We start from the raw sequence: 53,670 nt of genomic DNA on the forward strand, positions 1-53,670 counted from the left end.
TGGCGGTGGGTGAAGATAATTTGGGGGTGCTGGGTGCTGAAGAGGAAGAAAGCCCCGAGGGCGGGCTCCTTCGGGCAGCCAAGCCACGGCGGACAGGGGTTTTCCGCGCAGGGCAGGGCCCGGGACAGGGTACTTTCCGCACCGGGCAGAGGGGACAGCCCCGGAACGGGAGTGGTAGAGAGTCCCGCCGGCCGCCCGCGGCCCAACGTCCCGCCAGGGGGCGCCAGAGAGCGACCACAACAGACGCCCTCCCGGCCGCCGCCGTTTCCCAGGGCTGGCGGCGTTGATTGGTGGCTGCGGCGGCCCGCAGCGGTGAGCGGCGCCTCGTGATTGGTCCGCAGGTGCCGCTCGGAAAGGGGGAGGGGGAGACGGAGGGTATATGTGGAGGGAGCGGAGTCACCGGAGCGCAAGCACTAGGCGAGTGGGGGGTGGTTGGCTGGTTGTTGTAAGCGGCCGGGCGTGGGCGGCGGGCAGGGACGACTGCGTACCTTCCCTCAGCCCGTACCGACAGCTGTGATTTCCCGCGGGCAGCGGCAGCAACAGCCGCTCCGGGTGTCCGCCGTGGCAGCAGCAGCGGCGGCGGCGGCGGCGGCGCTGGCTGGCTCCAGCCATGCTGTGCTATGTGACCAGGCCGGACGCGGTGGTGATGGAGGTGGAGGTCGAGGCGAAAGCCAACGGCGAGGACTGCCTCAACCAGGTGAGGGGGCCGCGCTGCGCTCTCCTTCCCGCTGCCCTGCCGCCTTCCAGGGACGCGAAGGCTCGGCGTGGGCAGCGCAGACCGTTGGTGCCTGACAGACGGCGGGCGCGCGTCGCCCGTTCCTTGTCCCTCATACAGCGCGCAGGTGGGGGGCTGAGGGGGCGAGGGGCGCGGCGGCGCCAGCTCGCGGCGCCCCGGCCGTTGAGGGCGGCGGTGGCGCGGGGCAGGGCTGGGCGGCGGCGCGACCCTGCGCAGGGGCGGCCGCGGCCGTAGGGGCGGGGAGCCGGCGGGAGCCGCCGCAGTCTCCCCGCTTCTGTGGTGTGGTTTTGTTGTTTTAGGTTTTGTTTTTTTCTTTCTTTTTATTTTTTTTTTCCTCCATGCTGGATGCAGAAGTTGCTGCATGCCTTGCCTTGGGGCTCTCCGGCTCTTCTCCCTTCTCCTTTACAGTTTGCGTGGGAAGGGCAGGCCTCAGCCTCACGCTGCCGCCTGTTCGAACTGCCTCTGGGGTGGGGGGGAGGCACGAGTGGGACCCACCTGGCCCGGGCGGTGCCGAGTTGGCCCCCGTGGCCTGCTGGGGTTGTGCTGACTGGAGCCGTTGTCCAGGTGCTTTCGCCCTTCTGTCGCCTCGTTGTGGCTGCGGCGGCTGCTGTAGCAATGCTGGAGAGAGCCAAATGCAGCAGCCCGGTCTGTTGGTGGCATCTAAATAAAACTTCTGGGTTGTATATCTTTTTTTCTCCTCCTTTCCTAGAAAACTCCATGGCTGTGATGTTAAATAGATACAATCTTCTTTTGGAAATCCCCTCTTAAGTGCCTCTTCTGGGGATGAGAAGGGGGCTAGAATTTGACCATGGAAGTCCATGTCCTTTTTAACCAGTGGAGAAATTCCCCGTTTATTCTTGGTATTTGTTTACGTGTTATTTTGTACACAACTTAAAATCCAAGTGATTAAGTAATCTTTTGTATAATGTTGCTTACGGCAGGTTTTATTTTTTGTGTTTTTAAGTGAGCAGTCTGAAACAATACTTGATTCAGGTGATATTTTTCGGTGTTGTGGGCTCATTATGAAGAATGTCTTTCTTTCAGGTTTGCAGAAGGTTGGGAATTATAGAAGTTGATTATTTTGGACTGCAGTTCACTGGCAGCAAAGGGGAGAATCTGTGGCTGAATTTGAGGAACAGGATCTCCCAGCAGATGGATGGTTTAGCCCCTTACAGATTGAAATTAAGAGTCAAGTTTTTTGTAGAGCCGCATCTTATCTTACAAGAACAGACGAGGTAAGGTAAAGATGGTTGTAAGTAAATATAATTTATTACTTTGTTTTCAATTTCTGTAACTGATGGAAGTGATTACACACTGACCTTATTTCTTCCATCTTCTGGTACTCTTGGTTTGACTTTTCTTTGTAGTTTTAAAATCTTAGTGTTACTTAAATGTATTATTTGTTTTTGGAAAAAAAATATAAGAGACTGGTAATATTGTAAGTATTGTGTAGCTAACTCTGATGAACGTAGGTAATTCCATGAGCACTTATTGCTGAAATTAGAAGAAACTAAACTACCAGTAGCAAATTATGTATATGATTTTTGCATGTCCGATAGTAACCCCTGTTCAGTGGTGTTACTCTAGGTCGTTCTAAACTGCTGGTACAGAAAAGCAGGAAACAATTGCTCCCAAAGTGCAGAAAACTCGCAGAGTTCCTTTTTGTCTGGTGTTATGTTACAGTAACTTTCAGATAGCTACAGGCCCTTTGAGGCTACAAAAGAAACAGCTCTAATGCTGCTTCTGTGGCCAGTACTCTTAACTAAATTGTTATACTGTTATCCAGTCGTAAGAATTAGTCTTCTAAGATTAGTAGGGAACATTTGCGTTTTACTCGAGTTTGATTACTACATCAATAGACATAACTTTTAAAGAACTCTGAGCCACAGATGATATATTCAGTTCTGATCTTTCAGCTAATTTTTCCTGTTACATTTAGATAATACAGTTAATACAAATGGGACAAATCGAAAACAAGTGTCTGTATGATAATCTCAAAACATGTTTTCACTACTCAACTTTGTACTCTCAGAATGAAGGCCATGAATACAACAGAATATTTGTCTAAATAATTTGGTCAGAGGCTGACAGCATGATTTGCTGTTTATTTCATAGGAAAAAGGCTTTGAGTTAAGAGCATGCATGTATTGTTTTACTTTTTGAACTAATGTGCAGGGGTGTAACTTCTGGTAAGTGGTTTCAAGCTCATCAATCTAGTTCAAGTTTTCAGAATGCAATGGAGTTATACCATAGTTGTCCTATATAGTAGGTTTAGTTAGGTAAATACATCCTAACAAATTCCAGTATCAATGTACCTTGTTTTGGAAAAATCTGCTATCCATGGCATATTTTTAGACTCTTCTGGAATATTATCTTTAAAGAAACTTGTGCCATTGTTTAAATATTCTCAAGGAGAATAAGCATAAAACCAAAGAACAAAGGATTTTTATGTAGAACAAAAGGAGCAACATACCTGATGAGGCAGATTACCCTGAGCATGTTTGATGTGTGTACACACAGACAAACTGGGGTGAATCTGAGGAAACCCAAAGCTGATATGATTGGAATTTTTCTGCTATCCTTGATGAATGTTTGTTCAACTTTACAAGGTTTTTGCAGACACCTGAGTTCCTGCCTCCCAACACTGTCAATGCAAGACTTGGCAGGTTGGGCAAGTTAATGGAGAGCTTGAACTGGTGAAACATACCCCAGGGGCCTAAAAGACAGGTTTTGTAGCTAGAATATAACAGACCTTGTCTACCTACATCAAAGTAGCAAATACTTCTCCACTATAAAGATGACTTGAAAAGGCTGTAGGTGGGATAAGCTTTCTTTTATGTAGAAATTAAGACTGCTCTGAAGCTAATACTTTTGACAAACAATTTTAAAATTAATTGAGGCTCAGTCATAATAATATTAACATTCTGCTCTGGAAATATTTGCTTGTAATTTTGGAGAACAATGGGCATTGACACTATATTTAATGTCACTGTGTCCAACGAACATGAATACTTCTAAGGCTTCAGATAACCTGTTCAGTCTACATCCAGAGTATTTTTAGTATTCTTTCTATAAACAAATACAAGTTGTGAAGTAGTTTGCAATAGCAACCTTTTAGTTGTGTGTGCCCAGTCTACGTATAGCAGACCTAGAATTCCATAGTGCCTGTTGTCGATGTATATCTCTGTAGTGCTGACACTGTTTCAGTAGATTTTTTTTCTAGTTGTCTCCTTGAGGGTTTACATAGGCACATAAATATGCCTTTGTGTTTAGTTTGCATGTAAGTGTGTGTCGTATCAAGGATAAGACAAAAACACTTGTTAAACCTGTCACAGAGTTTTAAATCAATAGGTGTATCATATAACAGAACTGCAAGCATTAGCTGTACAGTTAGAGACAACACTTTTTCTTCCCTTTACTTGGAAAGTCAATGTGCTGGTCAGCAAAGAAATAGTGACAGATATTTTTGGTTTGCTTTAGCAGTTATGACCACAGCTGATGTATAGGGTGGTCTGGCAGAGTCTCCCAGATTTACTTTGTTGCCTCTGGTACTATTTTTAGATATAGATTAGATGCATGTTGAGACTGCTTTTGAAATCTGGGAAGCTGCAACTAATTCTGAATTTTGTTGGTATGCTTCACTGTGATTATAATAACAAGTGTTGTGACTGAGTTTTTACCTTTTTTTTCTACATACTTGGGAAGCTTTGTCAACCCTTGTTGTATGATCCTTATCTTGCACTTAAAGGTGTATGTAGCAATTTAATGTTCATGTTTCTACATGCTGTGTGAAAAGCTGATCTGGCAACTAAACATCAACCTCTGCTTCTGTTACCTTTAATCACTGTACAATCCAGTGCAAGATTGCAACGTCATGCATTTTTTTAATCTTTTGGAACAAAGCTGCCTTACTATTGAAGGCAGAACAGGGGTTACAGTTGTATCTTTGACCACTGTGGCAACAAACCACCTTCACCAAGTGTTTTGAGAATGGAAGAATTGCATGGGAAAAAAAACGCCTTACTACACTTCCTTTTTACAGGGTTAAAAGTGTTTTATTTCTATTGTACTTTGGATCTCAATTTCTAATTTTTTATTTGACTGCCTGGTACTGAATTTCACCACAGGATTTTGTAGTTTAGAATTGTTTTCAGGGGAATGAAAATGCTTCAGTGCAAGAATGCTATTCAAATTTAATCTGCTGCTGTCAACTAGAGTTCTATAAACAAGTCTGAAATGTGAACAGTGTGCTTCTTGTTTAGAAGAGTTTGGATAACTGTACGTTTTTTTGAATGGAAAATCGCATTGGCTTGAAAAGGACTGCTATCTTTTTTGCTTGAAGGTAAATGTGCTGCTAGTCCAAGATCTAAATCATAAGCTCGTCATGTCACATTTGCTTTCACTGTTTTCTGTATTTCTTGATAGGTAATGCAACAGTTAGTAAAAAGAAAAAAAAAAGGAAAAGTCAGGTTTTTGTCGGAATGATTTATGGGTGGGTTTTGTATCGAATTCTATGAGGCATTGAATTACGGTGAGGAGCTGCGACTTGGAGAACCGATGGTACTTCAGCTGATGGGGATTTTCGGGAGACGTTTTGGCGGGTGTAGAGCCGGGGCTTGCAGCGCTGCCGAGGGGCCGGGAGGAGCCGCGCTGCTGGCGCTCGGCCCGCGGGCTGCAGCCGGGGCTGCGCGCCGCCCCGCCGGGGTAACTCCAGGTCACTGGCTGCGAGTAACCTCTGCTGGCAGCTCCTCGGCGGGCCGGGCGAATCGGCGGCTGAGACGCTGGGACTTGGCCCGGGCAGCCCCAGGAACTCAACTCCTAATTGGCCTGCACCTCTGTCTCGGGGCAGAACTTTCTTCTGCGGTGGCGAAAAGCTTGCTTTGTGAAACACGTAGGAGTGAAGTGTTGGAACTTATAGCCACCTTAACAAGGAGAGTGTTTGCTGAACCGCACGGGAGGCAAATTGTGCCAAACGGTCGTCCAGGAGAACAATGGGTTTAAGTCTGGTACGATAAAGTCAATTTGCAGTGATTGCACAAAAGCTAAAAGACTTTAAAGTGAATCGCTTCTTGAGCAATGTAAAATTGACCCAGATGTACTTCAAAACGGGAGTTGTCTTGCATAACTTGACTGAAAATCGAATACTCGTATGTAAGCCATGACAATTTAAAATAACACACCAGATTCTAACAAGTTGCACAATCTCATGAAGCATTCAAAAGAGCTGTATTTTGCCAGCCTTGACATCGCTAATTATTGTTTTGGAAGCTGTTTGAAAGTTGTGTGTGATTCTGCCCCTGCCCCCCCTGCCCTGTGTCAGAATTATATTTACAAAGTACATTGTTTTTGTAGTGTTATCCAGTTGTATTGATGAATTAGTGAAAACTAAAAACTGTCTTGTAAAAATACTTTGAGCAGTTAGATACATGCAGTAGGTAGAAAAAAGAAAAACATCCAATTATCCTATAGTATTTGCTAGCCAGTGCAGCAATGTTGTTTTTGTTGTTGTTTTTTTTTTTTCAACATGCAATAAAAGCCTGTTGTAATAGACACCAGGGTGAGTTTAATGGATCTGTTTGTCTAAATCGGTTGAATTCCAGTTGGTAACCTTTCACCCACTCTTAGAGCAATAAGAACAGAGATACTGAGCAACATAATTGTAACTGTGCCTGGCTTTCCTTTTTCATAGGGAGTGGCATTATATAGGCTTTTAGAAACAGAACTCTCTTGCTAAGAGGTCCTCATCAATTTATATTTTTAGGGGAGAACAAAGCCTCTTAATTTTGATTCCTTTAGACTACAGAGTTGTCAATTTACTTCACAGTAGGAAAGAGTCTTACTCTGTGGTAAGGAGTGTCTTACCCAAAGAGAACAGTCCCCTTGGGATGTGTGCTAAGATCCTTGCCAGTAGTCTGGCAAGAGAATGGGTTCTTTTGGCTAGATTTCTAGTTTAGGAATCATTAGTCATATACAGATACTCTTATTGGTAAAGGATTGGAGTTTGTCACTTTTTCCACTGGCTAAGCTAACTTTAGAGATTAAAATTCTTAATATAGTCTTTAGATTTCTATTTGCCTTGTTTTCCTTTCCTTGATTGAAGTAGTAAAAACAAAGTTTTCAGCACAGAACTTGGAATCCTAATGCACATAATAATTTTCAATGAGTTAAGGAAATGAGAAATTAATCTTGTATTATGCATAATATATATATTATTATATATAATCTTGTATTATTTATACTCCCCACTTTCCATAGCACTTATTTTGTGGGGCTGTTATTGCCAATTCAGTTGGATGAACACTAACTAGGTTATCTGCCTCCTGAAGGAATTTCATTGTAGTGAAATACTGATATCCATTTTTGGTACTGGTGTTCAGTGTAATCAGTCCAGAGGGAGGCAAAAAGAGATTGATGCGACTTTACTTTGGTAACTGTATTTTTTTTGTAAAACGGGCCATCTGCTGAAATGTACTTAAAACCTTCTCTTTCTACAGCATTTGTATAAAATTATTTATGTGCAGCTAAAATACATTAATCACACTGTGCATTTTATTTTACTAAGTGTTTTAATATGCCCACAGAACTTAAATTATATGAAAAGCACTGTGGCAAAAATAAGAATTAAATTAATATAAAATTGCCAGTGTAACTAGTGCTTGAGGAAAGCATGTGATCCTGTTCTAATTCTAAAACTGCTTTTCTTTTGGAACAGAAGAAATTCTGCCTGGCCAGTGGCTAATGAGGTATAGTTATGGGAAACTTGATGCTTTGTATTTTGTCAGTGTTTCTATGTCGTTTTGAACTACCAAACTCAAAGGAAATATTCTGGAACTGAAAACAGAGGACTATTGAGCTAGCATGAGGTCTAGGGGGGGAAACTTAATACTCGTTTAGGTTATATAGACTGTCTTTTGTACTAACACTGTTATGTGTAGAACTCAGGCTGCAAGTGCAATGGCAAGTTAGGCTGTTTCTTAAAGCTGCTGCTAGTTGTTCAATGTCCCAACATGTCTAGGAGATGTTAAGGTGACTAGGAGCCACAACAATCGGTTGGTAAAGTTCAGAGTTGCAAAGACTTGCTTTCTGTGAAGATTTAAAGATGAAATGAAATTTTGGCAAGTGCAGTAAAAAGCTGATGAATGTGCTAAGAGAATTTTGGGGCAGGGGTAGAAAACATACCTTTGTGTGACTTGAGTTACTTTTCAAGTTTATAACAGGTAATATTACTGTATTGTGTATAGCTGAAGTGGTGGATGATGCAGAAACAGAAACAATTAGTTTCTTATATAGTGGTCAAACTAAGTCTACCAGCAATGTCCGAAATGTAACTTTTAAAGGACTTCAATTATAAACAGTTCAATTTTCAGTTTTAAAGTGGGTAACTGTTTTAAAATGTGCTAGGTAAAAAAAAAAAATCCCTTAAGCATAAAATACACTGAAATAATTTCTCAAAAAACCTGAGTACCCTTTTACTGCACAACCTATCTTTAGAGGTGGGAAAAGCTTTAATGATGTTTTTTTTTCATTATATATAGAGATTCCTAGAGAGGAGACAGTGGATTGACTGCTATTAAGTGATTGGATCACCATCTAATTTACAAAAACTTAGCTAAATGTTTTCTAGTAACTAATAGAAACTGTAATATGACCAGGTTTTTAACAGACACACTGCTGGGTCATTTAGGCTTTGCAGAATTAGATAAGGAACTCCCTCAAGGCTCTTAATCCTTTTGTTTTGCTTGACTGTATTCAACAATTTTAAAAGTATTTTGAGCCTTAAACAGGCAAAGTAACATGCATTTAAGTTTTATGTTTTAAAAAAAAAAAAAAAGAAAGAAAAATCTGCTTTTATCATCAGATTCTGGCTGGTGTGTCATGTTTTGATCCTTGAAAAGGGATGATTTTGCAATGGATATTAATATAGCTTTGGAGAAATGCAACCTTAGGCTGGATAGGCAAATTGGAATCTGCACTAATCAGAATAACTTTCAGATGTATAAAATGTTTGCAACCCTCACTGTATTTCAATTTCTAGATGCTTTTTCTTCCTCAAACACACCGATAGACTCAAAATAGAAAAAAACAACAGTATGAAGTCATTCACTGTCATTCAAAAACTAAATTGACTAGCAGGCCCTATGTTAACTGGTTTCTGACCTATTCATTATGGAAGAGGTTAGGCAATGGGCTGGGGCCAGCAATAGGTTTTTTAGGTGCAGACTGATGACCTTGTGAAATGGACTGTTAAATACAAGTGGTTTTCTCTGTTTTCTCAGACTCAACAGAATAGTTTACCATAGTGTAAGCCAGATCATGAACTTGCATAGTTTTAGTTACTTCGCAGTTATTGTCCCTTTTATATGCCCTACCATGGTCCACTTTATCAGAAAAACGCAAAGTAGCGTAGTCCCTATAAGATGTTTTATTTTGTGATAGTTACAGGAAGTTACTGCATGTTAGGTAATGTGATGCTATTTCACATTGTACTTTAAACTTTTTTGTCTACCTGTGCCATTACTGTCTTTTTAGTAATGGAATGTGACAAACCATGCCTCTACTGTAGTTGGTTCTGTATTTGCAGGAGCAGTCTTTTCTTTCAGCTTCCCTGTTGAAGTCAATAAAAGGTCTTCACAGCAAGGGGAGAAGACAGACTCTTCCCTGTGTAGTCAGTGCTGTAGTGTGTATAAAATAAACTGAAGATACAGCATTTAGGTATGGGTAGTTGTAAACATGTGTCAGCTAATGAGGAGAAAATTGTCAGATGTTTCTTTGAAATACTGCATGTGTAATTAGCACACATTTATAATGAGTAGAAAACCTGTTCTGGTAGTAATAGATTAGAGGTGCATGAAAAGCTGTTTATTTTATGAAATGTTGATTGGAATTAGGGAGAGACCTATTATTTGAATCTATTTTGGACACAGTGTTATTAATTTGTCAAATACTTTGTCTGGATTGATGGACTGAATCCCAAAAGAAGCACGTACAAGCTATACATTTTAAAAGCCATTCTGTGGCCCAAGCCAAAAAGTTATGAATTGGCAAAGTAGGAGAAAGGGATTGGAGAAGAGGTTTGGGATTTACTCCAAGAAAAGCCTAAACAAGAAATAACCTGCTAACAGTGGAGACAATTGTACTGTCTGAAGTTCTGGTCCCCTTGTCACCCATATTTATATCCTGCACAGACTGAGGATGTTCACTTCTACCAGACCCCCGCTAGAATTGTTGAATTGTAGATTGATGTCTGGACATTCGAAGGATGCAATTAAGCACTTGTGTCAAAACTGTAGTGAAGCTCTAGCATGCTTCAAACTGCTTGCAAAGGGAGATGTTGGGCCTGTGACTTGCTGCAGGAAATGCATTGTGGAGCAGCTTGTGGGATAATGTAATATCCATTATTTTCTGATCACAAAAGTTCTCCATCTTTTGTGCCAGTATTTTCTTAGCTGCAGCATTTACTGTGGTAGAGCTAAGAACAAACACAAATTTTGCAAGTTATGTAATTGCTCATAGTGCTGAAAAAGTACCCGTTTGCCCTGTTGTACATGTAATTGCAGAGCACTACAACAGACAAATATAATATGTTATACAAAATTGCTGTTGAAAGGAAAGTTAATTGCTTCCTAGCATCTTCAACTTCAGTGATGAGTGATTCAGTATAGCTTTTTAAGAAAAGTAGACTACACTTAATTTTAGAAAAGTAAACTATAAATGTCCTGTAAGTGTGAAAGCTAAGACATATCCCTGGGGGTGCTAGGCTTCATTTATTGGAAGTTTTTTTTCAGCGATATGTAACTACTTCTGCATCTGTTTTCTGTATGTTGAGTCTTATGAACAAATGGTAAGAAATTTATATATTGTCTTCCTTGAGGGGAGGTAAAGAAGAATTTCTACAAGATTGACTATAGGGGAAATTAGCATGGTGCTGGTGGTGGGGATTTTGATTTGTCTAATTAATTGACATATTAGATAAATTCACGAAGTTATTCTTAATTTCAAGCTAGTTGTCAAACCTGCCTTGATCCCAAGTACAGGGGTTGGTCTGACAAATATGCAGTAGATGCTTTTGTATTTCATTCCACAGTGCCTTTTCAGATGTTTCAAGTTGTTCTGTTAATTGTGTCACTGGCAAAAGCACCATCTTCTCTTTGACTATGGTGGCAGAGGCATTTCTACTGTGTGTAGAGAATATATGGCTTCTCCTGCTGCGTGATAGACATGTGTATGCTGTTCTGAGCTGCTCTTCCCAAATTTGCTTTTGTGAAGTGCAGAATAACTTGTAAATGGCAACCGAAGACATTTAAACATAGCAAACTAGTCCAAACATATTTCATTTATTTTGCTCACTAAATTGAAATTACTTGGTGACTTAGATATTAAAGCAGTTCTTAAGAGCATGATATTAAAGCATTCATTTCTTTTAATAGTGCTTTTTGATACCACCTTCAGTTGTAACCTCATCTTTAAGTGTAAGTTAATAATAAGATGGAGGCCCTTTTCTTTCCCTTCTGCCAGACTTTCTGTACTTGGTACCTTCACTGTAAATCCTTGATTACTGAAATAAGGGTTACCAAACAGATGTTATTTGATACATATCTTGATTACAAAGACTTTTTAATGTGTTGTGTAAGCAAGCATTTCTGATTGCATTGCAGGCATATGTTTTTCTTGCATATAAAAGAAGATCTTCTTGCTGGTAATCTTCAGTGTTCTTCAGAGCATGCAATTGAACTTAGTGCATTGCTGGCACAGATGAAGTTTGGAGATTATAACCAGAACACTGCCAAGTACAACTATGAGGAGTTGTGTGCGAAAGAGCTCACCACTACCATTTTGGAGAGGTAAAAAGAGCACCATGAAATATGCTTTTGGTCTCCAAAAAAGGTTAAGATTTTATTATGTCCTGAATTGCTGATGCTATGTAGTATCTTGTGTTGTTTTAAAAAAAAAAAAAATGTAAATAGCTTTGGAGATCAAAATACAACCTGAATGTTTTATCTGATGTTCTGGTTTCATTTTTTTAAGCTCAAGGATGACTATTTATTTGTTTGAAAAGCAAAAACAGTTAAACTCTGGTACTTGGGGAAATACAGGTATCTAAATATGTGGAGCAGGGTAGTCAAATTGCAATTATGTCTTAGACCTACACTTGAGAAAAAATTATCAAGAATTTATCTGGCTTAGTGTCCTTACATTGGGAAGAGGATTCCCAAAACACCTTCATGGCTCAGTTCCTGAATGTCAAGGAAGTTTAAGTGTGTTGTGGTAGTCTGTAGGTTTGTTTGTTTTAGTTTTAAACTTAGTGGTTGTTCAGGTAAATATGATGGGGGAGGGATGGTTAGTTGGAAAGTCTTGATTACATGTAGCTTTTAAATCTCTAAGCAAATGCAGAATATTGTCTCCTGAACATTCTCTGGATATTTGGGTAGTTCTCAGTACTTCCCAATTCATGATTACTGGGAATCTATAGCCAGATAAAGCAGGTCAGCAGCATTTATTAATCTGTTTAACTAGGTCATCTAAAAACCTATGTTAAAACAAGCTGCTGATAATAATGGCATATACTTGAGTTATTTCACCTATTCTTAATGTTTTTATCAACAGCATTATTGCAAAGCACAAGGAGCTAGAAGGTTTAAGTCAAGCTTCTGCTGAATACCAGGTTCTACAGATTGCTACAACGCTAGAGAACTATGGCGTAGAGTGGCACTCAGTAAGAGATAGTGAAGGGCAAAAACTCCTTATTGGTGTTGGACCCGAAGGCATATCCACCTGCAAAGATGACTTCAGTCCTATCAACAGGTATGTGTTTTGTGAAACCATTTCCATCTTCCATTTTTCAGAAGTACTGAGCATGCCTCTGTTTTTTACATAGATGTAAAATGCCTGCTCTAAGAATTAGTAAAAGGAGATATTGAAATGTAGGGTCTGATGGCACTACCTGCTTACAATCAATATGACAACTGTCCTTAATGCTCTTGATTTTGAAATGTATTTTTGAGGCAGCATCTTCAATCTAGCATTACATACAGCAGTCAGATATCATTGTAACTCCTGATAAAAGCACACTGGAGCAGTTTGTGAAAAATGCCCTTATCCTTAAAAGCTAAGTAACCTTTCTTTTATATTTGTTTTTAGGATTGCTTATCCTGTTGTTCAAATGGCAACTCAGTCTGGGAAGAATGTATATCTGACTGTTACCAAGGAGTCTGGTAATAGTGTAGTTCTCTTGTTTAAAATGATCAGTACAAGGGCAGCAAGTGGACTCTATAGAGCAATTACAGAGACACATGCGTTTTACAGGTCAGTATTGCCACTAGAGTCAACTGCTGCTGCTCTTCTCCACAGCATTTGAATTAAGTGCTTAAGTAACCAGCAATGTGACTGCATGTCAGAAATACACCGCCACATTTCGTTGTCTTCACAGCCTCTGTTTTCCTCCTAAGTCCAGAAGCTGAATGTGTTTTTGCTGCTTTCCATTTTGTGGGCTGTGGGAGTACAGGACAAGTAGCCAAAATTTCTCAGTCTGTGACTGAATAACAGCACTTCAGAATATTAACAGTGTTCTTGAATACTTTGTAAACAATACATATGTTGTTTTCTCCTTATCTGAGAGGGAGGATGAGAGAGCAAAGGAGAAGAAAGATTGCCTTTCAAAATATGCAGGTGTAGTTCATATCACAGAATGGCTGGGGTTGGAAGACACTTCTGGAGATCTAGTCCAACCTACCTGCTAAAGCAGGTTCACCCAGAGCAGATTGCACAGGAATGCTTCCAGGTTGGTTTTGAATGTCTCTGGAGAAGGGGACGCCACAATCTCTCTGGGCAACCTGTTACAGTGCTGTGTCACATGTACTCCTTGTTTCTCCTTTATTTGGTTCCTGCAGTTGCTAGAAATAATCTGTATGCTGCCTTCCCATCCCGTGTATTTAAATCTTCCTACAATTCTTCTGTTCTTGCTCACACGCCCAGAATTGTTTCATGCCAGCAGCTATCCATTGTCTTTATCCTGTAATTTTTTTTTTTTTCTTGAGGTGGGAGTGCTGTGCTCATTTGGTTGATTTTTAACCCCTTTTCATTGCTGCCATGAGGTCCAGCACTGATCAGTAAAACTTAGTGGTGTTTTCTCTAAATTAACTACCATGTTTCAGTTGCTTTGTAGAAGAATTGGACTTGAAGCATAGGAAAGTACATATACTAGGCAAAGACCTGCACAGCTTCTCAAACTAGATAATTTTAATGCAGTTACAGCAATTACCACAATTAACACAGCTAGTTGGAGGCCTGTATCTAGCAGAGTGCCTCAAGGGTCAGTACTGGGGCCTGTATTATTCTATATATTCGTCAATTATTTGAATGAGGGAATAGTGTACTATCAGCAAGTTTGCTGATGACACGAAGCTGGGAGGAGTGGCTGACATGCCAGAAGGCTGTGCTGCCATCCAGCGGGACCTGGACAAGGCTGGAGAGTTGGGCAGGGAAAAATTTAATTAAATATAACAAGGGAAAGTATGGAGTCTTGCATCTGGGTAGGAACAACCCCCAGGTTCAAGTGTAAGTTGGGGAATGACCTATTAGAGAGGGGAAAGGGACCTGGGCGTCCTGGTGGACAGCAGGATGACCATGAGCCAGCACTGTGCCCTTGTGGCCAGGAAGGCCAATGGCATCCTGGGGTGTATTACAAGGGGGGTGGTTAGTAGGTCGAGAGGTCCTCCTTCCCCTCTACTCTGCCCTGGTGAGACCACATCTGGAATATTGTGTCCAGTTCTGGGCCCCTCAGTTCCAGAAGGACAGGGAACTGCTGGAGAGGGTCCAGCACAGGGCAACAAAGATGGAGTGGAGCATCTCCCTTATGAGGAAAGGCTGAGGGAGCTGGGTCTCTTTAGCTTGGAGAAGAGGAGACTGAGGGGTGACCTCATTCATGTTTACAGATATATAAAGGGTTAGTGTCACAAGGATGGAGCCAGGCTCTTCTCGGTGACAACCAATGATAGGACAAGGGGTAATGGGTACAAACTGGAACACAAGAGGTTCCACTTAAATTTGAGAAGAAACTTCTTCTCAGTGAGGGTGACAGAACACTGGAACAGGCTGCCCAGGGAGGTTGTGGAGTCTCCTTCTCTGGAGGCATTCAAGACCTGCCTGGACACCTTCCTGTGTAACCTCATCTAGGTGTTCCTGCTCCAGCAGGGGGATTGGACTAGATGATCTTTTGAGGTCCCTTCCAATCCCTAACATTCTGTGATTCTAGTTGCCTTTCTAGCTACTGCAGCTAATCAACAGCCAACCACTGCTTACTTTGTGAACCTGATGTTAGGTCTTCTTCTGTTCTGTAGTTATAAGCACTTGCACTGCTGGTTTGCACTCTTCGTATGCTTTTGACACAAAGCATTATATAATCTCTTAGACAGTCTTAACTTTTTGAACTTGGTGTCTGCTTGTAACTTTTGCTGTCCTTTCCAGTCTTTGGTTTTTAACTTAAGCAGAATTTTAGTTAGGCAATAGCTTAGACTGTGGACCTTAGGCCTAGCAAGGCTGTAGTCCTTGTTTTCTGTGTTAGTCTTTACTTTCTAGAGAAGTGATATGCCTTAATAGGCTTCTGCAGACTTAACTATATCACTGAAATGTGTGAAAAGCATGGTTTAGGGTAGCTGAAATACTCAGTGGCAAATACAAATGGCTGAATTTTCTACGCTGGTTTCCTTCAGATGATATAAAGTACTGAGTGGAAATTTGGTTAAAGATATTATTTGACTCTATGCTAAAATTTTTTTGAGAACCTGTTTAAAGAGGTGTTATGCCAAAGACTATTAAATGGAATTCTTTAATGCAATGTTTAGAAATTACCATGTAAAGAAGTGCTGCCAAACTGAACTGTGGATTAAGCAAGAATGGCTATTTATATTATCATAATGTCTTAAGTTCCTTCCGTAGGCCGACCCCATTTTACCAGACAAGTCACCTGTTAGAAGATGTCAAATAACTGTTACTTTTCCATTTTACACTTTTCAAAGAGTTGTCATGCAAACCACATTCAATAGTTTAAATATTATCTTGGATTGCTCTATTTGCTTTAATTTCAGTGCTGTTACTTCAAACTTCAACTTTGGAAACAGATTATTGTAGGCATAGGTTTATTGGTATTAACTAACCACATTTGTATTTGTCCTGTTTTATAGGTGTGACACTGTCACCAGTGCTGTCATGATGCAGTATAGTCGGGACTTAAAGGGCCACCTAGCATCTCTATTCCTGAATGAAAACATTAATCTTGGTAAAAAATATGTCTTTGACATAAGAAGAACGTCAAAAGAAGTTTATGATCATGCAAGGAGAGCTCTTTATAATGCTGGCATTGTGGATCTTGTTTCAAGAAGTGACCAAACACCACCGAGTTCCCCCCTTAAGTCTTCTGAAAGTAGCATGAACTGTGACAATTGTGAGGGTCTTAGCTGCCAGCAAACAAAAGCTCTGCAAGAGAAGCTGCGGAAGCTAAAGGAGTCCATGCTTTGTATGGTGTGTTGTGAAGAAGAAATAAATTCGACCTTTTGTCCCTGTGGCCACACAGTATGCTGCAAGACCTGTGCTGCCCAATTACAGGTAATTGCAATGCCATTAAGATGGCAGTTAACAAATATGTGGAAGTTTTGGGTTTCTGTATATTTAAGTCATGGATTAATATGCTTACATTGATATTCTAGTAAAACTCACTAGCTTAATTTTGTTTGTGGTAAAGTAATTCTGAATATTATTGTGTTTAGATACATTTGAAAGATAAGCTTTAGCTGTGCTGACTTGCAGTGATGGTGAAAATTAGCTGCATATTTCTCACAATACCTTGTTTTAAATATGGAGATGATGGTAAAGTGCTTTATTATTGTGTACACAGAGGGAAGTCTCCAGTATGTGTAGAGACTCTCAAATATGAAGTAAACTAATTTCCTAATGTTTTTCCTTTCCAGTTGTGTCCTGTTTGCAGATCTCGTGTAGAGCATGTCCAGCATGTGTACTTGCCAACCCACACCAGTCTTCTCAATCTGACTGTGATATGATCCACCCATCATGTACTTTTAAACTGCACTAATATGAAACGCAACCATTGATTGTGAAGAAGGCAATGACTCTTGACACCTATCCATGATCAAAAGCAAAAATACTGCATTTTTTTAACATAAATATTTTTGGTTCAGCATGTCCAAAGTGGTTTGGGATATCTTTTGAGAGAAGTGTAATCAATTCATGTTCCTTTAAAGGAGAATGATGCGTATGTTTGTAGCATGGTGGCGTTGCCAAAAAGCTAGGTAACCCTGGAGAAATGTGGTGTATGCATATTGATATACCCAGCAAGAGCAACGCAGCCTTTTGTTTTACACTTTCTAAATCCCTTTTAGTACAGTTGCTCCATTTATTTTAATAGTAAGACTAGCTTTTACAAATAACAGTTTAGTATGGCTCATAGTTTCTGCTTTTAGTAAACCGCTTTAAAGAGGAGAGAACTTCTTTTATTAAAAGTTGTTTCTTAAGCTAAAGTTACAGCCCTTCATCAAGCAGCTGTGTTTAATTCATAATTCTGTTAAACAGAGGAACAATTCTGGGAGAATAGCTTTGGAAGGGTAGGACAAGCTTGTTAATCTTGAAGTGTTGAGGGTGGGTTAGGAGAGTCCCATGGAAGTACTGTTGTGGGACTTCACTCATAGCTCTCAGTGAGCACAGTACTCCCATGTTTCCCATGTCCAACTTGGCTGATGGTCTGGGGAGCTGTAGTGAGCTGCCCTTTAAGTTGGCTTTATTTTTGGAGACTGATTTTTAAACTACTAAGCATGTACCATTAATTTCTACAATAAGGGTTGTGTATAATTTTAAATGCTTTCTTCAGTTCACATCTTTATTGGGTAGGTCATTTCCTGCTAAAATTTTTTCATCTCCACCCCCCTACTTGGGCATTTTGGGCTCTGGTTTCCTAGTGTATTCTCCAGGGTACAGAGGGAACTAGAGACCATGTTTGGGTGCAATACTGGCTTAATCAAAGCTAGAAAAGTACACTGTCACTTTACTGAAATTTTCTGACTATACTTTTCATATTGCCTTAATGTAGCAGTAATATGTGTTTATGCATCTGTTTCTTTGCACAGACATTTTGTCAAAATATTAAAACTCTACTTTTTTATGACACATTAGCATATAAACCTTACTCTGAAAAGGTATTTATTTTTTCACTTTGTAAAGAAAATTTTGTTTCCTCATGAAGCAAGAGCTTTGTCCTATATCGTAGGCAACTTCTGTCTTTTTATATATTCAGATTAATAAACAACTTAAAAATCTGCCTTGTGTTACCAATAACTTATCTGAGGCATTCCTGAAGTGAAAATCCAGTATGAAGTATTTGCATGTTTATTATATTTAATGTTATTTTATGGGGTAATGAAATTTGAGTGCATGCAAATTTCAAGGGAGGGAAGAAAATTCACATGATATGATCACCTTTGTTCAGGCAGTGTATTTTAAAACAACTGACATTCCAACTGTAAAATAGCCTTCAGAATTAATTTTGTGAAGAACTTTCCTACAGGAAATTGTCCCAAACATATGGTGTATATTCCAGTGAGAAGAGAAATGAAAAAAAATGCAGCTTGAGAGTTGAGAGTTTCAGCAGTCCTGTCTAGGAAAGTTCTTAATTATGGATGTGTTTGCATATTTCTTTTGGCTGAAGCTATTCATATTTACTAACTTATGACTCTTTCACATTCTTGAAGAGTTGGTGCTTGAGCACTTCTGGCATGGTCCTCTGGATTCCCCCCCACCAGTAAGCTGAAGGGTGTATGATGGTGCTGTGATCAGACCAAAGCTCTGTGGAATCCAGGGGCCTCTATTCTGGCAAGTGAGAACTGAAGTCACTTAACTGTGACCCTTTAAAATGAGTTTAATGCTATCTAAACCAGATTATTACAGAGTAGTATGTCTTGTTGTCAGGACAGTTCATCAGGGATTGACGCTTAGACCCTGGACCTAAAATAATGCTGCTGATCAGGGAATGGCAAAGGTGGCTGGCAGCCAGGCAACACATTCTGAATACAAAAACTGTTTGTCTCAGTGTCAAATGCATTCAAGCACAAGGTAACTTACCCTCTTAGAGATTAATATTTCATCTCAAAAAGGGGGTGCTACTGAATTAACTTTCAAAGATGACAGAAGTTCTGAAGAAAAGTTGTTGTTCCTATATGCCATTTACAGGAAGGAATGGGTATATAAGTGTTTTCAAGAAGATTGTATGCAGCTACTGTACAATAGTGCTAAAGCCAACCTTCCTCGCTTCCAATATTATTGTTCTATACTAACAATTATATTAGTAATATCTAATCCATCATCCTATGGCAGCTGGCTGAAATGGATTGTAAATTATCATAAATAGATGTTAATACAGGCATCTGATTTAAAGCATTCAACAAGATCAAGCTGATAGGCATTAACTCCAGGTCCTTATAATTAAATAGGCTGTGTAATTAGACATCCCTGACAAAAATAATTCCAGTAGTTAAAACTCTAATCAAGGTGGGGTTTGACAGGTTGTATGGCATAGGTGGAAATTGGATGAAGCCTATGATTTCTATAAACATCTGCTGCCTGGTGTTGAGAAGCTATGCAGCAGGTCAAGCAGAAGCACGGAGATACAGGTCCAGACATGAGTCTGACACATCCTGGTTATATCCAAGACTGCTGGGAGTCTGGTTATGCACTGGTGTGAGGCACAAGCAGAGACTAAAAGGCTTTTTTTCCAGTTAGGAGGAGTGGGGTCAGTACATCAGTATACTCTACAACTGGTGTGGTTTTAACAGAATGCTATGACCTGTTCTGAGAACAGACCACCAGGTAGCCTCTTTTGAGTGTTGCCAATCACTAAAAGCCTTTCTTGGTTTATATGTAAAATCTAATATGATGCAAAACAAAAGAATAACTTTGATTTGTTCACAGACAGCTTTCTTCAGAAGCATTGTTTGAAATGTAGTTGCTTATGCTGTGCTAGCAGAGTTGGGCTTAACCCTCCAAAACTGCTGTGGATTGCTCAATGTTTGCAGTTCCAGTGTGCTGTTTACTGTAAGTACTGTGTCCAATCCATGTAAGCTGCCAAGAGCGGTCAAGAGTGTAAAAGAAACAATAGGAGAGCTTCAACTCCACATGACACATAGTCATACTGTGCAAAGAGACAGATTTTGTTTGCCAAAGTGCTGGTCTTTCTCCTAAGATCCTTTGTCTGTGTGTCATAATGGATAGCAGTGGGGAGAGGGGAAAAAAAAAAATCACAGGAACAACGAGCGAGTGTGTCCTTTACCCTTCCTTCTCAGGAGCAGGAGGGTTGATCACAAAGCTTCATTTAGTGCCTCGCACACCTTATGTTAGGTGTATCTGTGTGTACCAGGCACTCATAATGAAGCTGTCTCCTGTACTAATACTGGCTACCCAAAGCCAGTACAACTTGGCAGGAAAACTCACAGAAAATTCAGTTCTCATTTATCTTCAGAGTTGCAATGCAGCTGCTGTAATCCCAGTGGGCGTGTACAATGTCATTGTAAAAGGCAATAGTCTCAAGTTTCTGCTGTAAGTACCCGAAAGGGAAAAACTCAGGTTCAGAGAGAACATGACTTGCTGGGTAAATTCAGGAGCAGAAGTCCTGTTACTTACTTAGATCTCCTGATGGTGGATCAGCATTCAAAACTAGCTGTGTGGAGAGAGGGCTGCCAGTAGGAGAACTGTAGGAGAGATTATTGCTGAAATACTGTTACAGTTAAATGTTATTAATTAACAGTACAGGGATTTTGGAAGAACTACACCTGCCTTACTGGGGCTGGCAACTCCCAGCCCTCCACTGCTTATCTGCCTGGCTTTCATCTTCCCTTTGCTGCATCAAGATCTCTCTTATGGAGAGCTCAGCCTGCAAGAGACTACAAAGGCAGGATGCTGAAGTGTCAGGTTATAACTGTAACAGCTCTATCTGCCAGCTTTAGTCACTCATTTCAAGATACATACAATGTTGAAATGCTAAAGAACTATAGAATGAAGGCTTCTGTATTTTTAAATTACGTTGCTTTCCTCCCCAAGTACATGTACAAAAGCATGTACACAGCAGCATTCATATATTTCAAGATTTATTTCCTTGCTAAATCAGCAAAGTTGTGTTCCTAATAGAATGCCCTTGGGGGAAAATTCTTACCCATCAGCCTACACTATTTCACTTCACAGCAGCACACTGGCATGTTGATCAAAGACACAGGAAAATTACAGCTCAGATTCCCTGTATGCATTTTTAAACAACATACTTTCCATGGAGTGTTAAAATTATGAATTGGCAAACCTTAGCTTCAGTAATGCCTGGTCAAATATCCTTCCTGAATTTCTGCCCCCCTGCTTTTTGTCACTGTAAGCATGCTGTAGTGCCAAGTAAGTGCTTTGATTGCCTTTGTGCCCATGGATTCAGCCAGCAGGAGCCTGTTAAAACAGAACATAGCAACTGACAAATGGGTTTAAAAGTGAGAAATCTCAATAAAATTGTGGAGGAAAACAAACAAGCAAACAAAAAACCACAACGGGGCAGACTGCCAGAAGTGCCAGGCAGACTCCACAGCAGGGCCTGGGCGCGGCTTTGCTGGAGGAAGCCCACGCATGGAGTCCCCAGGGGGCTTCTGGTGCTGCAGCCAGGGCTTCAGCAGCCCTTGGGACAGGTGGCCTGGGAGCACAGCTGGCCCTCTGTGAGAGGGTGTGGGGAGAAAGTGGTCTGGGAGAGGCTGGGCAGGAGACTAGGCATGCTGGGGCAGGTGAGCTGCACCCAGGCTGGTAACTCACTGAGGAAACTCCCACCAAAGCACGCCCTTGGCAGGCCACAGCCAAACCTGGTCTGCAAGGAGCTCCTAATATCACATGACTTGAAGTTAAACCACCAGCTGGAGCCCATTGGTTCAACGCAACCTTCAACAGTACCAGGTGGTAAAAGCTATCATGGTTTCAGGGTCTTCTAGTTTCCTGCAAAGGGTGGTGTGAGCTAGGAAGAGGAGCCAGGAGTGACACCAAGGAAGAGCTCACAGAGCCACGGCTAAAGGAATCATTGGTTGGTGCAGTAGTGGGAAAACACAAACTGTGACAACTCTAAAAATATAGTGGGAATTGTGGTTCCTCCCCATGTGAGAGTGGCATGTGAGGGATCCAGAAGAGTGAACAGGGCTGGTGCTTCCCTGTGCTCAGAGATGGTGAGCAAGGTCCAGAATGACCTCCTGTTCCCACAGAATGGAGGAACTGGTGGGGGCTGGCCAGCAGCTAACTTTCATAGCACTCATGCGTACACAAAGTTCCTGAAACAAAAAGGTCAAGCAAACAAACCATACCAGCTTGCCCAGAGCTTAACAACAGGTCATTTGCTTATTTCCTGCCAAATAAAACACAAAATCCTTTTCAGCTGTTTGGAGGCTGGAGGGCGGGGGAGACAAGAGTGGGAAGGGAATCAATCTGACTCTGAAAGTTGATGCCTTTCTCTGCCTTCACTTTGATCCTCTCCTGAGTGACCCCAATTTAGCCTGTCCACCATTTGCTGATCCTCCCTTATTCCTGAAGACTCTTTTGTTCTTTCACCAGTGACTTCTGGGATCCATCATGAGACATCGAAAACAACCCGTCCACATAAACTCTGCTCCAGGAAAGAATATTTCTTTGGCCAACACCATCCACTGAAAATCTCTTTCTCTTTTCCTCTCTCTCTTCTCCACCTCTGCCTTCCCTGCCCGCCTTTCTGTGCCTTGTCAGGAGCACAAAGGGCACCGTCTCCCTTGGTGGCAGCAAGAAAAATATCAGTATAACTGAAAATTTCCTCTTACCATTGGGGTGCCTAAACAAAAATGTTTGTCTATAATTTCCCTTTCAGGGTCACTTAGCGGCTACAGTGGGATTGCCCAAGTGTGCTTACAGGTGAAGACATTTGCCATCTCTACTTTCATCTATTAATAGTAGCTGGTGTCTAGCTTCTCTGCTTCTTGAAAGCAAATCAGCCCAGGTAATGCTAGACGTTAACATGGCAACTTTTGCATAAACAGGCTTGCTAGAGCCAGATCTTCCTCTCTCCTGCCAGAAAGCTGTTTGTTTGAGGAATCCATGCATCTGGCACCAAATTCCAATCATAGCACTACAACTGTGGGAATTATAGAGACATTGGCAGCTTATCTGAAGAGACAGTATTTGTTTTCCTTGTTTAGAACTATAAATAGTCAATAGAGAACTCTCATTGATGACATATTGATGATGGAAGTAAACCAGGCACAGAGACACGGCCAAAACTTGGACTTCTGCTCCAAAGCCGACCCAACTCTTGCTTCAGAAGCACAATTTCCAAAAGGTCAGTGCAGAAATCATGTGCCCAGCAGCAAACTAGCCCTCAAGTTACACTGATATGCCAGATGTCCGTGTTTGACCTTAGAACTGTTTGCCTATGCCTATGTTTTTCTTCAAACTGCAATTTTTAAAAATGCTTCAACTCTGCTGTGGTTTGAGCAGCTGACTTCTCTGCCTTGCCAAGATCCACAAAGTGAAGCAAAATTGAAGTGTCCTGAGAGCACCTTTTCTGAGCAATGTGTTGGTAACACACGTGTCACTGTTGAAGGGCAATTGCAGGGTCTTTATATTTAGTACACTGAAAGTTGTGCTTCACCACCTCTTGCTAGGGCTCTCTTGCCCTCAGGGCAATGTGCATTTGGACCTCTCCAGGAGCTGAAGAAGTAAAGCACCAGAGTTGTTCTATTCCCTGGGTGAACAATCCCTTTGCTGCAACAGGAAGAAGAGGACCATGACTTTCTTCCCTGATATTTTTAAAGGGAGAAGGAAAAAAAAAAAAAAAAGGTGGTACAATTGCTCAGTTTCTGTTTTCAAGAATAATTGTCAGGCCCTTCTTGGAGAGGGCATTTGAGACTTGAAGGAATGATAGGTGTGGAAAAACTTTTGGAAGGAAAAAGAGAGATACAAATGTATTGCCAAAGTGGCCACTGTTGCCCAAAAGACCGTGATGTTGGGTAGGTTCTCAAGTGCCCAAGTGTTGGCATTGCCCAAATCCTGTTCCTACCAAAAAGATTTCCTTCAAAATCAATTATCACGTCCTGCAAGCCAAGGTCATTACTGCAAACAATATTTTCTCTGTGTGGCAGGGACTGTCTGTAGTGATGAAAGAGACAGAATAACACCAGAAACAGAGTGTGCTTTTATGAATATAAAATCAGCAGCATAGTTGTAACTCATCCTGAAAATCATGTCCTTGAGCTACAGGGGAACATGTAACTGTGGAAGGAAGAACCAACAAGGCCGATGAACAAGTGACAGGATGATAAAGGGCAACTCCCCAATGTTCAAATACATTGCTGTGGTTTTTAATAATATAATAAATAGCTTCATGTCATATGTTTCTTTACCCACCCTTGGCTATGCAAATGTTAAATTAAGAACCCCAGGTGGCTGAAACCTTCTTCATCTAACACCAGACACAGAGAAATAGCATTGGTTTGCTGGTGCAGATACAACCTCAGCTGAGTGTTGTCTCTGGATTTCTTCCAAAGACTCAAATCCTTTATGATTGCACTGGGGTACTTTTTTCCTGGAGCACTGGAGCCTGTTCTTGCCCAGACTATTTGTGAAAGGAATGCAGCACTGCCATGTGAAACACCTTGCAGCTTCACCACCACCTTATTGGATACCTAACAAGAAGTATTATACCTAACAAGAACTATTAGGGGAAAGGGACTTGTGGGTCCTGGTGGACAGCAGGATGACCATGAGCCAGCACTGTGCCCTTGTGGCCAGGAAGGCCAATGGCATCCTGGGCTGTATTAGAAGGGAGGTGGTTAGTAGGTCGAGAGAGGTTCTCCTTCCCCTCTACTCTGCCGTGGTGAGACCACATCTGGAATATTGTGTCCAGTTCTGGGCCCCTCAGTTCAAGAAGGACAGGGAACTGCTGGAGAGAGTCCAGCACAGGGCAACAAAGATGATGGAGTGGAGCATCTCCCTTATGAAGAAAGGCTGAGGGAGCTGGGTCTCTTTAGCTTGGAGAAGAGGAGACTGAGGGGTGACCTCATTCATGTTTACAGATATATAAAGGGTGAGTGTCACGAGGATGGAGCCAGGCTCTTCTCGGTGACAACCAATGATAGGACAAGGGGCAATGGGTACAAACTGGAACACAAGAGGTTCCACTTAAATTTGAGAAGAAACTTCTTCTCAGTGAGGGTGACAGAACACTGGAACAGGCTGCCCAGGGAGGTTGTGGAGTCTCCTTCTCCGGAGACATTCAAAACCCGCCTGGACACCTTCCTGTGTAACCTCATCTAGGTGTTCCTGCTCCAGCAGGGGGATTGGACTAGATGATCTTTTGAGGTCCCTTCCAATCCCTGACATTCTGTGATTCTGTGATCCATGCCCAGGGTGATATTTCAGTCTCTTGGGACTTTTTCCCCATTCCCCCACAGTGTTGCAAACTCTCTTTTCTACCTCTAATGCAGGCCTATCAAAATACATTTCTCCTAAACAAGGTTAGTTTACACGTGAAAATTTACTTTGGTAGGGTGTTTTATTCCAGTAAAATGAATGTACTCAAAGGGCAAAAAGCTCGGTATCTTAGTGAAAGGATATTTTTCTTTGTAGCTCTGGCCAACTTAAGGAAATCGCCATAAGAATCATCTTCAGGTTTTACATACCCTCAAAACAAACTCAGATGTTCACGCAGGCCAACATAGTTCTTGCTTCAGTGCAAGCATTAAGAGTTTCAGTTGTAGGAAAAGGCATTTTCAGAAAGTTTTGCAGGTTGTTAAACAAGCAGCTATAAGGGAAACTGTTCTGCAAATTCACTGATAATTCTATCACCAAACCATCATCAGATCAAAACTTTACCTGCAGCTTCCACACAGCATCCAGTGTAAAGCTCTTCTCACCTGCTGCATGCTTTGTCACCTCTCATATCCTGCACGGCATTGTCTTTGTTCTGAGGATGTAGTGTTTTGAGTTCACATCCAAAAATGGAATGTTCTGGCTTTACCGCGGTTTTCTGCTCTCTACCTCCACCAGTTTCTTTACCTGTATTCTCCCTGTTCCCTCATTCTCCACAAACCCTGCCCTGGTCATCTCCCCTGGCTCAGTCTTATACTTTAGATTGTCCTTTTCTGCACTCTTAGTATCTTGAACTCAAACTCCAGGAGCAAACCAGCTCCCTCAACTCTGAATCACCTTCCGTCCGCACGCTGTTATCCTCTTTGCTACATAGCAGTATTTTCCCTACTCTTCATTTAAGCCAAATCCCAAAATCCCTAGTTACCTATAATCTTCTGGTTCTTCCTATAAAATGCTTGTCCCCCCGATCTTTTGCCTTTTTCACAAAGGACATATTACTGCATATTTTAAAACATGAGATGCCACAGTTCAGGCACTTGGGTCTCTGTTGAACCACATATCAAAGAAGCAGAAGACAGCTGTTTTTGCAGATGTGTAGTCTAAAAATGGTGATGCTGCTATATCTTTTTGAGGAAAAAGCCAAACAGGGACTTAAACTACTGTCAGTGATTCTGGGATTTTGCTAATGATGTTCTTGAATCTATAAAGGCTTCAAGAGGAAACATGTCTGTAGCTAACTCACCCTAGACAAGGAAGAGTTCATAGCAGTGTTTTCTGAACAGTCTCCAATAAATGAGAGTAGCTAATTGTTTAATCTTCCTAAATTTGTGTTTCTCTATGCTGTAAGTGACTTAGCCTGCAGCAGACTCCAGTCTAGACTGGAAGTTTTGGTTCTTAGCCATCTGCCTGACAGTTTTTCTGTGACAGATGCATTTCTTCTTAGTGATCTTCTTATTAGGTATCACAGTTTACCACAAAAATAGGCCCAAGACTGAGGCCAGCATCTGAGCTCTCTGTACTTTGATCCTGGCTTTTATTTCTAAGGAGCACTGAAGTTAAGCCAGGCAAACCTCCAGGTTTGGAGTTCAAAGTTGAGTCTGCCATCTGGATCACGATCTCAACTGTGCAGTTCAGGCATGTCTCTTGTTTTTATTAAATATCAAGACATGTTCTTTCCCCCTGACACTCATTCCTTCCCTCTGGTTTGTAGGTTGAAGAATCAGGTAATTACTACCCCAGGTTTCCCACTCCCTGGAAAATGCTGTGCCCTCCTACAAGAGATGTGTCTTTCTGTTCAAACAGAAGTGCTCACAGTGGGCAAGTTAGCTTTGCCTCTTGCTTTGTGTTTGTTTCTCTGTAAAACAACCATTTCCTCCAGCCATGCTTAGGGCTAAGGGAAATGAGTCATGTGTCTCATTTTACTGTGCAACTCTGTATGTGGACATTAATTAGGATGAGGTATCAGTTATCCTCTGAGCTTTGTTTTCTTCACCCCACCTAGCCATACACTGCCATCAATGCTGCTATGACCACCTGGATTTCCAGTTTCCCCGAAGTGCTGCTAATCTGTCTGGACTGTATAAAAGGGGCATGTCTGAAGCTCTGTTTCATGGTGGCAGCAGCATAATAAGACCTTCATCTTAAACACAAAGACTGACTGAGTTATGACTTTGTCTATACCTGGTCCTGCTGGCATTTTCCTTGGCACAAACAGTGTAATGCCAAACTGTCACAGGGAGTAGCTGGCAGAGATGAAACGTGGCAGCCTCTGCTGCTCCACATGGACAGTCAGGCTACTTTAGCAGTGCAATGGGATTAGAGAAATAAATGGCTCAGTTTTACGAAAATTAAGCCTCAGGTTGCTCATGGGCTTCTTGCTGGTTGCTAATGTGGCTGTCAGTTAGGTAAAGCTTAAATGAGGATCATCACCTCCTGGAGCAGAAAGTCCTGCTTTTCCTTCTGGCAGGTTTGCTGTGGGGAAGGAGGGCTGGGAAACTGCAGAGAAAGGACCTGGAGCCTTTTTGCCAGGGGGAGGCGAAAATGAAGTGGGACATTTGGAAAAGGTCCACAAGAGGTAAGCGCACCAGTTCAGTGTGGGGAATGTGCTGTGGGAGATGCACCATACCATGGTCCCAAAGCTCAGAAAAAATGATCCAGATGAAGAAGGACATAGGGACATCTTCCTTGGTAGTTTTATTAACAGACTGGTGAAAGTCAGAGTGAGGTGACTATAGAGTGGTGCACGCATATATGACTGCTGGCGCTAGTGCTACACCTCTGCTTTTATAACACTGTACAGCTGTACTGACAATAATATTTGAGTGATTTCCCCAGGTCTCTTTCCTTTTAAAAGGGAAGTATTTAAAAATCATGGAATGTATCTGACACCCTTGATTGCATCCCAAATGACCAGTCTAATGAGTTAAGTCTGAAAAACAGCTCAAGGAAACCAAAGGAAATTTTGCCTTACTTGCAGACAACAACTGCCCAGAAAATGGAATGGCCACTAAGGAATAAGTGAGATGGAAAAAATCTGATCCTCCTCATTAAGCTGCTCACTCTTCAACAACAGATGGTGCATTTGCGAGTGTTTGCTGCTGAGAAAGTCAGAGCCCTGGACAAAGGGAAAATATAAGCCACATTTAACTACTTGCATATGTTGACTTTTGGAATAATTTCCAGTCAGATATTGTGTCAGACATCTATACACTGATCCCTTGGTTTTGTTCGCCTGTGCCTTTTCATTTGTTTGTTATTATGTTTGTCCCGTGACCCAACATGACAGCAAAACATTCAGTATTGTTTTAACATAAATAGTAAACAAGCTCAGACAACTACTTTAAAGGAATAAGAGCTGCAGCTCACAGAAGACTTTTTTATAGCAGAGACATTTTAATATAGCCAGGTGGGAACAATCATTATGTTTGTCTCTGACTGTGTTCAAATAACTGTGCCAACTTGTATAACTCAAAAGTTATTTTACTGTGTTGCCTCTCTGTTTCATACTGATGGATGTTTTCTTAAACCTCAACTAAAACTTTCTAAGAATGATACTGAGGAAAAATATGTTGTTTTGCCATCCTAAAAAATCTTGCCTATGCAAACCCCTGGTGTGTGTACCATCCAGAACAGATAGATGCATGTATTCACATATATCTATGTATCTGTGCATATATGTATATATATATATATATATATATATATAATCTTTGAATTTCAGTTGTGGTTATTTTTTTCCTTCTCTGCCTCATTCAAATGGCTCTGACTTGGAAAACATGTCAGTATTGGGGAGGGAGGAGAAAAACAGCTTTATGCTTAAAGCAGCAATTCTCATCACTGGAGAGCTGGAGTTGAATTCTGCTTTTACGTGGAGTTCCCACACGATGCCAGCCGTGTGACGTAGGATGCTTTTCTCAGCTGGTTGTTAAAACACATTTACACTGCCAATTGCTGTCCTGAACCTGCAGGGCAGCTTCTATACTGCCCCACAAGTGCCTGCAGCAGGCCAGCACTGTGCTGCCTGACACTTCCATCTAGCAGCACCCCTATGTCTTCTTCTGCCCCGAGATGCTACTTTGCAGACATGCAGCACCAAGAAGAGAGCAAAACTGCCTTTTGTGACTGGATTTTCAGATTACATCTGAACCAGTACTTGAATCACTGCGCTTTTTTATTTATGCATGTCTGTCAAAATGGATTTTTTTCCCCACCTTTGTCAGTACATTCCATCTTACCTTTGCATTAGGAATTTCTTCTGTATATTTTCTGCTGAGCTCGCTCATTCTTTGGTCTGTGCTACAATAGATTGAAATTGGTCTCAGATGCAGGGAGACATGTTCCCCCCTTCAACCTCACGCACACCTTGTACTTATGCCCTCCCAAGAAATGGAGACAACGTGCAAAATGGTTGCTACTTTGACTCCCCCAAGTCTTGCTATGAGCACATCAGCAGTGCACGTAGCTCCTCTTCCAAGGTAAGAAGCAAAGCAGGTCAAAGAGCATTTTTTTCCCAGAAGAGAGCTGGGGCTTTGCTTTGTCAAGCTAGGCTCCCTCTGCCATGCCTCACAGCCTGGAAACCCCCACCAGTGTCAGAGATGCTAATGGGCAAAACCGATGTTCTCATTCACTTTGGTGAGGCTGTGCTAGTACGATTTACTATGGAGTATGGTTTGTATCACCTGCTGCCACCATCAAAACGCATTCTCTAATGTTAGGTGAATCTCAAAGGTGCTTCTGAAATAATTAAAAGAAAAAAATCAGGCAGGTGAGGTGATGGACAATACTGTCTTACTGGAAGCAGCAAAATTGTTCCCATTCAAATATAATACTATATCTGACTCTTGTATTCCACTGTGAAGCAATGGGAAAATAATCTCATAAGCAGCATATTTCTAAGATTTTCGAAACAGCTTCACAGCCTTACCCCTGTCACTGCTACTGTCAAACTGGCATACTGTACACCCTGAAACGCTGTGCACTGCACAGCCATAAACCCCATATGGATTTACCCAGCCGGCTCAGTGTCATTAGCCCCTGTTACAGACAAGCTGCAGTGCTCAATGAGCGTGTAACTTGACAGAGGTCACACAAGGTAGCAAAGACCTCGCGAGAGAGCACAGGTTTCATAACAGTCTCTCATTTTCTGCATGCTGCTGGGTAAGCAGTCTGGATGCAATGCTCTCTCACTATTATTTCATTTTGCCTTCAACCATTTCTCTTGAGAATGCATCTGTGCAGCATTCTGGGAAGCAGAAAACATTTATCAGGCACTTTGTTGTCTGTTTTCTGACCCCAAAAAAAGCTACCTGTCATTATCCAGAGTCATTGCCAAATCTCATTGTGGCTGTTTTTAATATCTGTTGTAATTGTGTTAACACGTTTGCTGAGCAGGCGCTCCTAGGCTGTGCTGACCGCTCAGAATCCAAAATTATCACAGTAATTATATTTCACAGGCTACTGCTCGATGGGAAATTTCACCTCGCTTGTGAATTTGCATGTTCTGAAATAGGTCAGAGAAGCAGATGGCTTTGAAAGAAGAAAACAAAAACCAAAAGGGCTGGGAGTCAGACTCCTGTTTTGCTTATTAGGTTAAGCCCTTTCCAACAGGGTGAGTGCTCACATCCAGTTAGGGGGTTCACTAGTGCTGAGTGAACCATCAGGAGTGGCTCTGGAATTTTCCTGGAGGGTATTTTGTGGGTAATTTCCAGGAGTATATATGCACAGCACATCCAGAAGCACCGGCTTGTTATTCACCGTGGCCCCATCAGGGAGTTGGAAAAGAGCAGCAGATGAGCCTGACATCTAAGAGCCTGAGAGCAGAGTAAAAACAGTTTTCCATTACCATGATGCTGAAGTTGTAATTAAATTTAGGTGTTGCCAACTGCAAGATCTGTCAGATAACTGAGCAAACATTTCTCTGGGGAAGCAACCCTGGCCTAAGGTATTTTTCTCACTTCTGTGGACACAAGGAAAAGTACCAACATCCCTATTCAAGGCCTTCTTTTTTTATCATTTCAGTCCCAATAATTAATGGCAGTCTCAGTAAACTGAAGTTCCTCAAGGAACATGAACAGGACCCCACCATGTTCCTCCAGTGTTTCAGCACCTTATGAGGCCTGTTTTCCGGCTTACTATGGTGGGGTGAAAGACAAATAAAAACACTGCAGGGACAGACAACCTTCTTCTGTGAGTGCTTTCATGCTGTGTATTGTGCAGATTTGCTGCTTTCTGTTTTTTTACTTGCCTTCCTTCATACATACCCACAAACATTTGATTTATCTCTCAGTTTAATAGCATCAACAAAAAGGGCAGAGTCGCTTTAATGAGCAGGTATATTTTTGGAGGAAGCCAACAGTTATGGGTAGCCGGCTTGCATGCAGAGTCTCTTGCTCAGTGAAGAAGCAGTACCATATGGAAACCTGTCATTGTCTCTTTATTTTACCTCTCTACTATGAAATGTATCCAGACCTACTGCACAGCCACAGTATCTCTGCAGATACAACTGCATCACCAGCTCTGGGTATCTGGACACAACTAATGGGCTCCTGCAAGTCCTTCCCACAAACACTGAAGGAGTATCTCTGAATCTTCTGCTGAACACAGATGATGCCTATTAAGTGACTGACTATGGAGCTGAGAGCTGCTTAAGTATCAAAATGAAGACTTCTAGTTTCCTGTGTGGCAAATTTACCTGGAAATGCCAATGCTGTAATATCCTATTTTTCTTTCTGCAAAGCCTGCAGGAGAAAAACATGTTATGAGGTTTTCCTGACTGTTCGTTGTGCTCCTGCCTGTATGTGACATACAGAGCTCACAAGAACAAACATGTGTGTAAAGAAATTCCTGTGAAACGCCTAACCCAAGAATTGAATTTTATCAGTTAGAAAGCAATTAGTAATAAAACCATTTTCTTCTCTTAGGAAGTGAGCTCCAACATCTAAGTTGACTATAACAGGTCTGAACTCAATGCTTACAGATCTCTGCCAATCAACAGCATCTCGGTCTCAAGTAAGCTCAGCCAAAAGCCAGAGGCTTATCTGTGCGCTAATTTTATGCTAAGCATTGCAAAAATCCATAACTGATTGTTGATTTATAATTAAGGGTTTGGGTTTTTTTCCCCAACACTAAGCAATGAACTTCTTAATCACATTCAAATCAACTGTACATTGAGTCATACATTGAGACATACAATCAACTGTACATAAATATATCAATACTCCTTGTTAGTGACAGCCTGGTGGTTTGCCTTGTCTGACAATTAAGTCACAGTCAATGTTTTGTTCCCATTTGATTTATATATAGAAAAAATGGTGTATCGATGTACAAAGAATGTACCCATGTCAAATGATTAAATTATGAGGTCGATAGGAACTGCAGAACAATAGGATGCCTTGAGTAATTCATCTTATCATCAGCCTTGAAGAACTGATAAAAACATCTTACAAAATTCACAACAAAAGTTATCTAGGAAAAATGTGACATAATGCTGTCAGCAAAGCCATGTAAAGTAAAACTAAAAGGAGAGGGGGAAAAAAGGAAGAAAAAAATCAAAGGTACTTGATGCAGCATCTCAGGTTCTTTTGCCCTTGTAATTGTTTTCAATGGACTGTGACTACATTGTTCTTAAATTTTTCAAGGAGCTTAATTCTTCCATACAGCAGAAAGGCAAATAGGACTAGGATAATTATTCATGCTGTACAATCATTTCACTATATTTAACATTGTAGCTCGACCAGATCAGAAAGAATTATAGCTATGTTTTTGCCCTTTTCTTGGAGTCTATTTTTCATGGGTAGGATTCCAGTGATCTCTAGACAGAGGCCAGGCAGCTTTTTGATCTGCCATCTTACCTACAGAACCAGCCTGCAGCACACAACCCATCACAGCCCCAGCATCCCAGCCCCTCATGGGTGACTGTCATCTCATGAGAAGAGAACAAGACCTGAAGGCTTGAAGTCATGATTACACTCTTGCGAGAACAAACAGAAGGGATTGAAAATGAGATTACCCTGAAAGATACCTGGATGCTTTGACTGTATTAAAAAGTAAAGGGCATCACTGGCAGCCCTTGTAAGATTTCCTTGGGAAACCAACAAGAACTGGAAGAAGAAAGATAATACTAATTTGCAGAGGTTTGCTATTTTATGTGTTTGTGCAATCTGGAATGTCTATACCCATGAGAGGGTCTGCTGATGCAGAGTCACCCAGAATTTTGCTGCAATTCCAGAGGTCTAGCTCAAAATTCATGCTAGTCCCATATGGACTAGCTATAATTGGTTTCTTTAGGTGGTGAATCAAAAGCAGCTCAAGATGGTGCTTTCATACCTCTAGCTGTCAGCTGGAGAAACTAGCTCACCTGGATCACTTGGTCTGATGTGTCACTAGTGTGCAGGATGTGCCTTCTCAGTGTCACCTGTGTTCAGAATAATGACAAGATGACAGAGTTTGGAGAAGCTCTGATGCATGAAGCACATAGCAATCATGAAGCATACAAATGCAATCCATGTCACAAATAAATCCCCCAGTCTCCTACTGCAGAGTTAGGGAACCACTGAGCATTTGAAGCATACCCAGCACAGTGCTGAGCTCACGAGGAGTGCTCTGGCCTCATAAAATATTTGGGGAATGGAGCACATGCAAAAAGCAGGACAATAAATATACTGGTTTTCCAAGGGAAACCCAATGCTTAACACAGGAAAAGTAACAGGAAATGGCAGCTACTTACACTCAGCTACACCTCAAAATTGGAGCTATCCCTACCAAACCGTTCAGGCTGCAAAACATTCAGAAAAAGTGGCAATGTTAGGGACTATTGAGGGATACAAGAAGGCAGGGCCACAGTTAAGCCCCATTACCTCTGCTGGCAAGGCACAGTTCAAGCCACACCAAACTCTCTGTCACCCAGAGTTCAACCCAAACAAGGCTGTTGTTTGAACATCAGTGATTTGTGAAGGCAAAGGGCATGGCTGACCAGGCCTCGCCCTTCAGTAGCACAATTTCTAGGGCTCCTAGCCCAGATTTTACAGGCCTCCCTGCACAGCAGTAACAGTGCTAACTGCTAATTTATTTATATTAAATTCCTAATTTATTTTTAGTTTTCAAATGTCATAGAGAAAGAAGGAACCAGTCAGTCAGCAAGACTGACACAGAGCAAATATCTCCAGGGAAGACAGTGATCTGTGCCGTTGCTATTGACTTCATTTGTCTGACTTGATTTGACAGTCTAGGCTGTTTTTTCCCTTCTGCCTTTAGCACAAGGAACGTCCAGAGCTTGAATTCATCTGGTTTCATGCAGGGTGACATCTGATCATTCCCAGGCATGTGGTTTGAAGCTCTCTGATGGACAGATCATAGGTCCAGAGCCTTATATCCTCACTGGGAGCTGAGGCATGTTTGATGCATATCTGGAGTAGAGCTTTTGGTGCAGTTTCTTTCAAAGGAAGCCTAGTTCCCCTGTGCCAAGCAGCACTGTGTACCAGAAACGGGAATGACCAGGGGGTTCATTTCAACACTGCACTATTGCACCACATCAAAATGCAACGGTAGATGCAGCCACAGATAAGGTATTTCATGTTAATAACCATATATACTATCCATGTATGTGATCATGTTGTTTGACCTCATCTATCTGAAACAAGAGCTAGTAACAAAAACAAAACCCCTCAGATTAAAGACTGTCCTCTTTGGAGATGTCTTTATTTCTCTCAGATGACATCTGTGACACAGGTGATTTGGAAATATTGTGGAGAAGCCTGAAGGAATAAAATCTAGAAAAAGGATGGAAGTAACCTTTGTACCAAACCATTCAAGAATCTCTCCAGAGCCTCTTGTAGTTAATGAATGTTAATGGATTTTGAGAATTTTATTGTGTTTTATAGGCTGCAGCCTGTTTGTGATAAGTCCTTGCTCCAGAGGGAGTTAGACTTAGAGTTAAGTGAATGGGATATTGCCTTCCTTCACAAAACCCCTGTCAAGGCACGTCACAGCGATTGTTCCCACACACCACAGGGACTTTCTTAGAGAGAATGTGGACCAAAGAAGCACATCCACCCCCACTTTCTTAAAATAAACATATAGCCTGCATCTCACATTAGTGCACAAGAACAGGCAAATCACCTGCTTGCTTCTGCTTGAGAGTGTCCAGAACCTGTAGGAGTTGATGCACTAAGGAAATGAAAAAACATTTAAGGTATTTTTGTGATCACAGACATTGTACACTGAGGCTCTAAACTGATTCACGAAATACTGTACTATTTGTGGGTTGTCATTTCAAACAGGTCTTATTCAGCAGGTCTAGGATCCTGCGAGACATTTCTCTGGCTCCTTGTTCCCCGTCCAGGGTTTGCAAATGAAAACCCAGGAGTGCTCCAGAACTCTCCAGCTACTTCCATCCATAGTTTCGAAAAGTGGTTTCTATGGGGAGGAGCAGTTCTATTGTTCCCTGCTGTTTACTTTTTTTCTGTGTTCTCACTAAAGCTGGCCATACTTGGTAATTAGTTGGATTTTATAGAAATATTTTTTTAAAAAATCCAGCCCTAAAGATTTCCATGCATTTTTTTCCCCCAAAGATCTCAAACCTTTGGTGAAAAGCTGGGTAAGACATAAGACAGGTAAAAAAAAAAAAAAAAGAAAAAAAAAAGGAGAAAACAATTTTATCTTTACTGGATGAACACAAAATTTCCATTGACAAATCATTTGACCTTCAGAGTTTTTACAGCCTCTGTACAAATCTGTCAATAATCAGATGCTTCCTTCTTAAACTGACCTTGCTGGTATTTTAAAAACGTTTACTTGTTTAACAAGAAGCCTTCTTTTAAATGACAATTTCATTTGAGTTTTTCATCACATTTTCACTTGTATGCCATCCCAGAATAGCAGTTGGGTGTTGCAGGATATTTTGGTCCTATTTCTGCTTCACAATCTTAGTTATTTTTTTCTCTATGGAAAGTAAGAAATTCTTGAACATAAAAGGGTTGGGTTTTTTGAAACATCAGTTATCAAAATCACAGTGTTTCCTCAGCCTGCTCATCACTTAAGTGTCTGGGCAGTTGGGTCCTCACCTGGGCATTCCCCCATGCAGCCCACTTGGAAAAAGGAGAAGTGTCTGGCAGGGAAGCAGAGGAAGAGGGCAGGTATTGCACAAAATAACTCTGAGATTTTCTTCCAGAATAAGAGGAAGCAGACAAGTTTTCAACATCTCCACCTTTCTCATCACAGAGAAAATCCTGTTCCCTTCTGAGTTATTTACTAGAGATTCTCTGTAAAAATGCTCCCTAATGGCTAATTGACCTCTTCAAAGAAGCAAGTGATTTTGCAGAGGGATTTTGTCTCTGCTGTTATGTTAGCCTGGGTCTCAGTACTGCTAAGCCCAAACTTCCCGCTGCCCATGCTGCTTACCTGCTGGCTTATCACCTGCATCTAGACTTAAATGAGCCAGTTGGTTTTCCAGGCAGAAACACAGCTATAAAAGGCCTTGCTCATATATTACTGCAGGACACTGTTGCCTCCTTATGATTCAAGTGTTTCCTCTGGATCTAAAGGAAGGCAGCAATACAGCTGAACAGATATTATTTGGGTTGAGAGCTCTGAAGGAACTAGGGCTGGCTATAGCGGCACTCGGCCGGAGCTTTGCTGCACTAGGGTTGCTTACTGAAGCGAATGAGAACAGTCAACACTAGCTGATTGCCTTTGATTTTTCTTTGCAGGTAATTTATATGAGTGTTTCTGGCTTGTGTGTGCTCTTGAGCATGACACTGGCGGGCAAAGGAGCTCAGACTGCAGGCTGACTCTTTATGCCACAGAAGAGAAAGAAAGCTCCAGGTAAAAAACACATAATCTACCGTGTGGAAGACAGGGAAGGATAAATAGCTGAAATCAATGACCTTTAAAACTTATTTCCAATGCTCAGCAGTTCCTGCTGTGTTTTGTTAGGCATAGACAGTGGCAGGCAGGATTTTGGGCAGGAGCGAGCCATGATTCAAGGCTGTAGTGAACACCATGTATATCCTGTGTCCCTGTGCCTCTCCTAGCAGGATCAGGCCTTCATGATCATAGCTAGGTCATGAATCTGTAGACAGCCTAAATTTTATATCCATTCCTCCACAGCAGACTAATATACTTTTCTAACATTCCAGAGCTCAAAATACCCATTTTAGAGCTACATACCTGAGTGCTTTGGTCTTCTTTCTTCAGAAGGCCCAACATGTCACATTGCCTTCCCTTATTAAGGCAATTATGCTTTGCAAAATGAGTATAAAATGGTGGTCCTAAAACAGTTGAGGTTTATATCCATTGAGCTGCTCTGCACAGCTGTCATGGGCACGATGCTGAACTTGGAAGTTCTGGCTTTGCTGTAACTTGTCCTTTTACTTCAGGGCAATTCCTTCCCTCCTCTTGCTTTTTTTCTTCTTCAAGTCTTTATTCATTTCACCCCATTTGGACTAAAAAGCTTCCAGGCAAGTGCTGTCTCTTATTATATGTTCATAAAACCAGGCCCTCGGCTGAACTGCTGCCCATACGAGCTATTACAATAGCAATAAAAGTTGGAATATTTGCACATCATGGAAACACCAGCGGTAAATCCAATTGATGAACTTTAATGCTCCTGATACCTACAATTCTGTGTTGCTTCAGTTGCATGGAGCTACCTGCACCTAGACAGTTTCAATGTACCCATTCTGGCACAAGCAGTTTTCTTCCAAACTCACCAGCCACCAGCTCTTTTCCTGTCAGGATACATCCTGCTGGTACCGAGCAACATCTCCAGAGTTGCACATGACACCGAGTGCCTGGGAACTAGCAAAATTGCATCTCCCTAATCCTCAAAGCTTGCTTGAACAGATTTGCTGGCACCATGCCTGTGCTAGAGGACAGGAACATTTAAAATCACATCAATTTTTTGGCTCATTGAAAGCATTCTGTTGCCCTGTTTTTCCATTGCCATTCAGTCTGATTTGCAAGCAATTTTCTCAATGGAGCACTTCACAGAGGTTGGGAGTACGCTGTGCTCAATACTGTGTTCTAGCCATAAGCCTCATTGGTGTTGGTTTATTTTCTGGCACTGTCATCTTGCGAGTAACGCTTACCTTCCCAGTTTTTGGCACAAAAAATTTCCTACTTAGTCATCAGATGCCCAGTGAAGCTTACTTCATTCAGACAGATACTCTACTTCTTTTTTTATAGCTCACTTTCAGGATTCTTTTCTGCTTGTTAATGCAAGCCTCCGAGCATGCTGCTGCTGCGCATTTTTAAACACTTACCCAAATGTCATCTCTATTATTTCCAAACTCTCAGACTCTTTGGGGATAGCTCAGATGCAAATGAGCTGTCAAAGAAAGATTGCTTGAACCAACATTCAGAATGACAAAAGGCTTACAGACTGCTTGCACAGCACACGGCTTCCAGCTTCCCAGTCAGCCGTTATTTGCCAAAATCAAGGGTTTGTACACAGGCCAATAAACCATTCAGCTTTATTACAATGGGGCACAGCTATTCTCCACCTAAAAATGTAAACCTCTTAGATCTAGGAAAATCCTGAATTCCATAGCCTCTCAGATATTGCTCAGCTGCACGTTCAACCCATGCGTTCTTTTTAACTAAAAATTCACTTTAGAGCCTGATGTCCTCTGCACAGTGCAGTTGTTTCTCCTTAACACACACTTTTTGGAGTTGTTGCACAGGCAGATTAGAAGAAAAAGTCTACTCACCTTGCCCTATGCGGCAATCTGAGAAACAATGAGCGCTTCTCCAACAGAACAAACTAGGACTTCTCTTTCAAAATAAAGACCCACATTCAAGAGGCTCCATGAGGAGATGCAATGCAGTCCCTGAAAGCAAAGGCATCATTTTGTGGAGTCCAGCTTTCTAACTGCAGGTGGCACCCCTGATTCTGCTACAGTGACATACATTTTGCTGAAGAGCTGATTTCTTCTGCAGGAAACAAGAACCCCAGAGACTGAGGAATTTAAACCAAAACCTGACCTGCTTCAACGCTGTTTCAGTGTTACACAGAGGAGATATGTACACTCATGCACTCATTAAAATGGGCTAGCAAGCCAAATTTGTCTCTCATACAACTACTGACATCAACACAAGGCCCCCTGTGTTTGAACAGCAGCTGTCACAATTTGTTTCCTGAATAAAGGTTAGCCAAAATTAAACCTGGATAGAGACAGCAGGTATTTTGCAGATATTCTGGTCTTGCGATGAGCATTGAGCAAGTCCTGGAAGAGCAGGTTTTGAGGGGTGCACAAGATATGCTGACTTTTCATTTCCTCTGTCCACTGATAACTCTTCCCTCCCCACACTGGTGGTGGTCCAAATGATGTCTTTTTTAGCAAGATAGTCAAACACAGTTTTAAAAGTAAATGCATACATTGCACTTGTCATCTCAAGAGCCTAAAAAGTACAGATGGGCATTAATTAATCAACACAACATCTCTGCAAGTTAAAGAAATATTTTTATCCCCTGTGTGGAAACTGAGGCATGAGGAAGTGAAGTGTCTTATAAAAGGTCAAAAAAGAAGTTCATCACAAAAGAATAGAACATGCCTAACTGGTGATTACTGTGGGCTAGGAAATACTCCACATAATTGATTAAGATACGTTCTTTGTTTTTCATTGTTTATTCCTGCTGAGAGATGCTCTTTGCCCACAAACTGCTGGACCAAGACTGAATGTTAATCAGTATGTCACACCCTGTTGGTCTTCAGCCCAAGTCAAGTCACTGCAGTCTGTAATTCGTGTGTGAGAGTTGGTCCAAAGATGGAGCAGTATTTGCCTGAACATCACCATCAAGAACCTAGAGAACTGAAGCTGAGACTGAAAGAACCCATGGACAATGACTTGGAGAGAGGCCCGAGGAGAAGCATTGTGTTGCACTGTTTCTCCGATACGGGGTGGCTCCTGCTAACAATGTCTGTTGTGTGGACTTTGGCTGCTTCTCCAGCCAAACCAGCCCCTGCCCCCTGAAAGCTATTGTTATGAGGGTCTCTTCGACCCAGAAACAATAGCCACTGTCCAGAAGAATGTGTTCTCACTTGCTGCCTCAGTTACACGTGTCCCTCACCCATTCCCTCAAACAATGGCCAATGAAAAGGAGCTTGCCCAGAAGCTCGCCAAGGGTCCTGAGGTCACCCAATGGACTAGAGAAAGACCCCTGAATGCTGGACACGTAAGCATTGGCAAAAGAAAGAGTGAATCTTTCGACCCTGCGCAGTACGAGCCTGGGCTGCGAAAACAATGGGAACAAGGTGGGGTGAAGAAGCATAAAAGGTGACTCCAGAATGGACACCATGGAAGATCTTCCCACCAGAGGATCCCGAACCATGACGGAGGACCGGCCAGACTCCATTGGACCCGGAGACCAGAGGGACGCTTCTGGAACTGGACTGGTGATAAACGCAACCGCATTTTCTCATCTTTTCCTTTACTTTTCCTCGTTTCTTTCCCCTTTCTCTTTCTTACTCTCTCTCTCTATTGCATGCTGCTTTATGGGCAAATTAATAAAGTAACACTGTTTGATTGAATTATAACCCCTTGGTTTTTGGTCGCCTTAATTTTGCACTCTGAGATCAAGTTAAAAGAACCATCATGAGTCCATCGCCAAACGGACCATGACACTCGTGCCAGCACATTTTTTTTAGCTTTATGGTGTGAGAACCTCAGGTTTTAAAACAGCCAAGACTCTGGCCCACAGTATATTCAGAGATAACACCAAAGAAATATTGCAGTGTGGTCAAATTTACATGCTACACACTGTTGTCTTCTAGGAAAGTATTGTTCAACTGGATAAAAGTGAGTCGTGCTGCTGATGCTGTTGTTCACAGCATAAGGAAAGAGTACTGTTTTCATATGTATGTCACTATCTTCAAATGTGTGTAGTGGGAGAACCCTTCATATTTCCAAGCTCATGGATTCCTTCTCATGTCTAACATAAGGCTAGACTGGAGTGTATACCAGAATTTCCTCTCTGCTGTGTACCTTGCTTTGGAATCTGCTGCTTATTTTGAGCAGTGTCTTCCCACTGGTTCCTTGTGCCCTTACATATACACCTCCTGTCTCCTGACTCAGACTGAAATTGCCTTATTATCTTATTTTATTCTGCATTTGTTCAGTGGGGTGCCAGGGATGGGATCTTTAGACCCAGAATCATTGTTAGCTTTGCAGTCAATAGTAAAGCCGGGGTGTGCAGCACGCCGAGAAGATGGGGGGAGGGATGGGGAACGCATCACACTGACTGCACCATGTGCCATGGAAGTACAAAGCTCTCCTTGGGCAGTGCGAGCTGGGGAAGGGGGAGCTCAGGGTAGTTACAGTCCTTTCAGCTTGCCTGCTTAAATTTGCTCCCTTAAGAATGATTCATGCTGACCTAGAAAATGTAACAGGAATGGATAAGTCGGTTACCAGGTTACTGCTGTGCCTTGCAAAATCATGGCAAGCTCTTTCCTAAGGGATGAACTTTCACTTCCTGCCCCAAGTGACACTGTCCTCTGCAAGCACAGGGTAACTGTGGTTTAAGTGGATTTAGTCACAGCACAGTTGAAACTGCCTATAGGGTGGAAAGGACAGTAACATCTGTGGAAATAAAAAGACCTTTCTGCATAAAATTTAAAGAAAGATTTCTGAAGGAGCTGAGACTACATCTCTCCATCTGAGCATTGGAGAAAAGTCACAGTGGGCTCTCAACACCTCCAGAAACCTCTGCAACCATGTTGCCAAATCTACAAACAAGGTTTTAACATGTTGTGTTGAACAGAACAGCACAATTTTATCTTTGAAGACAGAGGAAATGTGTTGGGCGTCATGGCAGTTATTACTACTGACTTTAGTATCAGATTGTCACCAGTGTAGAATGCTCTGCCTGTATTCCCAGGCAAGCTGAAACAATAGCTAGGAGTACTGTGAAGCTTGACCGTTACAAAGTGGTGATAACTCTGAGACTCAAAAAGGACATTACGAATCTATAATCTGCTGCTTGTTTCACTGCCGGAACTCCTAACCTTTCATCCTATATCCATCATTTTCTAGGGGTTTGTGTTATTCTGGTTCAAAAGCACTGTAGTATAGCAGAAATGGAAAATATGAGAACTAGCAAAAAAAAAAAGAGAAAAGAATTTTTGATCTCACATAAGTAGCACTAAAGCTGCAACACTGGATGTATTTTTTCTCTCCATACTTAAATCAATTCTAAAGAGGGATTTTCTAACTAATCTGCATTTGTTACAGAACTTGGAGGATTTCTACCATTGTGCTACGGACCTAGGAGATCACGTGGCAGAGTTTAGGCTTCCCTCCCTACGGAGTATACCAGTTCTTTGTTGTGATGGTGGTAGAAGAAGAACAAAAAAGGCTGAACACAGGCCAAGAAGGGCTATTCACCCTGGGGTTGTGGAGAGTCATTTGTGGCACAGTTTTATTTGCCTTTATTCAGTTAACTTGTGTTAGCAAAAAAATTGCGAGGTCTGCAAGAGGTGGAGTAGCATCCAATTAAGTGACTAACCCTGCTATTAGTTGGACAAAACAAACACTTTTCATCTGAAATGGCATGTATGTCTCCAGTGAGCCTGGAGAGATGGAGGGAGCTGAGCTTTAAGGGTGTAACACTTCTGTTTTCAGGGTTGTTGAGTACAAAAATGACAGAAATAATCTGTGTGTGGGAAATGTGGCAGTAAGGCATTGTACATGTGAGCTCAAACTCTGGATTTTTAAAATTATTTGGGTTTTTTCTGGTGCTACTAAAAATAGCATTACACATCCTGAGATCCTATTGGGGGAAGCGGGAGGCGAGGGGGAAACACTGAAAAAAGTGTAGCTAGAAAAGATATTTCACAAAACTACGGGAAGTTTTTTCTCAACACTATTGTTTTGTTTGTGACACAGAAGTTCGACTTATAAAGCAACCTGCTATCTTGTTCACTAGAGCATTTCTTAGTGCTTTGGACAGTGTCTGTACAATGATTTGAGAGCTGATTTAGCAGGAGTAGGTACACCGAGTCCTGTAAACAGCACACTTTCCATCATTGCTGGCAGTGTTCCAGCTGTATTCAAAGCATTCCTGCCATGGTTAAGAAAAACTGTAACTGGAATATCTGCAGGTGAACTGACCTGTGGCATGCTTGGCCTTGCATATCCCTCAACCTGTGTCCAGCTCACACATAAGAACTTGGTCCTGTATGTGTGATCAGGCTCTTCCCTTGCGGAATGCATGCTTGCATGCAAATGGCACAGATGAGAGGTAAATCCAGTCATGTCCAGAGGGTCAGACTTGCATTTCCCAGCACAGCCTGTATATCACTTGAAAAGTTGTTGTCCTTTACTAAGAAACAGGCGGCACACACGTTGTCTGTGCTAAAAGACATCTCGGTTAATACTGGCACACAAACTCTGGGCTTTGCAGATGCTCAGCACGTCTGGAAACCAGCCACTTTCTTTTGGTGCTTGCATACAACTGCCTTAGGGGTCTCATTTCCGAAATGCCATTTGCAAATTTTGTTCTAAATATTTTATCATGTCTATTCCCCTCAGAAGGAGCAGTGCAGATTAAATACAAAATGCTTGTAGAGTCCTCAGATAAGATGCACTGCTGACACAAAACGTATTGTTAATTATGATTAATTATTATTATTCTGCTGGCTGACAGGCATCTGACTGACAGATACTTCCTAATCCCTATTCTCTCCCCAGATATTCTTCCTAATTAGTGTCCTCTAGAACCTTGTAATCACATGCCTCAAAAATGAACTTTATGTTGTTCAGCCAAAGAGATTATAGTAGATTGGGTCACAGGCAGTCTAGACAAAAAGAAACAGAGAAAAATTATATGATGTAAATTGATATTTTCTCTTGCGGGAAAGACAGAACTCCGCAGTGCTCTGAGCAGCGCTGATGGGGACACAAAGCAAGAAGCGGAGACCTACGATGCAAGAGTAAAGCTGCCCTCTGCAGGTATCCTTTGTCACAAGCAATAAGTCACGTCACAGCATCCAAAGGGTGTAATGAAGTGGTGGAGAGATATGGGGAATAGCTTCCTACTATGTTGTTAACAGGTTATCTTAACCAGGAAAACAACAACAACAACAACACATGACCAACTTAAAAAGGACCAAAAGAGACTCTGGAAGATGTGGCATCTGCATTTCCCAGTGGGAATCTCTCCATACATTGAAGTGCTGGCACCAACACAAAGCCAAATGCAGGGACTGGCTCCCGGCCTGCCCAGCCTGTGGTGTGAGGTGGGTGTCTGGCTCCAACCCCTCCGAGCCACATGAGCTCTGTGCCCATGAGCAGGGGTCTGTGGGCTGCTGGCAGTGGGCAGAGAGCCAGAGCCGCAGGGAGATTTGCTGCAAGGGCTCATTCCCTTTGCATCCCAGTACAAGGCACTGATGAAAGGAGTGGGGAGACTGACACACAGAGGGCATTTCTTGAATGGTTTGAAAGTGGCTTTTCCCCCTTCCAGCTTGTGAATCCCCCAGGATGGCAATGGCTCAGTTGCTCCTGACTGAAGAGGTGATGCTCAGTCTCCTACAACTCAGAGGAGACTGAGCTTTTGCTAAAGACTAAGAGCAATTTGCAGTTTCCTGGCTGAGGAAAACACAGTGTACTGTACTCTGACAACCAGTAAGTCCTTCCCACTCACTGATGCCCTACTTCCCAACCTGTCTAATACCACCAAACTCATCTAATATTTGCAACCACTTCTGAACCCTTCTGCAATCCTTCTAGCACACCCATAGTTTGTAGAGATGCTGCAATGTGTGTTTCTCAAATGCACTTATGCCTTCACTTGCTCCAGTGCTTGTGTCTTTCATACTGAAGCTTTGGCCCAGCCATTCATGTCGGCACACATGAAAGAAGATCAAGGGATAAATAAAAGTTCTTTTACTGGATTATCTTTCAAGTTGAGCAGCACTTTGAATGCAGTCATCACACAGAGGCACAGGCAGAGGGACTTTTTCAATGAAAGGGTCTGGGGAAGCATGGAGGAAGAAGGAGAGGAGGAAAAAAGCTGGGGGTAAGTTACACCAGTTGGATGAATTTTGTAGCCAAATGTGAAATCTGAGCCTGTGAAACACAGACTGACACAAAGGCGTGGCCAAGTAAGGACTGGACTTGTTGTGGCCATGCTGCATGTAGGCCTGCTCTTTACCAACAAATCTTACAAGCTCAATGTCACCAGCAACAATGCCCACCTGCCAAAACACTTGAAGCTACAGCTGTGGCATCACTGACTTGTTAGAAGCTGTGCTGTCCCAGAAGTGGACAAGTGGATGTCAATCATTGCCCATTTGATGCCTCTGCATTATGTAAGAGACTGTCATGTCAGCTCTTGGTAGCTTTCCCTACTGTGTGCTTACTAAATCGCTGTGAAAGGCTCAGATGTTCATTCCTGCATGCTTTTAGGTCCACAGGTCTTTAACAATGAAGATATTTTCCAGGTCTTGCATGATAAGGTATGTAGTCCATATGCATGTGTACATCACAGAACAACAGAATGACTAAGGTTGGAAAGGACTTCTGGAAGTCATCTGGTCCAACCCGCTCGCAACAAAGCAGGTTGCCCTGGACCAAGTTCAGATGGCTTTTAAATGTCTTAGCCTTCTCTTTGATGTTCTCATCCAGATGCTTAGGCACTAGAAGCAGCAATGTCTCTCTCAAGTTCTCACTTCTCCTGAATGTCACCTCTTCATAAACATGCACTAGTGTAGTGTGTCGCAAATGTGGCACACACTCCCTCAACCAAGAAGAGACTTCATGCAGAATTTTCAGCACTGCTGCATTTCCCTTAAGAGACAGAGCACAAAAGATGATATAGCTAGAAAACAAGCAGCATGTCAGATCTCCACTGGTCTTTCTCATCAGAGTCAGCTCTAATAACAGCTCTGAGGCTGTAGAACTGCGTGACCCAAATAGAACAGCACCTACTCTATTAAGTATGAGGACTTCTACAAGATGATTTTTGTGCTCGATAAGCACTCTCTGATAAACCTGTCCTGAGGAAGAAGCCAGCTTGTTGGCCTGAAAGAAAACACCTCAAGTAGCTTCCCTGTTAGGGCAGTCTGGTGTCTCTCCAGCATCTGAGATTCCAGTGTAACATGGGAGAAAAACAGAAGCAGATATCCAAAACAGAGTCCAGTTCAACCAGTGGTTACGCATAAAGAGCCCCCGGTATAAAACTGAATTTATAAACTGTACGTAAATAGCTTCCCCATGTCATTCCATAGGCACAGATTTTGTAGGGAAGCTAAATAGCTGGCACTCCTCCCAGCACTACCTGGTACATGATGTGTAGCCTGTGCCATGTAATGAAGAAATGACATGCAGCTATGCACTCCCTACCTCTTAAGCCCTCCTGGCCCATGCTAAATAAAACACCAGACCGATATCCAGCCAGGCTGGTGGGCTGATGGTGGTCATCAGTGTGGCCATCATGGTGCACAGGGAGAGAGCACATACTGCACATTCAGAAATGTTGGTTCTGATCACTCAGCCTAGCTGCAGAACTTAGCAAGAATTGAAGACACGTTTGTGAGTAAGAGGAGACAAAATTCTAGACAAGCTATAATTGGCAAACCTGAGTGAGAACAAGGAGTGATGTAAGATCTCCTTCACCTGATTAAGTGATGCCTGGAAATGTTTCAACAATGCAGTAGGAATTTTCAAGTAGCAGCCATATATACCTGTCGAGAATGTTTCATGACAAAAAACAATGCCAAGATTTCTGATCTGCCTGCTACTGAAATAAAATTTGCCTCATTCAAAGGCACTAGAACATTTATAAGCATAAGAACTACATCCTCCAGAAGAAGAGGTTCAGCCTGAATTTCCCAGGAACTGGAGTTCCACTCTGTCCTTTGAATATCTACCGGTTACTAATAATTTCCTCAGTTTGTAGGCTTGCTGCAGTAGGAGTGTTTGTGATGTATAGTTTTCATATGTATATACTCTGTGTATGTCTAAGTCCCTATTGTCCTCTAGAACACAAATTTAAACCCACATCATGCTCCAGCATCAGAGGCATATAAGGGAAGAAAGCTCCACCTGTCACATGGACAAGCTGGACAAGGTTTTGGATGCATTTTCCCTCCAGCCAAGTCCACCACCACACATTCCATCATATCCTGCGATGCTATTATGAACTACCGTTGAGCAGAGAAGTTAGTGACAAGCGCCCTCCTGGAAGGGGCTGTTGCATGAGATGGCCCATTGGGAGCCAGGGGCAGCTGAGCTTTGAGTGTGCCACAGCATTTTCCCTGCCCCCTGGCTTGCACTGCCCATGGTATCAGGGGCATGGTGCTCCTCACCAGCATGGCAAGTGGAATCTGCATCCTCCCTTCAAAAATGTTTGGTACACAACCCATCATCCCTCCATTACACTTCTCCTCTGACACCCAATTCAGCTTCCAAGTCCTTTGGATCAGCTGTTTAACGTGAGCCAGTGAATTTAAACCTAGGTATTACCCTTTTTTTTTCATAATCTAGGATGACCAGGATGACAAAGAAGCTGTGGCCTCCATAGTGTTGTCATTCAAGAAAGAATTAACATTGTATGCCGTTCCTCCCTTCCACTTCAGAGCTGTGTGCAACCCTGCTCAGCTGAGATTCCGAAATGGACTCAGACTCCTTTCTATTACATAAGAAAATTACCATCAACATTTTATCACATTCTTTGCCTCAGACTCCCTGTTAGTAACCAATGAAAAAAAGAGACAGAGAGTGTGTGTGGGGGGTGGTGTCTTAACACTGCAGCAGCATAATGACATCTGATGGCCCAGTAATTGATACGATCTCTCAATGCATACACTCTTGTCATGGCAATTAGATCTGTAGTCTAAGCATTTCTGGACTTTTTGCCAGGAAAGAATTGGGAAATTAATGAAAGCAAATTAATTATTTGTTTCCATGGTTTCTGATGTAATAATACAGCTGTTCTTTATCAGCATAATTCACGATTAATGTCTCCCACAGCTCAGCTCAGATTTATGCCCATGTTCTTTGCATGCCACACTTCTGTTCTGATTAAATATCAAGTGTTTTTTAAATATGAAAATGGTTCTGCATTTCCGAGATCTGTTCTGGGCTGTGGCAAAAGGAAAACAATAACTCCTTTTGATCATACACATACGAGTTTTATGTGATGACACCATCTTTGGCTCCTACAGAAGTAGTCCCAGTTTACACTTGCATGAGGGGAAGCTAGATTCTATGCCACGGACTATACCAGACTTCTCTACCATGGCCCAAATGTAGGCTTAGGAAAGTAATCGGGAGTAAAGAAAGATGTCTTTTTGCCAAGTTGGGCACCAGACACAGTAATTCGAGTAGATCAATTTCAAAGATCAGAATGTTTATAGCCATTTATTTATTCCTGTCTTTTCCTCCACATGACAGTGTAGCCCCACACATCTCATTTAACAAATTCCAAAAGACTTGTTTGCCTGGCTCCAAAGCGACACTGCAGCTCATCGATTTTCTTGACAAGTTCTCGCTCTGGTGAACAATATATTACCACCTGACAGCGGTATGTCAGGATGAAAAGAAGTAGCCTGCAGTTGAATGCAAGATGGTCCACAAACACGGAGTCAAAAATAATTGAGCTAAAATAATGAGAATTGAAAAAGGGGGAGTGCGAGGAAATGCCCCATCATGTTCTGCATTTCCCATCAGAGCTCTGTAAGGGCCAGTTGTGCTGCCTTGGGTGGGGACCATGGCAGCACATGAAAAAGCACAGTGAGTGGCGATGTGGCTACAGCCCAGAGTCAGTCGCCTGCTCAGCCCTATTTGCTGTGGGACTCGTTGCAGCTCCAACACAGTGGGGCCAAGTAAGGGGATTGCAGGGAAAGCAAGGGGCTGCTGGCCTTGTAGCTTAATGAGGCTAATTATTTCCTTTCCCACAGAGCTGGGCAGAAGGGCTCAGAAAAGCAATTGTGTTTTTCCTCTTTCTTTCTGGGAAGAGAATGGGGGTAGTAGCTTAGATAGCTGGGAGAAGCTGATTATTGCTTTCCTCACAGAACTCTGCCTGAAGAGGAAGCGCCGTTGCCATCTAAACACAGTGGAAGGAAGAAAAGCAGACACAAGTCTCAGAATTCCAAAGAAATACCCTTATGCTGGTCCTTTCTGCTCGGGATACAGGATCAGCACAGGCTGTACTGCAGGTGAACGGACATGGCAAATGGGAAATGGGACCTGAATCAAATCCAGAGAATTAGACCAAAGCAAGGAAACTCCAGGGAAATTTTAAGAGAAGCTATTGATGATGGTAAGAATAAAGAGGCATTTGGTAGTAGGAGAGACAATTGTGTGCCTGGAGAATAGCCATCCTTTTGTAGGGACCGAGCTCACAGAACAGTGATTATGACTGTGCCCGAAGCAAACATTCAAGTATTACTGAGATGTTTGACAATTTAGTCAGGGGAGCTCAAGATGAAAGCAAAACCTATTAGCACTGTGTGTGCTGTGGAAAAAAGGGAATGAATGGTATCTTATATTTATATCACACCTTTCATCCTGAAGGATCCAAAAGCACTCTGCAAGCCATGAATGGAAGTGACTTTTGCCTTTGCTGAAATATGGACAGCAGGGGTGAAACATGCCAACTCTTTTAACGTCAGAAACTGGCACTGCTGCACAGCAGCTCAGGAAAAGGGGAGAGATGGGTAGGTGCAAATCAAAATGCAAAATAATAATTTGTTAGGCAAGGATGTGGAATAACAGACCAAAAATATGCAATATTTTCAGAAGTCTTCATTATACTAATGCAAAAAGACTGTAATCAGGATCCATGCCTGACTGACTCTGGGTGCTCAACACACATTGCGACAAATAATGTTCTTGCTCCACAGAGTTTCCCAGCAAAGGCACTACATACAAGCCTAAAATTGAAGTAAAGAAGTGGTCTTGTTCTCCTCCCAGAACAAAATCACTTAAATGCGTTCGAACTTTCCTGACAGATTGCATTTCACTTTAGCTTATCCCTGGATATATATTTTTAAAAATATATGTGTTCACAGGAAGGGGAGAAAACGTAAAGAGGATCTGCTTTCTTCCTGAAAAAGAGGAGGGCAATTAATTACATCAGTTTCATGTCATATATGTCCTATTTGATTACTGAAATACCATGGACACCGAAACTGCGTGTTAGACACAAGCCAATAGCTACAAATGTGCAGCTACTGTGGCCTCACATGCTAATAATCTTCAGGTTTTGAACAGCCTTGCAAAATTAGTGCATATTTTACAAGCTGGGGCATAAAATTTTCCCTTCCCATTTTATCGTAATGATATATGAGGATATTTAGCAAGGTTTTATTTGCTGTGGGAGAAGCAGAATTTTCTAGGTCATTTTAAGAATAACTTTAGGCAGTGAGGAATTACGGGTAAAAAAGGCATATTGGTGACAACTGAGTTGATGTTAATCATAATCCCTATGTAGGTGTCTTTATGAAAAAGCGTGTGACAGCTGATAAATGCAGCAGCTTTTATCTACATCCCATTAAACTCCTAAGATGCAGTTAAGGACCAAGCCAATCTTGTTCTCTATTTCTATGATAAGATGCAAATTAACACAAGTTTTGCAGAAGCAAAACTCCTTGGCCAAAGCGTACAAGGTATTTAAAGTTGTGGGAAATGTAATTTTAAACACAAAAGACATAAACCCCTCATACTTATTAAGATTAAAACTGGAAAATTCTACTTTTATTTATTAACTGCAACGATTAAAGAAAGTGCTTAATACAGTTCTAACATTTTGTAATATCAACAACATGGGGTTTTTTTGCCTGTAGATGGTGCAGTTGGGCAGCAAAGTTACTAGGTTTTTCTTTAAATAAAGATTAAATTGGGTTTGAAAGCTAGTCATTACCAGATGTTCATAGTTTAGAAACATTTTTGCAGTTTAAAATTTGTAGCAAGATTTCCACCCAACACAAAAATGTCAAGAGAAGCCCAGAAAATAAAGAAAATGCTATTTGGTTACATAATTAAAAAAAAAAAAAAAAAAAAGTGCTTTTCATTTCTTTCATATAGCAATGCCAGAGTGCTTATTCACACAGGCTTTGGGCACCACACCAAAAGAAACAATTACCAGGGTTAAAAGGGGCAACGTCCTGACTCTTCTCCATAAGCAAGAAATGGACTTTCAGGACTTTAGACTGTCTTATGCCCGAGGCACTGACCAAATCAATGGTGTTAAGTACAGGAGAACTGCTTTATTTTTTTTTTCCCCCATGTTATCCGCTTTAATCCTTAGCAACACAAACTCAGGGATAAACCCACAACTCAGTAATTCCACAAGAAATATGTTAACATGAAGGAAACAGCATGTTGATACAGGTACATTGAAAAAAAAACTACAATAAACTAAAAAATAAAGAGTCAAATAGCAATATTAGTATTTGCACCGCCCCAGCAGTGCTGTGACTTCTCTACTGCATACTGAAAATCAACTGTTGGCAAGAAAAACATTTGTGCAAAATTGCTTCTTGAACCCAGTATTATCCTGTCTTTGCATGCGAAGGTTGAACTGACAATTGATTCTTGGGAGTTTCCAGGCTAGAAATGATGGATCAAATTCACGTGCAAGCTTGCATCCAAGTTGGAATGCAAACACTGTGGGGAGAAGGGGGCATGGTCTGACCTGGTAGAGTCTGGTTTGTCACGTGGTGAAATTCTCATGCACTGTCATGTTATTCAGTGATTTGCTGACAAAAAATCATCAGCTGGTACGCAGGCAACTCCAGAAGTTCATTTTTGCGGAGTCCTTCTTGGCCCAAATACTTCTGCAATGATGCACTATTGCATTTATTTCTTTATCTGGAAATATAAATCCTTATTTATCACTTACATTGCTGTTTGGTCTAGTAACTTTTGGACAATCCTGGTAAATCAGTTTATGCCCCATCAAGACAAAAGTCTTCTACCCCTCAATCTGAGATGAGGAGGCCAAGTAGTCAGGCTGTCTAATGATTTTAGCGGACAATGGATGCAAGAACATGGGTGTGCATGAGGCTCCAGGGCCAAAGCAAGATTCAGAAGGAGGAATATGAGAGGCCCTAGAAATGCCCACCCCTCCCAAAAGAAGTCCAAGAAGCCACGATAGCCACATCAAGGAACTTCTTTAGAGATGCAGGGAAAAAGAATATATAGGGTCAATAGTCAGAGAGCCCCCTCCCCTACTGGGCTTTGTGGTGTTGTGGATAACCACATAGGGTGAGGCTAGGAAGAAGCTAATGAAGTGACTTTGTGGGCCTGCAGGCAACGTGTATACAACACACAGAGAAAACCTCATGGGAGCAGAGGAGAAGCTTGAACATAGAGTATGACGTGAGGTTCTGCCATGCTGAACACACCCTGAGATGGTAGTTGAGAACTCCTTTTTGGTTTCAGTACCAACCCTAAAAATGACCCTCTGTATGACTTTGGCCATGGGGGTTTACAACTCAAGGCCAAATTTCACCATGTTTTGGTGGTAACAAATCCTAATTATGCTAATGGCAGTGAGTCCACTGTATTTGCTGCCTGAAGTCAATTTGCTATAAATGCCAAATCAATGCAGGCTATGGCACTTTGCCACTTGTCTCTGATTAGTTTACTCCACAGTCTATTTCCCTCTACAGTGGTATTAAGTAGGGACAGCTCCACTCAAGTCAGTAGAATTTTATGGCAATAAAGCCAGTGTGAGATCATAATTAGAGTTCTGATGTGTAACTTGGATAGGATTTTGCTTCATCCCTGAATTTGTCTTTTCATGCCTTTCACTTACATAAATGAGCTTTAACAATGCTTATGACCATCAAATAAACTATTACCGTAATTTTTAAAGCCCTCTGAGATCTTTCAAAGGAAGATACTATGTAGCGACAATGTAATGTACAGAACCACTGAATCACAGAGTGGTTGAGGCTTGTAGGGACCTCTCAAGATCATGCAGTCCAACTCCTGCTCAGCCAAGGCAGGTTGCCCAGGACCATGTCCAGTTGGGTTTTGAACATCTCCAAGGGCAGAGACTCTACAATCTCTTTGGCCAACCTGTGTCAGTGTTCCACCGCCCTCACAGGAAAAAAAAAAAGTGTTTTCTTACATTCAGGTGGAATTTAATGTGTTTCAGTTCACACGCATTGCCTCTCGTCTTGCCAGTGGGCACCACTGAGGAGAGGCTGGCTCTGTAAACAAAGCTCTGTAGCAGCACCAGAAACCCTGTTACATCATGTGAGATGGTTTACAATTTCCACTGAAAGAATGTCACTTTCTTTTACAGACTCGGATATAATTTACAGAAATATCAGTCCACAGTGGATATATACAACAGCTTTTGTCCCATTTAAATAAAACCTACAGATCTTTTTCGTAACAGTGAAGCCCTGTAGTAAACTGAACTGGACTAGTGCATGGCCACATGCTCTACCATGCAACGGTCCGTACTCTTTAATTAGTATCACACTCCTTTGGACAACCTGGTGAGCTAGCATTCCACCATGTAGTCTGAGCGCAGTTCAGGGAACGGCACCAGACTGTTTCCAATATGCAGCATGAGTGAA

General features: G+C 41.9%; 1 protein-coding gene and 1 long non-coding RNA gene across 5 annotated transcripts; both read left to right on the top strand.

Annotated features, from left to right (window-relative positions):
* Positions 1 to 398: 398 nt before the first annotated feature.
* On the top strand, positions 399 to 18,057 carry MYLIP (myosin regulatory light chain interacting protein). 3 transcript variants are annotated; one of them, XM_065052361.1, is made up of 8 exons: positions 957 to 1,035; positions 1,446 to 1,596; positions 1,781 to 1,971; positions 11,392 to 11,577; positions 12,341 to 12,538; positions 12,875 to 13,039; positions 15,916 to 16,336; positions 16,699 to 18,057. In XM_065052361.1, exons 2-8 carry the CDS (start codon positions 1,555 to 1,557, stop codon positions 16,786 to 16,788), a joined length of 1,293 nt encoding a protein of 430 aa, XP_064908433.1. In that variant the 5' UTR covers positions 957 to 1,035; positions 1,446 to 1,554; the 3' UTR covers positions 16,789 to 18,057. The 3 variants fall into 3 exon arrangements, with proteins under 3 accessions (XP_064908432.1, XP_064908433.1, XP_064908434.1); XM_065052360.1 differs by lacking the exons at positions 957 to 1,035; positions 1,446 to 1,596 and adding an exon at positions 399 to 697; XM_065052362.1 differs by lacking the exon at positions 1,446 to 1,596 and having other exon boundaries at positions 974 to 1,413.
* A 21,117-nt stretch (positions 18,058 to 39,174) lies between these two features.
* On the top strand, positions 39,175 to 48,511 carry LOC135578528 (uncharacterized). Of its 2 annotated transcripts, XR_010470250.1 has the most exons (4): positions 39,175 to 40,530; positions 43,997 to 44,083; positions 44,185 to 44,370; positions 44,595 to 48,511. It is a non-coding gene; the product is annotated as an uncharacterized LOC135578528 (long non-coding RNA). The 2 variants fall into 2 exon arrangements; XR_010470249.1 differs by having other exon boundaries at positions 44,185 to 48,511.
* Positions 48,512 to 53,670: the final 5,159 nt, after the last annotated feature.

This window comes from Columba livia, chromosome 2 (assembly GCF_036013475.1).
Source record: "Columba livia isolate bColLiv1 breed racing homer chromosome 2, bColLiv1.pat.W.v2, whole genome shotgun sequence".
Taxonomy (NCBI): Eukaryota; Metazoa; Chordata; class Aves; order Columbiformes; family Columbidae; genus Columba; species Columba livia.

Coding starts and splice junctions, on each gene's coding strand:
- MYLIP (XM_065052360.1), top strand. CDS start 611: ATGCTGTGCTATGTGACCAGGCCGGACGCGGTGGTGATGGAGGTGGAG. Junction 698..1,780: donor GCGAGGACTGCCTCAACCAG/GTGAGGGGGCCG, acceptor TCTTTCTTTCAG/GTTTGCAGAAGGTTGGGAAT. Junction 12,539..12,874: donor GACTTCAGTCCTATCAACAG/GTATGTGTTTTG, acceptor ATTTGTTTTTAG/GATTGCTTATCCTGTTGTTC.